Here is a 70892-nt window from a genome sequence, read left to right as displayed (position 1 = left end):
CATTCCCAGTCAGGGCACATGATGGGGTTGTGGGCTCCATACCCAGTAGGTGGTGTGCAGAAGGCAACGGATCAATGCTTCTCTCATCATTGATGTTTCTCTCTCTCCCTCTCCCTTCCTCTCTGAAATCAACTAAAAAGTACATTTTTTAAAATGTTGCCACAATACCTTTCCCCTTTGCTGGCTGACAGCTCCGACACAGTTAAGACACTACAGGCTTTCCCGGAATCCTAGGGTTCCCTGCACCCCAACCATTTCTGCGGCTCCTGCCCCTGTCACACCTTCCCCAGTGAGCCCAGCTGCTTCCTCCCTGCAAACCCAGCCCGGAGCCCCCCTGTGTCCCGTTCCCCCCCCCCTCCCCCAGCCCTGGCCGGCTCGGTGCACACCGCCTGCTCCTGGGCTGGCTGGGTGCACACCGCCTGCTCCTGGGCTGGCTGGGTGCACACCGCCTGCTCCTGGGCTGGCTGGGTGCACACCCCCTGCTCCAGGGCTGGCTGGGTGCACACCGCCTGCTCCTGGGCTGGCTGGGTGCACACCGCCTGCTCCTGGGCTGGCTGGGTGCACACCGCCTGCTCCTGGGCTGGCTGGGTGCACACCGCCCGCGGGAAGCAGAGGCCAGGACCCAGCGGCCCGCGGACGGGGCAGCGCGGGTACGGTCCAGGGAGGTGCCCGCGGCTCCCTGCAGCCTGGCGGCCGGAGCCCCGGCGCGGAGTTGCTATATAAGGAGCCGCGGGGAGCCCGCCCGGAGCCTCTGAGCCGGGACCCAGGCCGGCCGCGCTCCCTCCCGGGCGGGGCTCCGGCTCCGCTGGCGTCACTTCCCCGGAGCCGCATCCCGGCCGGGCCGCCCGGCTTCCAAAAAAGGAAATTTCCCCGAAACCGCCCGGCCTGACTCACCGCCCCCCGCGCCTGCGCTTCCCGCGGGGTCCGGGCCCAGGCCGCCTGGGGGGGCGGGGGGGGGTGTGAAAGGAGACTGTGCGGGAGCCGTAACTCCCGTTAGGGGGATTAGTTAATTAGTTCAGAAGGACTTCTAATCTGGGAGCTCCCGAGCCGAGCCAGCCTGGGGGAGGAATGTTGGGGGGAGGGAGAAGGTGGAGGGGAGGGGGAGGGAAATGGTGGGGGAGGGGGAGGGAGAAGGGGTAGGGGAGGGGAAGGGAGATGGTAGGGGGCGGGGAGGCCCCTCCAGAACTCTGCAGAGCCCGCGGGGCGCCAGGCTCTCCCGGCACTGGGCCAGGCGGAGAGGATGCGAAGGCTGGTCCTGCAGCACCAAAGGCTTTGGGGAGCCCTCCCGAGGCCCCGAATGGGGGGACACGGGCAGACCTGAAACCTGCCCCATTGCAGGAAGGGTCCCGGCGGGTGCTGCTGCCCCCCTCCCGCCTCTGGTTCAGATTAGGCGGGTGCATTCCAAACGTGACACTCTCTGGTGCTAATCTTAGCTTCCCTGCAACCCACATTCAGCCACTGGCTCAGAGGGAGGCGTGGGCCCTGGCTGGGGGGGGGAGGGGGAAGTGGGGGGTTGGTAAGGGGGTGGCCAACGGGGAGGGGGCGGGGCTGGCTTCAGCTGCAGGCTCACCAGCTGGGCAGCCCAGGCGGATCGGATCTCAGAAGGCGCTGGGGCTGGTAGGTGGCACCAATAGCTGAGTCCTCCGCTGAGTGGGTGCTGGCGGCATGTCCCTTTCCAGGCCCTCGAGAGGCCAAGTCCCAGAGCTCCACTTCACTGGCTTCCCGGGTCGTCATTCAGAAAACACGGAATTGTTCCCATGAGCTCGGTGTTCGTGACCCTTCCAGGTCGGGGTGCTCCTAGATGGTTACCGGTGTGCCCCACATCTCCCGGTGTGGGCTAGATTCAGGGTCATGTTCTGTCGTAAGCAGGGCACCGAGGACTGGCCTGGCAAGAGCTAAGGGTGTTAAGAATGAGATCTTCTAAAAGCCATTACCTGCCCTGGCTGGTTTGGCTCAGTGGATAGGGCATCAGCCTGCGGACTGAAGGATCCTGGGTTCAATTTCCATCAAGGACACATGCCCATGCTTCGGGCTCTATCCCTAGTGGTGTAGGAGGTAGCCAATCAATGATTCCCATCATTGATGTTTCTATTGCTCTCTCCCCCTTCCTTCTTCTCTGAAATCAATTATATATTTATATATATTTATATATATATAAAATAAAAGCCATTACCTCATGGCCAAAGACAGACTCTGGTTAAAATCATCCTGAACAGACTTCCCTGCTACAAGTCTCCTCCTCCATCTATCAAGTTAGGATCAAAATGAAGTGGTTCAGGAATTCCATCCCCAGATAGGTTTTCTCAGCACCGTTTCAAAAAATGTAAACAGAGTAGAGTGCCTTGGCCAGCCTGGCACTCTTCAGCTCTCCACAACTCCCCTCTCCTCCAGCCTGGGTGGCCCGGGGCCCCAAGCCAATGGCACTGCTGTGCCTTTCTCAGAGGAGAATCAGGAAAACGGGGATCCAGTTCCTCGAGGGACGCTCTCCTTCCCCTCACACGGGGCAGCTGCTACTGGTTTTTCTCCTACACAGAGCCTTAAGGTGGGCATGTCCGCCCTTCAGAGTTGCCCCCTCACGAGCCACGCCCGGCCCTGCCTGTGCGTGGCCCCCTGGGGGCACGGGGCTCCCTTCCTTCAGTGCCTGCACCTGCGGGCCTTTCTCCGGGGAGGGGCCCCGCCTGCTCACAGCCCAGGAACCAGCCACGGAAGGCGACCCTCCTCCTAAGCTGAGGAGTGCTGCTCCCACTCAGGGCGGCTGTCCTCTGAGATAAACAGCTCCTCTCTGAAGAAAACTCTGGGCCTTGGCCAGATAGCTCAGTGGGTTAGAGCGTCATCCTGATACACCAAGGTTGTGGGTTCCACCCCCAGGCAGGGCACATACAAGGGTCAACCAATGAATGCATAGATAAGTGGAACAACACATCAATGTCTGTCTGTCTGTCTCTCTCTCTCTCCCCTCCCCCCCTTCCTCTGTCTCTAAAATCAATTTGGGGCTGAAACCCACTTTGGCTCAGTGGATAGAGCATCGGCCTGCGGACTGAAGTGTCCCGGGTTCGATTCTGGTCAAGGGCATGTACCTTGGTTTCGGGCACATCCCCAGTGGAGGGTGTGCAGGTCGATGTTTCTCTCTCATCAGTGTTTTTGGCTCTCTGTCCTTCTCCCTTCCTCTCTGTGGAGAATCAATAAAATTTATTTTAAAAAGAATTTTTTGTTTAAAAATAAATAAAATCAATTTGGGGAAAAAGAAGAAAGAAAACTTAGGGTGGCATCCCCTCTCCTCTCTGTCACCTTTCTCTTTCAGGCCTCCTGTTTCTTGCTACAATAACCCTAATTTCTATAAAGGAGTTGGAACCACCTCATGTGAACAGTTGCAAACATCTGGCTCGATCTGGGGGCTCATGGTTTTGTCACACCCTGAAAAGAGCACAACCCCAAGGAGACTCCTTCAGAGGGGCCAAGGTCAATGCCGCACCTAGCTTCCTGCTGCACACGGCTCCAAACTCTCCGGCAGCCCTCAAGCTCATGAGGGCAAAGCGTGGAGCTTCCTCCCCTGCAACGTGTGTGTGTGTGTGTGTGTGTGTGTGTGTGTGTGTGTGTGAAAATATGCACGACATTTCAAGAAGTATGGCTTTTTAAATCTGAATGTCAGGGTACCACTCTTTATTTCAAACCTCCCACCCACACGGGACCCCTGTGCTCCCTCTAAACCCTTAGCAGGAGCACTTTCAGGGGTGACAGCCCTCACAGAGCAGCTCATTCTGCTTGTGGACAGTTTTGTTAGTGGGGGGGGGGGGGTGGGGGGGGTTTGTTTGTTTGGTTTGGGTGCCTAAAACCTCTGCCCACAGGTGCTACTTCTGTGCTCTGGAATGACAAAAATAAACCCCATCTATTTCCCCAGACACTGTCTTTCATCTTCCCCAAAGCACCCTTTCCGTGCCTCCCATCCTCCCACCAGTCACCAGGGCAGCCCGGGGCTTCCGGCACCCTCTCCCCCAGCAGCCCGTGTGGAGTCCCTCTTACTTCTGAGTGCCGCCGGCTCTCCCTGCCCCACCCTGTCCCGGCCCCCGCACCTACAGGAAGCCTGTCACTCACTTCTTTTGCTTCCCCCGCCGTCTCCGCAGTGTGGTGGACACGTTACGTAGCACAAGCTTCCTGTGGGAGCAGAACCTAGGGAGCCCGTGTCGCTGACTGTGGGGGTCCCGGCTCAGAGGGCGGCTCGGAGGGTCCTGGGTGTGCCCCCTGGGGAGGCTGCGGGGCAGAGCTGCCCTGAGCCAGCAGGGGGGGAAGGGTGTCCCTAGGATCTCCTCCCTAGGATGCTGCACCTAGCTCCCTGTGCTTCTGTGGGGGATGGTACATGGGGTTTCATTATCCTAAGCTCCAATCTGTGCATGTTCACCATGCCCTGTAATGGAAAGGGGGTTTTATTGATTGACTTTAATGCTTCCTCCTGTGAATGAAGCATGACCATCCTCTAGCCACACATCTGACGGCAGCCCTGCCAAGGCCTGACTGCTCCACGCTTAGCCTCCAGGGACTTCCAGGTCTTATTAAAAGTGGAGGCCCAGCTGAAACCGGTTTGGCTCAGTGGATAGAGCGTCAGCCTGCAGACTGAAGGGTCCCGGGTTCTATTCTGGTTAAGGGCATGTACCTTGGTTGCAGGCACATCTCCAGTGGGGGGTGTGCAAGAGGCAGCTGATCGGTGATTCTCTTTCATCAATGTTTCTAACTCTCTAACCCTCTCTCTTCCTCTCTGCAAAAAAATCAATAATATATATATATAAATAAAGTGGAGGCCCAGGCTTTCTTTGGGGGCCCCGTCTCTGCAGAGCATTTGCAGTGCCCTCTCCTCGGTGACTGAGGTCAGCAGCTGGCCAGGTCGTCCCACTGGTGCACTGTGCTGCCCTGGCCTCGGCAGGGCAGAGCTCAGCTCCTAGAAATAGTCAGTGAACCAGAGGCCCACACATCACCCCGTACTATGACGTGTAAGGCTCCCGTTCTCCTCCTTATCCTCACACCTCGCTGAGGGACAGCATGGGGAGCAGGGCCGGGTGTCCTCAGCTGTCAGGGCGTCGCCCACCTGCTGTGGCATTCCTGGGGCTTGTCACTGCCTGCCAGGCCTGGTCCGAGGGCAGATGGCCACACAAAAATAGCCGGAGCCCTTGCGGTGCCACTGCTCCAGCTGTTCTGCTGAGTGGACGCCAGGTGAGAAGCTGGAGAAGGCTTGGCCCCTCTCGGGGCCTTGGAGAGAGGCCAGCTGCTCAGTGCATCCCCCGGGGGGTGAGACCGGATAAAATGCTTCTTTCTGTTTGTTCCATCCGTTTCCGATCAATTCTGTTGCAGCTTAGAAGTTCTGTTGAACCGTGTCAGTACACATACAGCCCTGCTTCTTCAAGAAATTAGGGTCTAGCCAGAACCGGTTTGGCTCAGTGGATAGAGCTTCGGTCTGTAGACTGAAGGGTCCCGGGTTCGATTCCGGTCAAGGGCATGCACCTTGGTTGCAGGCACGTCCCCAGTGGGGGGTGTGCAGGAGGTAGCTGATCAATGTTTTTATCTCATAGATGTCTCTGACTCTCTATACTTCTCCCTTCCTCTCTGTGAAAAATCTATAAAATATTTTTTTTTTAAAGAAATTAGGGTCTAGCCCTAACTGGTTTGGCTCAGTGAATTGAGTGTCGGCCTGCAGACTGAAGGGTCCCGGGTTCGATTCCAGTCAGGGCATGTACCTTGGTTGTGGCCACATCCCCGGTGGGGGTGTGCAGGAGGCAGCTGATTGATGTTTCTAACTCTTTATCCTTCTCCCTTTCTCTCTGTAAAAATTCAATAAAATATTTTTAAAATATCTCATTTTTTAAATATTTTGTTGAACACTGATCTCATGTTACGTGTTCTGACCACATTACAATACAATTTTTTTAAAGGAGAAGGGGCCGAAACCGGTTTGGCTCAGTGGTAGAGCGTCGGTCTGTGGACTGAAAGGTCCCGGGTTCGATTCCGGTCAAGGGCATGTACGTTGGTTGCGGGCACATCCCCGGTGGACGGTGTGCAAGAGGCAGCTGGTCGATGTTTCTCTCTCATCGATGTTTCTGGCACTCTATCTCTCTCCCTTCCTCTCTGTAAAAAATTCAATAAAATATATTTTAAAAAATAATAATAAATAAAAATAAATAAATAAATAAATAAATAAATAAATAAATAGATAGATAAAAGGAGAAGGGGAGGCTAGAGTTGCATGTGTGGCTGGGACAGGTCTCCTGGCCTCTCAGACTCGGTTTCCTCCCCGGTAACGGTGAGTGCTGCCTGCGGGGCGGGGGGGGGGGGGGGGGGGGGGGGGGGGGGGGGGGGGATGGGGGGGGGGCGGGGGGGGGGGGAGGGAAGGGGGGATGGGAAGGGTGATCACTAAGTGAGATGCGGCTCCTGCCTGGAGCGCCGCGGACTCAGCGCCAGATGGCTTTGCTTCTGCCCGATTTAACGCATGAGCCATGGAGCTTCTATTTGGGAGCTGGTCACAAATATACCTCCGGAGGGACGGGCCAAAGCACCGGGGACGAGCCGCCAGGGCGGGTGGGAGAGATGTTTTCGGGATCACTGAGCCCGCTGAGGAGGGAGGGAGTGGCTGCCACAGAATTCCTGAGAACAGCTGAGACAGCTGGGAGGGTGGGCCGGCCGCCACGGGCGCAGCTCTCTAAATAGCTGCGGTTTTACTGGAGAGGGGAGCAGCGAGAACCCTGCATCACTTTGGTTTGGCAGTTTGCGATTTGCAGGCATCATTACGGACATTATCCCTGTTGCTTCCCTAGCAAACCCGCTAGGCAGAGAGAGTGCCCACCCACCCACTGCCTCTAGGCTTGTCAGAGGGAAGGCAGGGCTGGACGGGCTCTGGCCTTGCCGCCTGCCCCCACCGACCCCGCAATGGAACATGCAGGGCCAAGACTACAACTAGACACAAGACTAGTTCCTGCTCTAGCTGGTTTGGCTCAGTGGATAGAGCGTCGGCCTGAGGACTGAGGGGTCCCAGGTTCGATTCCAGCCAAGGGGACATGCCAGGTTGTGGGCTCCATCCCCAGTAGGAGGCTAGCGGGAGGCAGCTGATCAATGATTTTCTCTCATAATTGATGTTTCTATCTACGTCTCCCTCTCTGTTCCTCTCTAAAATCAATAAAAATATGTTGTTCCCATCCAGACCAACAGGGAATGGTGAAAGAATTGAGGCAAAGAGCTGGGTGATCATAATCAGTGGTGAACCATCCTAACTCTATTTTTAACCCACCGTCTGAATTTATACTTTGCTTGGAGAAAGCCCCGATGTAGGGAGGCAGTATGACCTTTCCCCTGTTTCCCACAACATTGGGGTGCTCCTTTCAGCGAGGGAAGTCCTTCTGCCCTGCAAACGCTCTGCCGTCCTGTTCGCTCGCAGTCCCTCGCCAGGTGCTGCTGCACAGCACGTACTGTGCTGAGCATTACAGACAATGCACAGGAAGTCTAGTCACAACCTTAGGGTTTGCAATCTGATCCAGGCACACCGAATGTGGCACCTGGGCAATCTGGGCACGGGCAGCACTCAGTGAGGGCATGATAGTGTGGTTGGTGCAGACCTGGGCCAGACGATAAGCTCAGTCTTGACACCTGTAGGGTGATGTCATGTCCAACTGGAGTCTGGGACCAGAACATTTCTCTATTACACACACACACACACACACACACACACACACACACACATGGGCGCAATTACCTTTTAAATCACATATTATAATCACTTAGATCAATTTCTATTTTGCTTAATGTGGGGGATTGGATGTTGTCTTTTGTTATTCTTCAGTCTTTCCAATTTTTGTGAAGCTTGGTTGTGACTCCCCTAGCCTTTTTTGAAAAATTAGGGTGAAAATGTCCCATCTTAACCATCTTTACGTGTTCAGTTCAGTAGCATTAGTATATTCACATGGTTTGCAACAGATCTCCAGAACCTTTTATCTTGCAAAACGTATTAGTTTCTAATGGAAAAATAATATAAGCCCTAACTGGTTTGGCTCAGTGGATAGAGGGTCAGTCTGCTGACTGAAAGGTCCCAGGTTCAATTCTGGTCTAGGACATGTACCTGGGTTGTGGGCACATTTCCAGTAGGAGGTGTGCAAGAGACAGCTGATCAGTGTTTCTAACTCTCTATCCCTCTCCATTCCTCTCTGGAAAAAAAAAAATCAATAAAATATATTTTAAAAATAAATAAAGACTATTTTATAAAATATAAACTGCTCAAGACTAGTCCTGACAGTTGCCCGGCTTCTGCTGTTTGTTTTTTTAATATATTTTATTGAGTTTTTGCAGAGAGGAAGAGAGAGGAATAGAAAGCTAGAAACATCGATGTGCCCACAACCAAGGTACATGCCCTTGACTGGAATCAAACCTGGGACCTTTCAGTCCGCAGGCCGACACTCTATCCACTGAGCCAAACCAGTTTATGCGTTCACCTGGTTTTAAAAATCCCACACTGATGCCTTAACTGGTTTGGCTCAGTGGATAGAGCGTTGGCCTATGGACTCAAGGGTCCCAAGTTCGATCCCGGTCAAGGGCATGTACCTTGGTTGCAGGCACATCCCAAGTAGGGGGTGTGCAGAGACAGCCGATTGATGTTTCTCTCTCATCAATGTTTCTAGCTCTCTATCCCTCTCCCTTCCTCTCTGTAAAAATCAATTATATATATATTAATCCCATGCTGAAGGGCCTACCCTGCCCTCCACCCTCAGTCTCCTTATGGGGCTATTCCAGACCCTGTTCTCTCTGGGAGGCCCCATGAGGGGCCTCTGCCCCGCCCCCCTCCCTGTCTCCCCTCTGGCCTGCCTCACAGGTCCTGGGCTGATTGCTGGGCTGTGGCCCCCAGGCCCACACACCCTGCCGTGTGTGCTTAAGATAAGGGGCTTGGGGTGGGGGGAAGGTGGCGGTGGACGGTCTCTGAGTGTGGCCATGGCTGCTGGGGAAGCTCTGGACCTCGCATCCACTCCATTCAAACCCTCATGTTGCAGAAGAGGAAACGGAGACTCAGAGGTCAGCTTGCTAAGGGTTCATCAGGGACTAGATCCCAGGGTCCTGTCACCTCATTCAGCACCTCCAGAACGTGCAGAAGGCCGTTGTGCTGTGCATGGCATCAAAGAAAATGGTCAGTGTTGGACTTGATCGCAGTGTTGGACTGGGAAAGTAAATGAAGGTTAGGTTGTGTTGAAAAAGGCCATTTGGCATGCTGCACATTTTTGCCTCATGGCCATACATATGGTAACAGTTCTGTTATGATCAGGTAATTGTCAAATCATATTTGTTATGAACTTGGTTTACTATACTCAGGTGTATGCATATGGCAAAGAGAAAATTCTGAAATGCCTTAAATTAAATTATAGCAAGCCTGGGAGTGGAAGGAAGAAAACAAGGGAAATGGGGGAGGAACAAGCTTTCTCCTGCCCTTAAGGTTCTTCTGGCTGATCTAATAACCAATAGACATGAGACAGATTAGCAAGAGCAAGCAGCCAAATTTAACTCATACCTACGAATGGGAATCCTATACACACGAGAGAGCTGGAGACCCCTCATGCAGGAGTGGTTCAGAGATAGAAAGGGGGATCGAGGTGTATAAGACATTCTGAGCAAGGGACAGGATAAGATGCCTTGGGCTTCAAGGGCCATTGCAGTGAGAGCACATGTTGAGAAGTGTGTGGCTTGCCCTGCCACATATAGTAGACTAGAGGCTCGTTGCAAGAAAATTCGTGCAGTAGGCCTTCATTCCCCTGGCTGCATGGGTTTTTCTCTGGCACCCAGGACCCAGGCAGGAGCCTTCAGTGTTCACTCCAACCAGAGCCTTCAGTATTCTCCACTCTACTCCTATAACTCCCTCTGCCCCATCCCCACCCCCACCTCTGTCCTTTCCCCGCATAGCAGGTGTCCTGCCTTTCCCAGCAGCTCCATGCCCATGTATGCAAATTAACCCGACATCTTTGTTAGGTTGATTTGCATACTCACTCCTGATTGGCTGGTGGGCATTGTGGGTGTACAGTCAATTTGAATATTTCTCTTTTATTAGTGTAGATGGGTAAAAAGGCATTCCTGCTGATAACTCTTCTCGTGAGCCAGGTTCCTGATTTACATCATTCTAGAAACTCAAGGGGGGAGCAGAGGTTCCTTTGTAGCCCACAGGGTCTCGGTTGTCCCAGCTTAAAATCTTCGTACCACTGAGGCACAGTTCGGGGCTGGCTCATTCTACAGGAGTTAATCAGTTAACAACTGAAGTACAAACCAACGAAAGACTGCTCCCGCTCTTTAGAGTCCGAATCGATTAGTAAAGTAACTTTTCCAGGTGGGTATTTTTGCGATGATCTAAAAGAGACAACAGCCAGGTGCCCCAAAACCCCTGGGGCCTCTTTTTGTTTGGCTCCTTCCAGCCCCTGCTGCAGGGGTGCTGGCCTGTCCCTGAACTGGGCCCCTTCCCCTCCCCCTCCCCGTTCCCTTCCCTCTTCCCCTCCCCTCCCACTCCCCCTCCCTTGTCTCCTTTGTCTGGAGCTAAAGCAAATGCCTTCAGAACAGCTTACATCTTTCTCTCTACTTGACTTGTAAAAACGCCTGCAAAACTCAGGGTGGTGGGGGGGGGGGGGGCAGAGCGAGGGGGGGGGGGGGGGGGGGTTGTCATCTTTCCTGCCTGGCCATGCTGCTGGTGGTTTAGATTCCGCGTCCCATGCGGGTCTTCTTTTTCATCCAGCAATGGTCTAATAAAGGCTTTCATTTAACGACTTTCGGCAGAGGAAGTTAATTTCTTTGTTTAACACATGGATGTCCACTCTTCTTTGTGCAGGTCATGTGTGTCTGCTCCTGCTTTCTTAGAAGCGGAGGAAATGGGACAGTCAGGGAGCGTTTCAGGTCAGCTGAGGTTTGCTTCAGTTAGCGCAGGTGCTGATTAGTCACAGGACGTGCGAGCTGCTAGGGAATGTGACGATCTTCGTCCTTCCTCACTGGCTAAGGAGGAAACTGATTTCATCGGAGCGATGGCAGGGCTCACAGTCTCAGTTAACTTTCCACGCATTTCCCCTGTGGACGCCACAGGCTGCAGGCCACCGCACTCCCCGTGGGCCTTCCCTGGCCCGGATGGGGGAGGGCAAGTCCATGACAACAGAAATGGTTTCTAATCCGAATCTCTGTGCGCTATTGTCCAGGGAGGGCAAATAAAACAGGGTTTTCTTTTTGTTCCCGGCCCAGGGGTGCCCATCACCACTGTCCAAATGAGCCCGAACACGGGCGTTCAGACGGGGGCGCTGAGCCCAGGGGCCTCGGTTTTGGCTTTCGGTTACTCACCTTCCCCAGGGCGGGCAGGCGGTGCAGCAGCTGTTTCCCAACCAACCAGCATGGTGCCTGGCACCCCGAGAATGGGGCTGCATTAGAGCCAAAGGCTGTGCCCACCTGCCCAGCAAACGTCATGGGGCACCTCGGAGCTCGGAAATGAGCAGGGCTTCCCACCTTCCTCCCTCGTCACGCTTGGACTCACAGTGGGTCCAACAGACGGAGCTCTGTGTCCGGAGGCTCCGGCCTTTGGAAGGGCTTCTCGCAAGTCCTTCTCCTCCCAGGAGCCACCTCTCAGCCCAGGCCCCGTGCGCTCACCTGTCCCTTCTCTGCCCATGAAGGGAGAGGCCATCACCACACCTCGGCAGCACCTTCTGACCCACAGAACCTGGGGCTGTCGCCAGGCTGTCTGCATCCTCCACTCACCGAGCTAAATCACTGACAATCCACTCCCACCACCACCATTTCATTCCGCAAGTTTTCAAACCTAGAGGGAAGCTGAAGGAATAACAATAACAAGAACACCTATGCCTTCCTCTGGACCAGTGGTTCTCAACCTTCCTGATGCCGCGACCTCTAACACATTTCCTCATGTTGTGGTGACCCCCGACCATAAAATTATTTCCTTCATAGCTGTAGTTTTGCTACTGTTATAAATCATAATGTAAATATCTGTGTTTTCCGGTGGTCTTAGGCGACCCTGCTAGCGGTTCTCAACCTGTGGGTCCAGGCATTAGAGAGGTTGAAAACCACTGATCGAGAGTCACCTACTATTGACATTTTGCCACTTTTGCTTCCTCTTGGGCATACAACACACACACACACATCCTTTTTTTATGAAGCATTTGAAAGCAAGCCGCACACTATGACACGTCGGTGTGGAACTCCTACATGACCACAATACCATCACACCTTAAAAAAAATCAATTGGATATCACTTAATTCCCCCAATTATCCTCAAAATGCCTGTTAGGGAATTTTTTTTAAACTGGGATCCAATCAGGGTTCATGCTTGTATCGGGTATTTTGTCTTGCTTAGATGTCTTTTTTTAAAAACCATGAGCTATCTTGGTGGTTTGTTTTGAACCCTGAGTTTTCCAGATCTTCCGTAATTCGGTTTACACAGAAGCCCCAAAGTAAGTGGCAGCGGGGACCATGGGGAAGGGCCCTGGGGACCCCTCCAATGGCCCAGCAGCCCCTCTGAGAGCAGAGAAGCCCTGAGGCCCCTCTGGTCCTGCCCCGCCCGCCCCTCCCTCCGAGGCTCTTCTGCAGACTTGGGGAAGGGAGGCTGTGAGTCTTTTTTTTTTTTTTTTTTTTAATATTTTATTGATATTTTACAGAGAGAAAGAGAGAAGGATAGAGAGATAGTTAGAAACATCGATGTGAGAGAAACATTGATCAGCTGCCTCTTGCACACCCCCTACTGGGGATGTGCCCGCAACCAATGTACATGCCCTTAACCAGAATCGAACCTGGGACCTTTCAGTCCGCAGGCCTACGCTCTACCCACTGAGCCAAACCGGTTTCGGCAAGGCTGTGCATCTTAAAAGTAAACGGGCAGTGACTCCTGCCCTTTTTTAAAAATGGGAGGAGCTAAAACCCCAGGACCTGTGGGCCTGGAGGGGGCATCGTCCGCAGAGCAGAGGGACCTTCTTGCCAGCCAGGTGCTTCTTGCCCTGGACTGGGAATGCCAAGGGCAGCCAGAGAGGGCGGTTTGGATCTGGAAGGCAGGGAAGTGGCGTGGGGGCCCCAGCCTGAACACACCCCTTTTCCTCTCCCTGAAAACCCATCCCATCTTCTGTGCACCAAAGGGTCTTGGGTTCAATTCCCAGTCAAGGCCAAGTACCTGGGTTTCTGTATGCTCCTGGCTCCAGTGGGGGAGTGTGTGGGAGGCAACCAGTTGTGTCTTGCACACATCATGTTTCTCTCTCTCTCTCTCTCTCTCTCTCTCTCTCTCTCTCTCTCTCTCTCTCCCCCCCCCCCTCTCTCTCTCTCCTTCCCTCCCTCCCCTCCCTTCCTCCCTTTCTCCCTCCCTTTGAAAAGCAATGGGGAAAATATTCTCAGAGGATTAACAACAACAACAAAACAAATGGACAGGTTTTATGGCGTGTACATGATACTTAAATAAAGGGAGAAGGACAGTTCAGAAATCAATTTCAGAGGTTGTGACAGCACTTAAAGAATGGGACAGACTCAGCGAGAAACTATGAGAGTATGAACAGAGTGCATAGTAAGGGCTAGATTGTTCTGTGAAGCTTCTGTTCCAGTCCAGTGTGTGTGCCCATGCGCTGAATCACAAGTATGTTTGTTACAAGTGAGTCACGTCCAAAAAAGCTCAAAAGTCACTGACTAAGGCCGGTTTCCTTGGAAGAGTGCTGTCTTCCACTTCAGTTCTTTCTTCTCTTTTCCCGACGCTCTTGCATCTATTTAGTCCTGTTCTCCACCTTCCAGCTCCAGCCCCATCGAGTTAAAGAGATTTTCTTCTCGTCCTCAGAACAAGCAGGGTCACCTGGCAGGAGTATCTGACCAAAGAGAAGGATCCTTTTCTCCATCAGTTCTCTGACATGGCACTGGGAAGGACAGTTCAGAACCAGGATGCTGTTGGGAGCCATTCAATAACCGTGTTACCTGCAATGCTGGCTCTCGGTTCTTGAGTTTGGCAAAGAAATAATTTAGAGCCGAGAGCTCTAGAGCAAAAGGAAGTTTTCGTAGCATGCAAAGTGAAAGTATACTCGAGGAGAAGATTTGAGTGGGCTGCTCAGATTGCTGCCCTGGCCTTTTATTTTTATTTTTTATTTTTTCAGTGGTCCTTAGACCATTGCCAGCCTATAGCCACACAGTGTTGTTGTTTTACATACATACATACATATATTTTTTTTCTTTTTTTTAAATTTCAGAGAGGAAAGGAGAGGGAGAGATCACCCCCTAACCACTTCCCTGCCAGCCTGATCAACACCTAACTGCTCCCCTGCTTGCCTGATTGTCCCCAACTGCCCTCCCCTGCCAGCCTGGTTGCCCCCAACTTCCCAGGCCCCCTAACTGCCCTCCCTTGCAGACCTGGTTGCCCCCAACTGCCTTCCTCTGCTGGCCTGGTTGCACCTAACTGCCCTTCCTTGCCGACTATCTTGTGGCTGCCATCTTTTACCACACAGAGGCGGCCATCTTGTGTGAGGGTCAATTTGCATATTACTTCTTTATTATATAGGAATTTAGGATAGGATTCCAACATCTGGCCTATGCCTGAATCTGGCTCTGCTGATTGTTTTACCACTTTTAAATGAGCTCAGTCCTTTCTTTGACTTTTTTGTATACTGGGCCATGCCTGGGTATGGTTCTACTGATTGCTTTATCTCTTTAGAATGGCTGGGGTTTTTCTTGACCTTTTGTATAATTTTTGTAGAGAAGCACAGTAGAGAGTTTAGGAAATAAGATTTCCCTTCCTATCTTGCCTCAGCTGCAGCTCTCTCTGCCCACTGAGAGGGCATGCCTCTTCTCTTGTCAGGACATTAGTGTAAGAGTTTATTAATCTAGTCAGTGATTGAACTGGGTTTGGGTTTTATTGTTGCTATAGTAACCCTCAGGGCGCCACAGCCTCAAATCCCTCCAGAAGGTTTTTTTTTTAAAGAGCTTTATTGAGATATTACTAACCTGACATACAATTCGCTCATTTAAAATGTTCAGTTCACAGCTTTTCAGTATATTCCCAGCGCTGGACATCCATTCTCACAATCTGTTTTAGGACGTTTTCATCACCTCAAGGAGGGACCCCACTCCTCTTAGCCGTCACCTCCTGCTCCTCATCTTCCCCAGACCCGACAACCTCTTCCCCACTCTCCGTCCTTCACATCAACGGCATCACGCACTCTGTGGTCTCTCCGTCCAGCTCCTTCCACTGAGCACACTGCGGGTGCTCCACACGGAAGGATGAATCCGCACTTCATTCCTTTCCACACGGAGCACTATTTCGTTGTGTGAATATGTGCCCGGGGGTCAGTGTTGCTCCTTCCTCAGCTTTCCCGTCCCTGCACGGCTGCGCCAAGGAGGGGTCTCTGTGCCTCTGCTGGTTACTTGGTGTCAGCCTTGTGGTGGGACAGGCCCCCTTCTCCCGGCCAGTCTCAGGGGCCTGGCCCTCTGGAGAGCGGCGGGCAGTTTCCCAGCCGGCCGGCCTAAGCTCTTCACCTCATGCAGGAGGATCTGGGAGGGGGTGGCACTGAGGGAGGCCCCAGAAAAGAGCTGTGGCTCCAGCTCCTCTGTCACCCTCACCACGGACGTCACTAACAGAACTCGCTGGCCTTTTAGCTACTGGGTTCTCACCTCCTCCCAAGGATGACTGTGACGCCGCCCGCTGTGCACCACGGGGTGGGCCAGGGGTGCGGGGGGGAGGGCGAGCTTGAGCTGAGGACTGCGGTGTCCACAGGTGTGTTCAGCGGACCCTCCCCGGTGTGGAATGGAGTTGTGGGGGAGGAGGGCGGGGAGACAAAGGGCGGCAAGCTAAACCTTGGGGCTGGAGGCCAGCTCCCCGACTGCCACTCCTGATGCAAACCCCCAGGAGTCAGAGCCTTGTACCCGAGCCTGGCTTTCCAGAGAGGAAGGCCCGTCTGTAAGGCAGGAGGGCCGAAGGCACTCTGTGATTTTGTAAGCTTGATCTCTAACTTCTGTAGACATCCCTGCACCCTGGCTCTGGTCCCAGCAATATTGGGGATAGGCCTCAGCCTCCTGACGGAAGCCTTTCACCCCTGCCTGCCAGCAAGGTGGCAGGGCCCGCTCCGGTCCTCTGTTTTGTCATCTGCAATGATACCTACTTTGGGGGCAGGGCGGTCACTGTGATGACCCCGAGTTCGGTACAAAAGAACGCAACAGCGAGCCTACGTCACGTCAGTTCCTCCCCGCCCGGTGTGGATGGCAGGCTGGGTGCCCACCCACAGGGGTCCACCAGGAACCAAGAGATCAGCCTCCCCCGCCGAACTGCTTCCGGTGCATCCATACCATGGATTCAAATGCCCGCCCCAGGACGAGCACTGAGAAGGTGGCTGCTTCACACACCACGAGGCTGCTCCCTAGTGGCTTGGCCCTTCAGGAACCGAGCGAGCTGAGCTGAGGCCCTCCGCTCCCCAGGCTCCCGCACCGGCAGACAGAGGAAGGGAGCACGTACTTGGAGTCAGTGATTACCGGTACACTGTGTGACGGCAACAGTCTAAATCAGAGTGCGGAGTACTCCGAGGACCCGGTGGCTGGCCTGACAGGGCAGCATGGGCGGAGCGCTGGCCTCACCTGCTTCCCTGCCAGCGCCCTGTGTGCAGAGACGGGCCCTGTGTGCAGAGACGGGCCCTGTGTGCAGAGATGGGCCCTGTGTGCAGAGATGAGCCCTGTGTGCAGAGATGGGCCCTGTGTGCAGAGATGGGCCCTGTGTGCAGAGATGAGCCCTGTGTGCAGAGATGGGCCCTGTGTGCAGAGATGGGCCCTGTGTGCAGAGATGGGCCCTGTGTGCAGAGATGAGCCCTGTGTGCAGACATGGGCCCTGTGTATAGAGATGGGCCCTGTGTGCAGAGATGGGCCCTGTGTGCAGAGATGGGCCCTGTGTGCAGAGATGGGCCCTGTGTGCAGAGATGAGCCCTGTGTGCAGACATGGGCCCTGTGTATAGAGATGGGCCCTGTGTGCAGAGATGGGCCCTGTGTGCAGAGATGGGCCCTGTGTGCAGAGATGGGCCCTGTGTGCAGAGATGAGCCCTGTGTGCAGAGATGAGCCCTGTGTGCAGAGATGGGCCCTGTGTATAGAGATGGGCCCTGTGTGCAGAGATGGGCCCTGTATATAGAGATGGGCCTGTGTGCAGAGATGGGCCCTGTGTGCAGAGATGGGCCCTGTGTGCAGAGATGGGCCCTGTGTATAGAGATGGGCCCTGTATATAGAGATGGGCCCTGTGTGCAGAGATACGCCCTGTGTATAGAGATGGGCCCTGTGTGCAGAGATGGGCCCTGTGTGCAGATGAGCCCTGTGTATAGAGATGGGCCCTGTGTGCAGAGATGGGCCCTGTGTGCAGAGATACGCCCTGTGTATAGAGATGCGGGCCTACACGAGGGCAGAAAAGCAGCATCAAGGGGGGAGCCGGCGGGAGACAGGGGCAGGCATCCAGAGGTTACAGGATTTATATGTAAAATTGGAAACGTTTGAAAAACTCCCAAAAGAAATTTTAAAAAAATGTTCTTCCCCTCTTTCCGACCATACACATACTCCTTAGGATTTCCCCAAAGTTTTTGAGCATCTAAATAGAAACTGGTGCCGAAACCGGTTTGGTTCAGTGGATAGAGCATCAGCCTGCTGTGGACTGAAAGGTCCCGGGTTCAATTCCGGTCAAGGGCATGTACCTTGATTGAGGGCACATCCCCCTTGGGGGTGTGCAAGAGGCAACTGATCCATGATTCTCTCTCATCGATGTTTCTAGCTCTCTATCTCTCTCTCTTCCTCTCTGTAAAAAATCAATAAAATATATTAAAAATAAAATAAACAGAAACTGCCGGTGGGAATGGCAGAACTCTCCCCCTGCGAGGGGAGCAGCCCGAGGCGCCCACGAGGCGGTCACAGGGGAAAACACGAGCGGAAGTCCCCGGTGGGGCCCATTCGGACGGCAGGTGCCACGGAGCCGGGCCCCTCAGGGAAATCCTTTCCTTTTACAGATGAGCAAACGCAAGCCTGGAGAATTCGAATGACTGAACACAGAGCTAACTGGAAACAGACCGGAATGGAAGTCCAAGTCACCCTGACTCACCAGCCCATGGGCATTCCTTTCTACCACATTGGACCTCCTGGAAGAGGGACGATTGGTCCCCCAGGACCAAATGCATGCCCAGAAGCAGCGATGGTTTGCACCTCAGACATTAAGGATGTGCTGAGCCCATAGGAGCGGTCCAGGTGTCTGGTGGTGGAGCACGGGGAGGGGGGGTAGGCAGGGCCCAGTGTGGGCAGGGCACCTTTGCCTGGCGCCCAGGAGGGCCAGGACCTGGTGCGACCTGGATATAAACCACTGAAAACAGAGATTTTGTGTACTTGCTGGAATGCCTGCCAGCAAACACCGGGAACTGCAAGGCTGGAGTTCAGAGAGGTCAGGGCTGCATGATGTTAAAAAAAAAAAAAGCTGAAGCTGGTTTGGCTCAGTGGTAGAGCGTCGGTCTGCGGACTGAAGGGTCCCAGGTTCGATTCCGGGCAAGGGCATGTACATTGGTTGCGGGCACATCCCCGGTGGAGGGTGTGCAGGAGGCAGCTGGCCGATGTTTCTCTCTCATCGTCTCATCGACGTTTCTGGCTTTCTATCTCTCTCCCTTCCTCTCTGTAAAAAATCAATAAAATATATTTTTTTAAAAACACACAACTACGGAGCTATGCTTTGCAGAGCAGAATGGTCCCCAAGTCCTCAGGGAATCCCCCCTCTTTTTGTGGCCCCCGGAGGAGAGACAAGAAAGACAAACTGACCCTAACCGGGTTGGCTCAGTGCATAGACTCAGGCCATACTATGCATAGAGCATCGGCCTGCAGACTCAAGGGCATGTACCTTGGTTCCGGGCACATCCCCAGTGGGAGGTGTGCAGGAGGCCAGGAGGCGGCTGATTGATGTTTCTCTGTTTCTCTCTCATATTTCTAACTCTCTCTCCCTCTCCCTCTCCCTTACTCTCAGTAAAAAAAAATCAATTTATATATATATATATAAGACAAGCTGTGCGGGATTAAGCTGTCCTGCGTCCTCACTCCTTCAGCGCTCACTTACCCAAACACCCAGCGCCCAGCGCGCACCTCCCGCGAACACGGGAAGCCGCCGGGCTGGGACCAGGCAGCCCGGAGCCCAGACCCCCGGGCTCCCCGCGGGCGGGCAGAGGGCTGGGAGCCGGCTGGCCCAGCGCGGGGTGTCCGTGCCCAGGGCCAGCAGCCGACCCCCGCGCCCCTCTGCAGACGGGCCGGAGGCGGCGGGGTGGGATGGAACCTGTGGCCCGGACACCGAGGCTCCGGGAGGCAAAACCCGGGACGTGAGCCGCGGGGATGTCCCCGGGGTCCGGGTTCCCGCGAGAAACTCCCCGTGGTGTCCCAGAGCCCTTCCCCCCGCCGGCGTGAGCCCGGGGCGCGGGGACGGAGTGCTCCCCAACACCCCCCCCCCCAAGGCCCGCGGCCCGCCACCCCCCCGCGGGGGGCCCGGGCAGAGCGCAGGCTCCGCGGCCCCTGACCACAGCCCGGGTCCCGGGCGCCAGGGCCTCCGGCTCCCGCGGGCGGCGGGAACCGAGGCAGCGGACCGGGGAGGAGGGGGCCGGGGCCGCCTCCCCTCTGCCCCCGCCGGGGTCCGCTCCCTCCGCCCGGCCTCCCCGCCGCGGTCCCTGGAGCGCGCCGGGCGGCCCGGGAGGCGGGCGGAGGGGCGGAGGGCGCGGGGAGGGCGCGGCCCGTGGCCATTGGCCCGGCGGCGGCGGGGGCGGGGGGGGGGGTTGGGGCGGAGGAGGGTCGAGGCCCCGGGCGCCACCGGCCGCAGTCGCGGAGCGAGCTCTGGAGGCAGCGCCCGCCATGAGGGAGATCGTGCACATCCAGGCGGGCCAGTGCGGCAACCAGATCGGCACCAAGGTGGGCGGCCGCCGGTCCGGGAGGGACCCCGGGCGGGCTGCTGGGCAGGGGCGCGGGGGGCCGGGCTGGAGGGGCTGCCGTGGGGGCGCCCAGCCCGGGCCTCCGCTCCCCATCCCCTGGGAGCGGCTGCGGGGCCGGGGCGCCTGGGATCCGGCCTCGCCCCGCCCGCCCCGGGCCACCGCGGGGCGCGGGGCTCCGCTCTGACCCGTGCCCCGCACCCCTGTCCGGCCGCAGTTCTGGGAAGTGATCAGCGATGAGCACGGCATCGACCCGGCGGGAGGCTACGTGGGGGACTCGGCGCTGCAACTGGAGAGAATCAACGTGTATTACAATGAGTCTTCCTGTGAGTGCCCGCTCTGGGCCCCCACCGCTGGGGCCCCGCCCTTCCCTCCCGGACCCCGGCCATACCCCAGCCCCCCCTCCCGGCCCACCGTCTCCCCTCGGACCCCGGTCCGCTCCCTCCGCGGCCACGCCCTTCCCCGCGGAGCCCGGCTGTGCCTTCCCGGGTCCGGGCCGTCCCCCGACCGACCGCGGCCGTCCCCTCTGGGCCCGACCCACTCTGCCTGGACCCCGGCCACCGCCTCTGGGACCCCGGCCTTCCCTTCTCTTCCACCCCGCCCGGCGTCCTGCTGGGCTCCCTCCCCGGAGGGCGGGAGGGGTTGGGGTTTGGGGTTCGCCTTCCCGGAGGGCGGAGGGGTTTGGGGCTCCCTCCCCGGAGGGCGGAGGGGTTTGGGGCTCCCTCCCCGGAGGGCGGGAGGGGGTTGGGGTTTGGGGCTCCCTCCCCGGAGGGCGGGAGGGGTTTGGGGCTCCCTCCCCGGAGGGCGGAGGGCATTGGGGCTCTCTCCCCGGAGGGCGGAGGGCATTGGGGCTCCCTCCCCGGAGGGCGGAGGGGTTTGGGGTTCGCCTCCCCGGAGGGCGGAGGGGTTTGGGGTTCGCCTTCCCGGAGGGCGGAGGGGTTTGGGGTTCGCCTCCCCGGAGGGCGGGAGGGGGTTGGGGTTTGGGGTTCGCCTCCCCAGAGGGCGGGAGGGGTTTAGGGCTCCCTCCCCGGAGGGCGGGAGGGGGTTGGGGTTTGGGGTTCGCCTCCCCGGAGGGCGGGAGGGGTTCGCGCCGGGACGCGCCGGGATGCGGCTCCGCCCTCGCCCGCCGGGCGGGAAGGAAGGGCTGGCCAGGGGTTTGAACAATTCCATTCCGCGGCCTGAGCTTTTGAACGGACTGCCCGCCAGCGTTGTGACATCAGCTTCGTGGGTCACATCCGGCTTTTCCTTTCTCTCCAGTTTAAGGGGTATCTCTCGGTGGAGATTCTTGGCTAAAAACTTGCAAAGGGCTCCCTTACCTGGCTTTCCGGGCCTTTGCAGACCCTCAAAAAGACGTGACACTCCCAGGCTGTGCTTTATCTCCGTTTGGAAGTAGCCCTGTCCTGGATGCCCACATGCATGTTCACGTTATTTCTGTAACAACTCTTCCAAACAACAAAAAACTAAGACATTGAAAGAATGCCCAGAAAGTGACAAATACTACCCTTCCATAAGACATACACATCCCCAGCGCTGATCACGTCCAGTGTCCGGATTCCTGTGCTGCTGCTCGTCCACGGAAGAGCTGAAAAGAGCAGGACGCACAGCTCACCCGGTTTTACTCATTAAGCAGCTGTGACAAAAGGTCTGGACAAGCAGGGCCTCGAGGATGAAATTTCTAGATAGCATTGCGGGAAATTCCAGTGCATATGGCACTTCCTGTTAACCCTTAGGGCCAGCTGGGCTGCGGCCTTCCTCAGTCTGTGTGAGCCAGCAGGCCAGGAGGCGAAGGCAGATCCTATTAACCCCATCCTCCCTGGGAACAATTTCTCGCCCAACTGGCACAAGGGTGTGCTTTCTAGTATATAGTCACAGATGAAAGAGTTTCTTGGAAAATGGCCGATGGAATGTCGCTTGGGTTCATACACGTGTGTGTGTCAGGGAGGTGCCAAAAAGCAGAAAGAATGTCACAGCAGCACTACAATTTAAAAAAAAAAAAAAAAAAAACATATATTTTTTTTACTGAGTTCAGAGAGGAAGGGAGAGGGAGAGGGATAGAAACATCAATGATGAGAATCATTGACCGGCTGCCTCCTGCATGCCCCACACTGGGGACCGAGCCTGGGCATGTGCCCTGACGGGGAATCTAACCGTGACCTCCTGGTTCATGGGCGGACGCTCAAACACGGAGCCACCCCAGCTGGCACAGCACACCTGGCCACCACAGACAAGGTTTATTTCCACGGAGCTAAAAACGTAATCTGCCCAACAGGAAAGAGGTGTTAGGGCGAACGGGAAAACCCAGGAGGCAGGAAGTCAGGAGACTGGATTTCCCACCCTGCTGCTTCCTGGAGCAGCCTCTGCCCACCCGGGCCTCTGCCACCCATGGCCTCTGCCACCCATGGCCTCTGCCCACCCGTGGCCTCTGCCCACCCAGGCCTCTGCCACCCGTGGCCTCTGCCACCCGGGCCTCTGCCACCCATGGCCTCTGCCCACCTGGGCCTCTGCCCACCCGGGCCTCTGCCCACCCGGGCCTCTGCCACCCATGGCCTCTGCCCACCCGGGCCTCTGCCACCCAGGCCTCTGCCACCCGTGGCCTCTGCCACCCGTGGCCTCTGCCACCCAGGCCTCTGCCCACCTGGGCCTCTGCCACCCAGGCCTCTGCCCACCCAGGCCTCTGCCCACCCAGGCCTCTGCCACCCGTGGCCTCTGCCACCCGTGGCCTCTCCCCACCTGGGCCTCTGCCCACCCGGGCTGGGGCTGGTTTCCTTGTCTGAACAGTTCGAGGTGGGATGGTGGCCTCCCCGTGCTAGGAGTCCGTGATTCTTATTTTTTAAAATTTCTTTATTGATTAAGATATCACATATTTGTCCTCAACCCCCATTCCAATCCCCCCCCCCTCCTCATGCATGCCCCCCCCCCCCCCTCATTGTCCTTGACCTCTGGTTAGGCTCATAGGTGTGCACATAAGTCCTTTGGTTGATCTCTCCCTTTATCCCCACCCTCCCTCTGAGGTCCAGCAGTCTGACCCGTGGCTCCTTATCTCTGGGTCTGTTCTTGTTCATCAGTCTAAGTTGTTCACCATTTCCCCCAGATGAGTGAGATCATGTCCTACTGGAAATATGAGAATCAAACACAAGACAAGCAATCATCGTTCTGCCGAAGGGCACATGCATCAGTCCGTAGTGAGCTGCTTTCTGGGCCCCCCGTTCTTTGGGAGCCCGTGATTCTGAGAAAGCCAGGCGCCCTCTGAACCCTGCTCCACCCGCCAGGCAGCTGAGCGGGGACTTGCTGTGGGGAAGCCCGTTCCGTCAGAAACCAGACTGACCTCCGGGCGGGCTCTGCTCTCTTCCAGCCCAGAAGTACGTGCCCAGGGCCGCCCTGGTGGACCTGGAGCCGGGCACCATGGACAGTGTGCGGTCCGGGCCGTTCGGGCAGCTCTTCCGGCCGGACAACTTCATCTTCGGTACGTCCCCGCCCTCCCGCGCTCTGCTTCTCTCCCAAACCCCAAATCTGACTTGTGTGCGAGATTAAAAGCATCACAGGGCACAGGAAATGCGCAGACCAAACTGATCCCAGGCACCTCTTGTCATTTTTGACTTTTTTTTTTTGTTTTTTTAAGGAAAGTCACCTTTGTATTTTTAAATGAAATGCTTATCCTGATAGTTCTTTATTTAAAAAAAAAAAATTAAACATTAACTTTCCCCCCTTCATAAGTTATTATAATATGGTAATAGTAACTTATTTTTGGTTCCTATATTGCTCATCTTTTAATGTCAATACATTTATGCCAATATTTCTTCTTTTTTTAAATATATTTTATTGATTTTTTGTAGAGAGGAAGGGAAAAAGACAAAGAGCCAGAAACATCGATGAGAGAGAAACATTGACCAGCTGCCTCCTGCACACCCTCGACCGGGGACGTGCCCGCAACCAATGTATATGCCCCTGACCGGAACCGAACCCGGGACCCCTCAGTCCACAGACCAACGCTCTACCACTGAGCCAAACGGGTTTCGGCTATTGCTCATCTTTTAACGTCAATACATTTATGCCAATATTTCTTACTCATTATCTATACACAGCTCTGCTTTCTTTCAAAAGACTGGGGCCATAGGAGTTTCGTTCTAGCAGAATGGGCAAATCCTCCCCTCCCTTCCTCCACCTAAAAACAAAACAAAACACACAACCATAGTGCCCGCTCTCTGTAAACTTCTAAAGAGAGTTATATAAAATTAAATAAATTGTGCCTAGCTGGTTTGGCTCAGTGGAGAGAGTGTCAGGCTGCAGACTTAAGAGTCCCGGGTTCGATTCCAATCAAGGGCACATGCCCTGGTTTCGGGCTCCATCCCCAGTAGGAGGGGTGCAGGGGGCAGCCAATCAATGATTCTCTCTCATCATTGATATTTCTATCTTTGTCTCCCTATAGGAGACTGAATATTGAATAAAAGTATGTTTTTAAAAATAATATATTAATTAAGTAAAATTAAAGTGGCACCGTTAGTGTTACCATCCCCCATCACCCTGTAGCCATAGGTTTCAGAGTCAAAGCCACAGGGAGATGAACCATCTCCCATTCCCAGACAATTCTGCGCTACAAGAGGACACAGAATCAGGAAGATTTTATTGGTATACGAATTAATGACCTTGTAGCAGAATCAGGCAGTGACTTGTTAAGAAGAGGACAAGTTCACAAAGACTTTCTGTGTCCTCTGGGTATCTATCATCCACTTCTCATCACATGACAACCTACACAACCGATGGGACAGGTGAAGCTTCTAATAATAACTTGTTCAAGAGTTTTCTTTCGCCTTTAATATTTCAAATAGATCGGGACTCTGGTGCCCCTTTTCTTATATTAGAAAGCCTAAATTGCCAATATCTTTATTGTTCACAAATGGGGACATTTGTATTCTTTACCTTTCCCTGAGCTGGAGGCCATCGTTGGCCCCAGGCACTCATGGACAGGACTCACACATAGAAACACGAAGGTTCACGTGTGACTCGGTGAACCCTGTTCCCAGGGAGGTTGGGGAGAAAATAGGAAAAGAGTGTTCTGTGTGGTTTAAATTTAAGATGTCTCATTTATGTATGTTCTAGTGGGCTTCGTGTAACATTGGTATGTTTTGTTTCTTAAAATGGGTGATTGGTAAGTAGGTAGTCTCCATTACATTGCTCTTCATGGCCTTTTACACGCCCTCAGTCTGTCATCAGAAACGTCATGGGTGAGGCTATGGCACCCGTGGGCGCCCTTTCTGGGCAGGGTCTCAGTGGACACCAGAGGCCATGCGCCCTCCCTGCCTTCCCCTCTCCCTCTCCCAGCCCCGCCGTCTGCTCAGGGTGAGGCCTCGCCCTCCACACCCCTCCGCACAGCCAGGGCATTGGAGGTCTCAGAGAGTCGAAACCGTGAACCAATTCTTACGTCATTGAATGATCACAAACGATGGAAGTCTCCATGCTAAACTAGATTCTCAGGGCAGCAAATGTAGCAACTGTGGAAGTTTTCTTTGATTTTATTTAATTGAACTGAATGTAAAGTGTAGGAAAGGTTTGATCTCATCCATCTAGGTGTCAATAAATGGGGTCAAAATGTTTAAGAACGAATTAAGACAGACCGATATTAACTATTATCTAAGTTACCTAATTCACTGTCCGTGTCCTCTTTGAAAAATGTTAGAAATGATGCTTGGCGTTTACACTGTCCCCGGGATTATTTCTTGCATCTTTGCTTCTTGCCAGAACATGCATACCTGTCTTTGACTCGGAATATTTAAAATTTTTAACACATGGTACTGATGTGAAATATCGTTACTCAGTAATTTAAAAAAAAAATTGATGTTTTTTTTTATTAAGAATTTTGAATGGTTTAAGTCAGTATGCTTACTTTGTTAAAACTGCACATCTGTTTGGTGGAAGGGAGGGGCGTCCAGAATGTAGGAACAGACTGTATTGTTTGGCTGGGAGTTGTTTCCAGATATTAAGAGAGGCAGAATTGTCTCTGAGTGGGAGATGGTTTATCCCCCTCTGGCTTTCTAGCTCATTGTCTCCGAGGTGGCAAATTACAGCAAGCAGGCGTCAGTCCATTTTCAAATATAGTTTGAAATGTTTTCTTTCTAAAAAATAGACTTGAAGTGTGTATAATCCTAAAAGTGAAAATGATCTGCATTTGAGTTTTAAACATGAAAATACTTTTTAAAAAAAAAACAAACCTTTTCCCCAATGAATTGCTGGCTGCATAGCCATCATGCCTGTTAGATAGCAGGAGACAGCCTTGTGGGAGAAAATGAAACGCCGGAGAGAAAAACTTTCCTTTAAGCCTCTTTCTGCACTGGCACTATTTTCTCCAAATGTTAGTGCTGGGAGAGAGAGGGTCAGAGAGCACACACAGCTCCCAGGGTGAGCTCTGGGGCACACCCGAGGGCGGACTCCCACACGACCCCACTGCCAAGCTTCGAGATTGCAGCCTTGCGAGCCGCTGATTAATGTCCCAACACCGCATTACAGAAGACGTTCAACTCATGACCCCCAAATATTTAACTGGGAACGTCCGTTGCTATGAGACCGGGGCAAAATATTTTCAGAAGTCACCAGCTTCCTCCCTTTGACACGAGCAGAGAAAACCTTGTCATGTTATAAACACCGAGGGAGCCAAGTGCGTGGTGTGAGCTGAAGGCAGAGACAGGGTCCAGTCCAGAACCTCCATGCTGACCCCTCACTGTGGCTGCATGTCTGCCTACAGCCGCCTGCTGCTTTCCATTTCCTAGTTTCTCCTCCAGTTTAAGGAAATAATTCCTGTCTCTTTGTAACAATTACACTCGGTCCTTCCTTTTACAGGTGTGAGCCCCAGGCGCAAGGCTGGCCCTGAGCAGAAGGCTGCCCCGAGCTCGGTCTTCCCAGCGCCTCTGCTGTGGTCCTGCCGGGCTGCCGGCTGCTGGGCTGGGTGGGGAGGGGGTGGACAGGAGTCAGTAGGGGCATGGGAAGGACAATGATCATTTTTGATCCTAGGAAGAGTAGGCTGCCAAGTTTCACTGTGCGACCCAACTGGGCGGGAAGAAAGAGAAGTGAGAGAACAGTCACCTCCTGACCAAGGTGATGACCACCTGAGGGGCTGAGGGGTCAGTGCCCGCAGGGTCTGAGGCAGGCACGGAGGGAATGTTTCTATAGGTGATCATTAGACAGTTTCTGCAATTTACTTTGAGCCACAGGTCCTGTCATGCCAATAGCCTGGGTGCCTTTGACCAGCCAAATGGGGCAAAGAAGACAGGAGTGAGGCGGGCCTCGCTGGTGAGGTGGGGCCGGGACAGACGGGACAGCCGTGGTTTCAGACGGGCGGTCCGCCCTCCTGAAACCTCACTATTTAATTGTAAACACGTTTAATGTTTTCATTACAAAGTTAAACTGTTTCCACATGGGTTTTTTGTGGGTTTTTTTCCTCCTTTAAATATATTTTTATTGACTTCAGAGAGGAAGGGAGAGGGAGAAAGAGGCAGAAACATCAACGATGGGAGAGAATCATTGATCAGTCGATGATCCTCTCTGCACGCCCCACAGTGAGGATCGAGCCTGCAACTAGAGCATATATGGCCTGACCGGGAATCGAACTGTGACCTCCAGGTTCATAGGTCAACACTCAGCCACTGAGCCATGTCGGCCGGTCGCCACGTGTATTTTTTCAAACAGTAAGCAAGTACATAGTGTAAACACAGAAACCCCCATCCTTCCACTGATGGCCCCTGAGATTTTCGTCCCTGAGGACAACGGAATGCTGTAGACAGTGGAGGAGTGTCCTGCCTGACCTTTTCCACGTACACGTGTACCCACAACCTCGCGCGCGCGCACGCACATGCATACACACACACACACACAGTTGGTTTTATTTTTGGAAAATGGGGTCATACTACACATACTATTTTGTAGCTTTTTAGAAGAAGTTCCCTAACATCTCCCATGACGGTCACTGCCGATCCGTCGTTAGGTAATTCCCCACTTATTGGTGACACTTTAGAATTTTCCTTAAAGTCGGGTTTCCATACTTTTCTTTTGATGAACATAAGATACACGTATGCTTAACTAAATTTTTATAATCAATATATAATGTTGAAACTGAACTGCCTATAATCCCTTCCTTTAGAAACCATCATTTATTAGCTCAGTGTGTGTTTCTCCAATTTCTTTCCAAAATGCAATTTTAAATGTTTCAATAGAGCTAAGAACATTCCTTTTTGCTAGGTAGCCAGGTGAAAGACGTGCGTGGTCCGGGGGAGGCAACAGGAACCACAGGGTGTACGGTGAGAGCTGGTCCCTCTCCTGCCCGCGCTGGTGCCCCTGGGGCCCCCCCCCCCCAGAGCAGCCACACTCCGACGCATGTGTGTCCTCTCAGTGCACATCCAGCAGGAACATGTCTGTTACATACAGAAGTTGATCGTCAACTATTCACCATGTAGGACTCTGGGTTTTTCCCCACTGAGAATATATTTAAGGAAGTTTTCCCATCTCAGTCCCAGGCTGATGGCTGATAGTCTTTGCATAGGTGCTAGCCTCTTTTAAAAGACACTCCGGTTGCTTCCCTTTTTCTTTCCTATTGCAAACTGCTCTTCAGGATATGGTATCTCTGGGGCATTTTGCGCACGCGGGTCTATCTATCTGGGGAAATTGGTAGACGTAGAATTGCTGAGTCCAAGGGGGCTGATGTGACAGGTATGGCTCCATTGTTCTCCAAAGAGTCTCGTTTTCCTAGGCCTCCAACAGCTGCCCCGTATGAAGGGGTATTTCCCAAACCCTCGCCCACCGGCGTTGCCGAATTTCTCCCCTCTGTCCGTTCCACAGGGGAGAAACCAAATCTTGGTGTTTTAATTTGCATTTCCCTTATGGAGAATATGTCAAATGCTTGTCATCTCCATTTCCTTCTCTGTGAGCTGTCTGTTTACATCCTTTGCCCATTTCTGTAAAGGCGGTTGTTTTCCTTGCTGATTTGTGAGGCTTTGCATATGCAAGGAGGGTATCCCTTTGTTTGTGATACAAGTCACTAATAGTCCGTTTTAAAATTGCTGAAGAGTCACAGGATTAGGCTTGTTTTCTCTTGTTTTAGACTTCCGGGGACGCCACAGAGCTTAGCACTGATAAATGCTATGGAAGCTATACAGGCACTGAAGATGACTCATTCGCCTCGATGAAGGCCTTGAGATCAGAATCCCGGGGTGCTGGTCGGCAGACCTCAGTGTGAGGGGCCCCCTTCCACCAAAGTGCATGAGAGCCTCTCAGCTGATGCAGCACCAGGCTGGTCTCAAGGGGGAGCCTTGGTGGGGTCACTGCTGCCTGCCTCAGTTTCCCCTGTAGTGTGGAGCATCGGGCATGGAGCTGCCCACACAGAGCAGAGAAACTGGTCTTCAGGCTGTGGTTGTGAATTCTTGCCTCCAGCTGGGTGTAGGCAAAATTCAAGTTAACTTCTGGAGAGTAAGTGGATATTACCTGGTCGAAACATATGTCCATCTTAAAAATTGATGAGGGTGCCCAGCCAGCATGGCTCAGTGGTTGAGTGTCGATCTGTGAACCAGGAGGTCACTGTTCAATTCCCGGTGCCGGGTTGTGGGCTCAGTCCCCGGTGTGCAGGAAGCAGCCAATCCATGATTCTCTCTCATCATAGATGTTTCTGTCTCTCTCTCTCTCACCCTTCATCTCTGAAGTCAATAAAAATATATTTCTAAAAAATTGATGAGTATTTAACTTGCCTAAAGAGGTACTAATACGTGTACTCACCAGCAGTATTGGTGGTGCCATTTTATTGATTTTTTACAGAGAGGAAGGGAGTTAGAGAGAAACATTGACCAGCTGCCTCCTGCACACCCCCCACCGGGGATGTGCCCGCAACCAATGTACATGCCCCTGACCGGAATCGAACCTGGGTCCTTTCAGTTCGCAGACTGACGTTCTACCACTGAGCCAAACCGGTTTCTGCAATATATATATATATATGTGTGTGTGTGTGTGTGTGTGTATGTGTATGTGTGTGTATATATATATATATATATATATATATATATATATATATATATTTTTTTTTTTTTTAGAATGAGTGATTTTTTATTTGCATGGGATTACATCCATGTGTTTCCAAAGTTCCATTTCCCTTAGTCCAGTCTTGGAAAAAGTGTAGCTGGGGTTTCAGGAAAGCTACAAGTAAAGCCAATGTCCAGAGTTTCATTTCCACGTTTGAGACAGGTCCAGCACAGTGTCAGGCTAGTTACAGCCCATCAGTCCTTTGTGTTTGGGCTCCACATGGCCGTGGGCCAGGAGGCGGAATGCAGGGAAACAGGAGCAAAGGAGCCCCACAAGCCAGGAGTCAAACACAACCCACCAAGAGTAACAAAAGCGTAAGAGTGGGGAGGGTGGGTGGGAAGAGATCAACCAATGAACTTGTATGCATATATGTATTTGTGAACACGGACAATGGAGTGATGAGAGCCAGGGAACAGGGGACGGAAGCCCGGGAGCTGGCTAGAAGAGGTTTATGGCATAAAAAGGAGGATCTATGTAACACTAAATAATGAAGATTTTTTTAAAAGAACATAAGAGCTCACTAGTTGGAATGATTAGAGAAGGTGCATGCGGTCAGTCACACCTGGGAACAGAGGTCATTGGCCTGAATGGACATGGCCACTGCTAATGCTTAGAAATTTAGGATAGTTGGTTTCAGCGATATTGATACATTTTAAATGGTGATGGAAAAGATGTATTACCGATTAGATAATATGATAATATGTTGTTATCTAACCGGTAATACATCTTTTCCATCACCATTTAAAATGTGTCAATATCAATGAGTGGGTCCTATGGTCTTGCCCTATTTATTTATTATATTTCTTTTTATCCTCACCCAAGGAAATGCTTATCAATTTGAGAGAGAAACAATGATGTGAGAGAGAAACATCCATCAGTTGCCTCCCTTATGTGCCCCCAAATGGGGATCAAACCCACAACCTAGGTATGTGCCCTGACTGGGAATTGAACCTGCAACCTTTCAGTATACAGGAGGATGAGCCAACCAACTGAGCCACACCAGTCCGGGCTGTCTCGCCCTGTCTAAATGGTATGCTACTCTTGCTTATTCCAGGACAAACTGGTGCCGGAAACAACTGGGCGAAGGGGCATTACACGGAAGGAGCGGAGCTGGTGGACTCGGTGCTCGACGTGGTGAGGAAGGAGTGCGAGCACTGTGACTGCCTGCAGGGCTTCCAGCTGACCCACTCCCTGGGCGGGGGCACGGGGTCCGGCATGGGCACGCTGCTCATCAGCAAGATCCGGGAGGAGTACCCGGACCGCATCATGAACACCTTCAGCGTGATGCCCTCGCCCAAGGTGTCGGACACGGTGGTGGAGCCCTACAACGCCACGCTGTCCGTGCACCAGCTGGTGGAGAACACGGACGAGACCTACTGCATCGACAACGAGGCCCTGTACGACATCTGCTTCCGCACCCTCAAGCTGACCACCCCCACCTACGGCGACCTCAACCACCTGGTGTCGGCCACCATGAGCGGGGTCACCACCTCGCTGCGCTTCCCGGGCCAGCTCAACGCCGACCTGCGCAAGCTGGCGGTGAACATGGTGCCCTTCCCGCGCCTGCACTTCTTCATGCCCGGCTTCGCCCCGCTGACGGCCAGGGGCAGCCAGCAGTACCGGGCCCTGACGGTGCCCGAACTGACTCAGCAGATGTTCGATGCCAAGAACATGATGGCGGCCTGTGACCCCAGACACGGCCGCTACCTGACCGTGGCCACCGTCTTCCGGGGCCCCATGTCCATGAAGGAGGTGGACGAGCAGATGCTGGCCATCCAGAACAAGAACAGCAGCTACTTCGTGGAGTGGATCCCCAACAACGTCAAGGTGGCCGTGTGCGACATACCACCGCGGGGCCTCAAGATGGCCTCCACCTTCATCGGCAACAGCACGGCCATCCAGGAGCTGTTCAAGCGCATCTCCGAGCAGTTTTCCGCCATGTTCCGCCGCAAGGCCTTCCTGCACTGGTTCACGGGCGAGGGCATGGATGAGATGGAGTTCACCGAGGCCGAGAGCAACATGAACGACCTGGTGTCCGAGTACCAGCAGTACCAGGAAGCCACGGCCAACGACGGTGAGGAAGCGTTTGAAGACGACGAAGAGGAGATCAACGAGTAGAGACGGGTCCCTGTCTCAGTTCAGACTTCCTTGCTTTAACTCGGATGTGCCTTAACTCCATTGGCTGTTCAGTGGTGCACTGGTCTAGATATATATGGGTGCAGGCCCTTCCCAAAGGCAATGAAATCGTCCTCTCGGTCATCCGGAACAAAGGAAGTTCATTAAAATGGCAGAGAAGTGGCAGTCCTCCCCCAATCAGATCAGACGAGGAACATTTCCTACTGGAGGACTTTAAAAGAACACACGTGGGCCATCAGTAAAGGGCTAAGCGAATAAACCTCACCTTCTATTAAGCGTTCAACCATGTCTGAGGATCAGCAGGGAAGTTAGAAACAGTATTTTTTTAATCCTTTGTGAAACGAAGCTGTGCCGTGTTGCCTTATTTTGAATATGCAATATTGAACCTTTGAAACAGTTTATTCGTAATAAAACACTAAAACTGTTCCTTCGTCTCTCCCAGCCTTTGCTTATGTGATAGATTTGTCACCATGCAACCTTAGGAGGGTTGCTCAGATCTCTAGTCCACCCTGGGTGACCTGTCCCTGCAGCTCACGGGAAGGAACGAGGCTTTTCTTGAATTGCAGGCTTTGCCGGCGGGAGCCAGAATGAGCCCCGTGTGCAACAGCCTTTAGACCTCGCACAGAACTTCCCGCCTCCCTGGGCCAGGGGATCCCAGCCTTCCCTGACAACTCCGCTGAGGTTTGCCAGAGCAGCCACCGGTTACCTTCAGGCTCCCAGCTAGCTCTTGGTGGGTGAGGGGCACCGGGTAGATGGGCTCTCGGAGCAGGACCCCGGGCCAGCAGCCTGGCCCAGCACAGGGGGGAAGGCTGTGTAACAAACGATCACTTTCTGGTTCCTGTAAACTAGCCACTTCTGAAACGGGTCTTGTCAAGTCAAATTCCGCAGGACAGGACCAGTCTAGTTTTACCAGTAATTGGCCAGCACTGCCAACATTAGCAGTGAACGAGTGATTTTGCTTTAGCCAAAAGAACGTGGTGGTATGTCACTTCCAGGTGGAAGCAAATGTTAGTGCTTGGCCCTCTGCTCCGACTCCCAAGTGGGGGACCCCAATTCCTCCTGTGAAGGTCACCCAGCGTCTCCATCGGTGACTGTGGAGCGGCCTCCTGGCCTTTGTTGGACAAGGAAGAGAAGTGAGTCTTTGCCATTCGGAGCCACTGAGTTCGGGGGCGGCCTCAGTGTGACCTGGTGCTGTGAGGCCATGGCTCACACCCACCAACTGCATTTATTTGTGTTAAGCCCTAGCCTTTCTTTAAAGGTCTTTGTTGTTAATCCTCACCCAAAGATTTATTGCCATTGATTTTTTTAGAGAGAGACAGAGAGGAAAAACATCAATGTGACAGAGATACATTGATTGGTTGCCTCCTGCCTGCAACCCAGGTACATGCCCTTGACCGGAATTGAAGCCGGGATCCTTCAGACCATGGGCCAACACTATCCATTGAGCCAAACCGGTCAGGGCAACCCTAGCCTTTTTTTAAAAAAGCATTTATTTTTATTTTTAGAGAGGGATAGAAACACTGATGAGATATATCTTGCATGACCCCCACTGGGGATCCAGCTCAAAACCCAGGTATATGCCCTGACCCAAATCAAAATCAGTGACCTCTTGGTTCATGGGTCAATGCTAGACCACTGAGCAACACCGGCAGGCAGACTGACGGGTAGACAGCAGGACTTGAACTGAGTTAAGAACAGGTCTTTTTTGGAGAAGTCTGAACTATTTTGTGAGACTACAGTAAAAACATACCTTATTATTCCCATCTAACCTGGAAATGTGCTAAGGTTTGATTTCCTCCGAGCACCTGCTGTGGGCAGGCCCCGATGGCCGAATCTTATAGCCTTAACACATTCTCACTCAGCTGCTTCCCAAGCATCGCCTGGGAAAGAAGGCCGTCAATGTGACTCTCAGTCACTGCCGGAGCCACCTCCCATCCCATCAGCCCAGTGCTGCTCCAGATGCCACTGATTCTGTCTCAAGCCTGAGAAGTCACTATTCCCTCAACATACTTAACTGCATCACGGATACACAAGGCAAGTGGAACACTAAAGGAAGCTGCTAAAAATATGCATACATAAATGCAAAAATGTATAAGACTTCCAAATCCAATAGTGGCTTTGTAAGGTTTAATCCATCTACGTCTGCAGCACTGCAAACCTCCACTTTTCTGGACCCACACACACCCTCTAATGGTAAGTCATGGGAGACCCAGGGCACAGGGCCTCTCCAGCTTAATGTCACTGTCCTTCTCTGAAGCCCAGGTGATGGCTTGGCACAGCCTGCCACATCTGCTATGAGACACTGACTCCAGTCCCAGTGTGATCAACACGTGGCCGTGACTGGTCTACAATAGTAAGGGTGTAAATCAGATCCTCGCCGACTGAGCTAGTGTCCGAGTTCATCATTCCAGGACACACAAACCTAGAAGCTCCTCATCCTCGTGTGGGAGCAGATGAGAACCAGAGACTAAAAAAAAGTATCCCAAGCCCAAACAGTGGCCCTGTGTGTGGTCAGGAGAAAAAAGTAAAATGTTTACACTTTATTTCTGATGTAAAGAAGCCGTATTTACATAATACATTCATATTTTTTTACTATGTTACAGCTCTCTGTAGAAAATCATTCCAGTAAAACAGCAACATGTGGTCTGGATCCGATCTTCAAAGTATTAGTCAAATTTAAATATTCGTATCAGGAATTCAATTTAATTTCACAGCCTCTGAAGGGAAATGGGAATGAAGGGTGGGGCGATGGAAAGTGAAAATACAGGCCTCCCCCACGCTGGCAAGCTTTCAGATTCTCTCCCTGACGTGTTCTGCTGGCTTCACTAATGGTGGAGCGGGGCCAGTGCCGGGCACCGAGCTCCACTCTCCAGCCGCTGTCCAAGAGCCCAAGGCCTGGGGAAATCACCCCGCACCCCTCGGGGACTGCTGAAGCTGAGGATTAAGTACTCCTCTCCCCACCACTTTGACTGGTCAGCAGCTGGTTAAGATCAACTTAGCAGTGTTCTCATTCTTCTGAGAAAGCCAGAGTTGAAATAACGTGCAAATTGAACCCACAACACAAGCTAAAACGGCCTCCCTCCTCGGATCTGATTGGCGATTTTCTCCTCTGGGGACACTTCCTTTTCCTTCTCCTTCTCCCGGTCTTTGTTCCAGTCCTTCAGGCCCTCTGGAAGTGAAGTGTCCTCATCCAAGCTGCCAGTGCCTTCCACAAATTCTTCATAGGTAGATTTTTCCGCAAATGGTCTGGGGCCCAAAAGTTCAACCATATCACTTTTATCTAATACTTCTTTTTCTAATAATAGAAGAGCAACCTGAAATATGAACAATATAGTTACTCAACAGTTATAGATAATCTCACCCCAAAAAGGGTTTAAGAACCACTGAAAAAGATATATATAAGGTCACATAATTTTGAAGTAAGGTGTGTAAAATACTATAAAAACAAATGTCTAGCAGTAAGGGCCTGGCTAAATACATTTGGTATATCCACACAATGAAAACTGAGTAGTTTACAATATTTGCTTTTTAAAAGAGGGAAAATACATCTTTCATTGATGAATCATCTTCTATTTTTATTTTTTAACTAGAGGCTGGTGCACAGAATTCGTGTGGGGGGAGAGGGGACGTCGATCTGGGACTTCTCAAGATATGTCCCTCTCACAATCCAGGACTGCTGGTTCCCAACCACTCCCCTACCAGCCTGATCACCTAACTGCTCTCCTGCAGGCCCAACTGCCCCTAACTGCCCTCCCCTACTGGCCTGGTAATCCCTAACTGCCCTCCCTTGCCAGCCTGGTCGCCCCCAACTGCCCTCCCCTGATGGCCTGCTCACTAGCAACTACCCTCCCCAGCAGGCCTGGTCACATCATATATTTTTGTCTACATCTTTAAGAGATAAAATCTCTTTAAAAAACAACCAGAATACTAAATGGTTTAATTTGTTAATATATTGTTTGTGTATAGAAGATTTGAAGAAATAAAAGCTTTAGGATTTCTTCTTAGATCATCTTTAGTTTTCAAATTTACCTATTTATAGTTATGAGAAACCACTTAAGTTGTGATATTTTACTTAACCTAATATGTAAAAACACTGTCATTTCAACATGTAATCATTTTAAGAACTGATATATTGTACATTCTTTTGTTCAAAGTCTTCAAAACCAGCGTGGATTTTATGCTCACAGTCCATCTCACCCCAGATCAGTCACACTGACGGTACAGGCTTGGTTAGGTGTTAACGGCAAGGGCTCTGCAGACTGGACATCTGGGTCCGAATCCTGGTCCTGCCATTTACCAGCTACCTCCCTGATGATCTTAAGCAAAGTTAAGCAACAATGTTTCTTTTGTTTCTTTATGTATTAGTGTCTTCATTTGTAAAATGGGGATAATAATATAGTTACTTCATGAGGTTACAGGAGGTTTTAGACAGGTTAGGCAGTACCTGGTATATATATGATACTAAACTAAGTGAATGCTAGCTGATGATCTTTATTCTCCTAAATCTTGGCTCTTAGATGGGTAAACTGAGGCCCAGTATTTGAAGGCATTTGCTGTATTAGCAAAGGCTCCAGCCACTTCCCCTTTTGGCTCCTGGCTGGCTCCACATTAGTCTTAATGGACTTAATTTTCTGATGGACCAGGCAGAATTTCAGAGCTCTATGGTGTTTCAAGATCTGAAGATCACTTTTCCCTTCACAAACAGTTACTTCTTTGTTACCACTGTCAGTACACAAACTGCACATGTGGAAGGGTAAATAACTGAGTATAATTCTCTGGGCCCATTTGAGCATCTATGGTGGGCGTGTGGAATCCCTGAGCTGGTCATCTCATTTCGGTGAGCACTTCTGCTCTCTATTGTCTTTTACAGCTCAGTTTTTTCTTTAACAATAGGCTGTAGGGGAATAACCAATAAATCCTTTATCTGATCTGGACCTCCTATCCATATATCACTTGCAAATGCCTACTGCTCAATTCCTCTTGGAAGTCAAGGCTGAATCTTTCCCCCGTTCCCACCCAGGCTGCATTTGCCAGTAGGAGGAGCCCTGGAGTCATTCCAAGGGCTTCCCTCCCATCCATTCTCCCTCCACTTAATAAATCTTAATAACTTTAATCAGCAACTTTTGGTGTTTTAGATGTCACCACCAGCACCATCTCAGGAATGTTACACATGCCTACAACAGCTCTGAGCTGGTCTCTGTTCTAGTCTCTTCCATCCCACTGCTGCCACACTCTCCTTTTAAGTGATGAACTTGAATCATTTCTACTTAAGATTCTTTAAGGACTCCCTCCCATAAAACAAGGTGGTTAGATTAGACCATTTTGAAAGTCACTTTTATGCCTAAATTTGTTTCTAAATTTTCAACCTGGCTTTTGAGGACCTGGGTACTGTAGTCTCCCTTCCCCCCATTATCTGCTCAGCAAGCCTCCGTGCTGAGCTCCTTTCCCATTGGCCGGAATCTGACTATCCAATTTTGTTTATCAATGTATTCACACCACCTCAGAAGCAAAAGACACACAGAAACATCAGAATAAAAGAAGAAACCCAAGAGTTAGCCAGATAATGAGAAATGCTGACTTCTATAAACCCATCAAGAGTCAATATCACTTTGAACGTTTCCTGCAAAACCGTGTTTAGAATTATTTGTACAACTGGCACCTACTTTCTCCACATCGGCTTTCTTTTCTGTGAGAAGAGTTACTGTTCTTTTATAAGCCTCGTTAATAAGTATTCGTACTTCGTCATCTATCAGTCTTGCTGTGGCTTCACTATAAGGTTTCTCTAATACCATGTCACCCTGACGTGGAAGGTCAAAGGAGATTTGTCCAACCTTTTCATTCATGCCAAACTGAACAATCTGAAAAAGAAAACATGATTAGCGATAGACATCCATTTTTGCTGACAGGCTAACATATTTTCACAAAATGCCCGTAAGTCTTTAGATTAACTCCACACATTTCATTGTGATCTACTCTTTAACCTGGCAAAATCTACATGGAGCCTGAAGTGGGCTGAAAGTTCTGTGTGCAGTGGCAGCAAGTGCTTTAAATTCCTCAGTAAGAAGACCAGACCAGAAGCCCATAAACAACAACCTACAAGAAAATCAGGTGAGAAACAGGAGGGGACAAATCCCAAAGCTGTAAGACCTGCATGATCCTCTCTGAAGGAGGGGAAGTAGAAAAGAAGCTTCTGACAGACCTGAGAGGATAAGAACCCCAAACCCTCCAGGTTCTTCCTGCAGAGCGTCATGTCAACCTGAGAACATCTGACCCATAAAGGGCACTGCATTTCCCGGCCCCTGAGCCGCAGGGCAGGAGACTGTGTGAAGTGGTGGGTCCAGTCTGGGCCATAAGAGCTCCAAAGCTAACAAGCAGCAGCCCCACGTTAAGCAGCAGCTTCGGGATGATTAACAAGACAAGTAACAACAAGTATTGGAGAGGCTGTGGAGAAAACCTCATTCACTTCTGCTGGGAATGTAAACGTACAGCCGTATGGAAAATAGCACAGAAGTCCCACAAAAATTAAGAATAGAATTACCATAAGACCCAGCAACCCCTCTTCTGGACATCTACCCGAAAAATTTAAAGCATTTATTCACAAAGATATATGCAGCATTACTCACAGTGGCCAAGATAGGGAGACAAAGTGTCCTTTGATAGAGGACTGGTAAAGAAGATGTGGTACATGTATGCAATGGAAGACTACTCAGCCATAAGAAAAGATGAAATACTGCCATTTGTGACAACATGGATGGACCTTGAGAATATTATGCTAACCAAAATAAATCAGAAAAAGCTATGAACCATATGATTTCACTCATGTGTGTGATATAAAACTGAAAATCATAGACACAGACAATAATTTGGTGGTTAAGGGGGAGTCATACAGGGTAAAGGGGGCTAAATATATGATAACGGAAAATGACTGGTCTTTCAGTGGTAGGCACACAATGCAATATACAAATAATGTACCATAGAAATGTACACGTGAAACTCCTATGATCCTAGCAACCAAAGTCACCCCAATAGATTTAAATTTAGAGAAGAAAAAAGCAGCAGCTTCTGGAAGTAAAATCCAAACTGACTAGAAAAGGGAAGACCCAGATAAAAGCAAGGAGCAGGAACTGAGCCAGAAGGACTCCGAAAGTAGTAGGCCATGTTTTTTAGTACATGTGCTGCCGAAGCAAGCACAGTAGGCCATGTTTTTTGAAGCTTCATGAACACATCAGAAAAGGGAATTCTAAAGCTATCAAAATAGAAAAGCTAGCTGTCCTAATCTTCCTTCCTAAGAGGCCAGGAAAACAAATTTAATGTAAAAATGAACAATAGAAAAATCCCTTATGAAGTTATTCTGAGAAGAAAAGAAGAGCAGCAGAATAATGTCTCCACATAGATAAGAAAAGCAAGATGTAAAGACGTCCATAAAACAGATGAAAGCTATAGTCTAGACTCCAGAAAAGGCTAAAAGAAATCAGAAAAATGATAGAAAATGTATAACAGCATAAATCAAGATCAGAAAAGCTCAGATGGGGTTCAAGGAAAAAAATATAAAAGACAAATTATATTTAAAATAAAGATTGAGCCAGAAACAACATGAGCAAACAAATACAACAAATAATGTCCTAAGAAATAGAAAGTAAAGACAATAGGGTGAAAAAATTATATGCATTATTAAAAGGATTTGAGAAAGTGACAGATCCAGAAGAGCTGACATATGAGAAACAGGAGTGCCCCAAAAAAGTCATTTCTTTTCATAAGTTCTGACCAATTTACAATGGATTTCTTTTAAGAAATAATCTTGGCTTATGAAGCCTAAACCAGTCAAACTCAGTGTTACCGTTTCAGAGCCATTCATGACTAACTCTCATGCAAACGTGAGATGAGGAAGCAGCACTCCATTTCATACTTACTTGGGCATATGCACTCTGAGTCACTTTTTTCAGGTCATCTTGAGCACCAGTTGTAATTCTTCCAAAGAAGATTTCTTCCGACACCCGGCCACCCAGAGTCATGCACATCCTGTCCAAGAGCTGCTCTTTGGTGTACAGGTACTGCTCTCTGGGTAAATACTGAGCGTAACCCAGGCCTTTGCCCCTTGGGATGATGGACACCTGACAAATACAAAACATAACACTGCTGGGGATTCCACCACCAAATGTAGAATTGTTCACAGCATTTACAGATAAATTCACTTATGAAAAATAAAAGCATAGCAGTTGGGCAATCCATCAGCTTTGGCTAAATGAGATGGAGCAGGAGTGACTATGTAGAAGTATTTGCTCTTAGGATAACTTCACCTTTGGAGTCCTAGAAATTATGTTTGTAAACTCAATTGAAATGATTCAGTCTTGAAAAAAGGCTGCTGGCATGTGGTCAGTCCTCCTGAGAGCCTGAATTCAGTGAAGGCTCCACTCACCCTGACTGAGCGATGGCCACGCTCTTTGTACAGGAGGCACGTATGGCTGACCAAGGCACTCAGCAGCTTTCATTTCATTTTCTAGTCCTCTTTTTGCAATTGAGTGAATTCCTTTAATTTTCAAAAGTCCCACTTTATGAAGGGATGATTTACATGTAAAAAATGCACCCATTTAAAGTGTACAGTTCAATGAGTATGTTTTTTCCCAATTTTGGAAGTGCTTTTACTTATTTTTCTTTTTAAAATATTTTTATTGATTTCAGAGAGGAAGGGAGAATGAGATAGAAATATCATTGATGAGAATCATTAATTGGCTGGCTCCTGCATGCCTTACACTGGGGATTGAGCCCAAAATCTGGGCATGTACCCTTGACCAGAATTGAACCTGGGACCCTTCAATTCCGAAGGCCGATACTCTATCCACTGAGCCAAACCAGCTAGGGCAACTGTTTTTGTTTTTTTAATATACTTTATTGATTTTTTACAGAGAAGAGGAGAGAGGGATAGAGAGCCAGAAATGTCAATGAGAGAAAAACATCGACCAGCTGCCTCTTGCACACCTCCTACTGGGGATGTGTCCGCAACCAATGTACATGCCCCTGACTGGAATCAAACCTGGGACCTTTCAGTCTGCAGACCAACGCTCTACCACTGAGCCAAACCGGTTTCGGCTAGGGCAACTTTTACTTACTTTAAACAACTCTTCAGTTTTTGAAAAATGTGGGTGGCTCTTTCTAATTACACCTGAATACTGACATATAAAACATGAATTGTAAGGCTTGGAGAGAACACATCAAAAATGATGGAGGTGCTTATTTAGAGGTCTGAGTTAATAGCACATAGTTGTGCAAACACTTGCTCTTGAGTCAATTTCTAAGATCAATGAGTCTTGACAAACTTAACCTACCACAATGAAGATACAAAATACTCTTCATTCTCCCAAAGTTCCCTTGTGCCCCTCTGTATTCAACCCTTTCCCCACTCCCAGGTAACTGCACATATGCTTTCAGTCCCTATGGATTAGTTACAATTTCTAGAATTGCGTATCTGGCAGCATACAGTATGCGCTTCACTGTGTCTGGTTTCTGCTTCTGAGATTCATCCCCACAGTTGTGTGTAGTTTCATTTTTACTGCTGTGTAGCACTACATTGTCTAATCATACCAAATATACATTTCATTCTTGAACATCAGGGTTGTTTCCATTTTATTGCTATTATAAATAAAGCGGTGTAAGTCTTTGGTGGACATTGTTTTAATTTCTCTTGGGTAAATATATCTTTGATCATATGGAAGCATTTATAAGAAACTGCCACACTGCTCCCCAAAATGACAGTACCATTTCACATTTCCATCAGCAGCATGTGAGAGTTCTTGTTGCTCTACCTTCTTGCCAATCCTTTAGGACGGGCTTTAAAATTTTAACCATTTGGTATTTCCTGGAGGTTTCATTTGCACTTCCCTGATGACTAAGGATATCGAGTACCTTAAGGTGCTAATGTCTATTCATATACTACCTTTTGTGAAGTATATGCTCAAATCTTTTGCACAATTTATTAGGTTGCTTGTTTTATTACTGAGTTGGTATTTTTTTAATCCTCACCTAAGGATATGTTTATTAATGTTAGAAAGGAAGAGAAAAAGAGACAGAAAAAGAAACATTGGTAAGGTGCTTCCTGCATATGCCCCTACAGGAAATCAAACCTACAACATAGTTCTGTGCCCTGACTGGGAATCAAATTCACAACCTTTTGGTGTATAGAACAATGTTCCAACCAACTGAGCCAGCCAGCCAAGGCATTATTATTGAGTTTTAAGAGGTTTGTTGTTGTTTTTTTAATATATTCTAGATACAATTCCTTTTTCGTGTGTGTGTACTACCAAGTATTTTCAGAGAGTGTAGCTTGCCTTTGATTTTTTTAATGGTATCTTTCAAAGACCAAGGTCTTAAGTTTGATGAGATTCCATTTATCAACTGTTTCTGTGGTTCATGATTTTGTGTCCAATGAAATTTCTGACTACCCAAAGTTACAAAGATTTTTTTCCTAACTTTTTTTCCTAGAAGTTTTATAGTTTTAGTTTTATTATCTATTTCAAATTATTTTCTTACATGTGATGTAAGGGTCATTTACTTTCTTTCATAAACACTGAGCTGCCAGAATCATTTGTTGGCAAGACAATCCTTCCCACCTTCAATAAACTAGGTATCTGTTGAAAGTCAATGAACCTATTATGTAGGATGGTCTATTTCTGGACTCTATTCCATCTCACTGATCTATGTGCTAAATTTTCTCATCAATACTAGTCTTCATTGCTGTAGCTGTATACAAAGTCTAAAATCAGTGATTGTAATCCCTTCAATTTAATTGTTCTATTTTAGCTTATACCTGCAATTCCATATAAATTCCTACCCTGTATTTTGATAAATTTATCCCTTATTTCATAAAATGAATTTTTTAAATTTCACCTTTCAATTATTCATTGCTAATATACAGAAATACATTTGAACTTTGTATATGGAACTTAAATTCTGCAGCCATGATAACTCCACTTATGAGTTCTGGCAACTTCTTTTGGATTGTTTAGGATGTTTTGTGTACACTTTTAATGTTGTCTTCTCTGTGGTCGTCTTGTTTCAGGGACCCTCTCCCACTCAATTTCCAGCTGTCCCAACACAGGAAGTCAGCTGCGCTGCTTCCTGGCATCCATGCTGCACCAGTTTGGGGAATACACTCGGGTGAAAAAGCAGAAAACGTAACAGTGCTACTTGGTGCACCATGGCTTTGGTCTCTGCTTGCTTCCCCAGGCTCTCTGGGAACCCCTCTGCAAGCACAGTGTAGTGGTCAGCCAGGGCATTCTTACTTGGTTTGAGTCTCACCCTCTCTCTAGTGTTCCTGCTTCCAGGATTTCCCTGTTAAATTCAAATTTTCTTCAAATCCTGAGCTTTCTCCTCAGGCACCTCAACATGGTAAAGCCAGCATTTTCCAACACTGGTTGTGGAAAACCCTCGGGCAAGAAAGCCACAAGCACCCAATTCTAAGCCATTGTAGCTGCTACTCTTTGAGAGTAAACTCTCCCAGTGTTAGTCTGCTTTTGGAAACTTTTCAGTCCCTTTAATAGTAGTTTTCTTTCCAAAACTTTCTCTCACCGGTGGGAGAGTTTGTGTAACCACTTTCTTCCTCTGCTATTTACTATAATAGATGCTTTTGCTAAATTTCTTTAAATTTAAACATCTTCATCTATTTGCCCTTTGAGGGAATGCAATTTTCTCCTGCTGTTCAAACAACTTCTTTACCTTTAGAAGTGGGTCTGCATGTTCCAGATACCAGCCGGCAACCGCGTGGCCTGCCTCGTGGTACGCCACCGTTTTCTTCTCCTCGGGCTGCAGAACCTGGGTTTTTTTCTCTAAGCCTGACAAAAGCAAAAACCCAAAACCACTTTTATGTTAGTGACACTGATGTAAAAAGAGTTATTCAATATTTCACAGTGCCTTATCTAAAAGGTGATTTAGAGATTAAGATGCTTTAACAACCCAAAATTTATCAATCAAGGTCAGAATAAAAATAAAGGATCAACTTTAAAATATACCCAGCTACAGGGAAAATGCAGTCACTACCCATACCCCTAGGCCCACTTTTCCCCTAACTTTCCTACTCTTTTGAGCCACATATATTGTTTAGGGACTTAATAAAATTCAGCACTTAAGTCAACTTAAATAAAACATACAACCCATAGAAAACAAAGCCCAGAAAGAACTCACTGCTAGTTTAGGTATTCAGGCAAAGTGCCTGCTCTGTTCCTGACGGAAGGAAGATGACAGATCAGGACATACTGACTCAGAGAGTTAGTTAGGCTGTAGCACCCAACACACTCAGCAAATAGCCCAATGGGTTCCGAGAGCCAGACGAAGCAGCAGCAGGGTACACCAGAGAATGACCCCAGGAGACCTGAGCTGGGCCTATGTGCCCACTACAGAGCTGAAGGGCCCCTAACCTCTGCACAACACTTCTTTGGCCTGGATAAAAGTGGATGCTGAACCTCGTTTGCACTTCTGTACTGTAGAAACTCACTACACAGTTTGTACTAATACAGATCATCACACCAAGACAGAAGTAGTTTTGTTGTGTTCAATAACTAGAATTTCTCAACTGATAACACATTGAGTCTAGAATTCCATTGGACACCCTGCAACTGAGACTCAGCACATCTCATCTTCTGCCAAACCAGCTGCCTCAGAGCCCCCGGCAGCCTGTCAGGCTGTTCCTTTCTTCTGCCTCTGTCCTTTGGGACTACCCATGCTAAAGCTGCCATCTCACATCAATGACTCCACCGTTCTGTCCCCAGATGCTTCCCTATTCTTCAGAGTCAGATTCACTCTCCTAGACTACTATTGATTGATTATCATATTACTCAGTGGCTCAGGAAAAAAACCAACTGGCTATAGGATATTTAAAAAGTCCTTGAGGTTAACATTCAAGTCTTCCTAAAATCTAGACTTAAATAACGTTCTTCAACCTTGCCTTACTTTAAACAGGAACTGAGTCTGATCAGTTTACTTTCCCAAAACAACAACCAGATTGGTGTAATTCAAGGGAAGACACCTCATTCACTGCTAGCTACCCATGTGAGTGAGGCTGCCATCACCATCTCAGACTCACCCAACACCTACACCACCCATCTCCTTGCAGACCGCAGAGGGAAGAGGTTTGCAACACCAGAGGAACACAGCAGGTGCATGGTGAGCCCCACAGCTAGGGAAATATACCTTTCTTCGCTTCTACATCTTGCCAAAAAAATTCCTGGCCTCAAATTCATCTTATCAGCCTTATGACTTAAGTTACATTCAGTTGCCTTACCACCAATCACTCTTTCGATTGCTTGTTCAAAGTGTTTCTGGTTTATGGACTCTGAAAGGTGTCTCGCAGCAATCAAAGCAGCTTCATTACAGACATTAGCTACATCAGCTCCTACAAAATGAATATACAGAATAGCTTACTCACCAAATGTGTCTACTCAAACTGATTAGTCACATTACAGACAACCAAATTCATAGTCAATTTCTCAACCAGCAGATTGGATAAGGGTTTTATGTAAATATAAGTCAGTTTCATTGATGATAACCCTAAGGTATTCTAGCATTCAGTAACAACCTGATAATCCTGGCCCAATGAACTAAGGTAGAAGTATTAGTAGTAGTTATATGGTTCATATAAACAAAGATAGCCCTCGCTGGTTTGGCTCAGTGAATAGAGCATCGGCCTGCAGACTGAGGGGTCCCAGGTTTGATTCCAGCTAAGGGCACATGTCTGGGTTGCAGGCTCAATCCCGAGTGGAAGGCGTGCAGGAGGCAGCCGATCAATGCACTTGATCTTAGCCAAAAGGCCGAGAAGCGATTGCAGCCGATCAATGATTCTCTCTCATCATTGATGTTTCTGACTCTCTAACCCTTTCCTTTCCTCTCTGAAATCAATATATATAAATATATAAATAAATAAATAAATAAATAAAAGCTAGTATTTAAAAATGCTCATTAGATAAGAGATCAACCGAAGGACTTTTATACATGCTTATAAGTACAACCAATGGACACAAAACTCTGGGGAGGGAGGGGATGTGTGGGAGGGAAGGAGGGAGGCAAAAAAAAAAAAAAAAAATCAATAAAATATTAAAAAAAAATGCTCATTAATTAACAGTCCTATTTCTGTTGGGAAAATTACTTATGTGGATATTACACAGTATGCTGACATAAAATAAAAAACAAAAGCATTAAAATAACCTAGTGCATTCAAACAATGAAAGTTAAAATTGTGAAATATGCCAAATGCTTTCTAAGGCTCTTTGAATTAACTTTTCAGACAAAGTATATGATAATACAAATAAACTATAACATAATATATATGCCCAGCAAACAAATATTAAAATGCTATAAACAGCAAAGTCCAAAAACAAAAAGCAAATAAAAAGTTAGGACCCTGAGACATCTGAGAAATCTATCTTCCTCTAACAATGAACTTGTTATAATCTCCTCATACTTTTCAAATGCTCCTATTTATTCGAGTTTGGAAGAGGGAGGTAGGAAATCTATCTTGCATAAATGTTTTAAAAACATTTTGCATTTAAGAATTCTTGGAAAAAGCACATTAAAAGATGTTCAACATCATCTTTACTACACATTACACAAATACACATCAAATCCTTGAGATACCACTTCACACCCACTACGATGGTTGTAGTAAAAAAGACAATGACAAGTGTTGGTGAGGATGTGAAGAAACTGGAACCCTCATACTCTGCAGATGGGAATGTAAAATGGTGCGGCTGCTGTGGAAAACAACTTGGCAGTTTCTCAAAAAGTGATTCAGCAATTCTACTCCTACATATATAATCAAGAGAAATGAAAACATATGTCCATATAAAAATATGTACATAGATTTTAATAATAGCATGATTCACAATAGCCAAGATAAAAAATTTTAAAAACCCACAAATGTCCATCAACTAATAAATGGATAAATAATATGTGGTAGCCCTGGCTGGTTTGGCTTAGTGGACAGAGCGTCAGCCTATGGACTGAAGGGTCTCAGATTCAATTCCAATAAAGGGCACATGCCTGGGTTGTGGGCTCAATCCCCAGTGGGGGGTGTACAGAAGGCAGTCAATCAATGATTCGCTCTCATCATTGATGTTTCTCTCTCTCTCTCCCTCTCTTTTCCTCTCTGAAATCAATAAAAATATATTTTAATAAGTGGTATATCCATATAATAAAATGTTATTCAGCCATAAAAAAAAAAACCATGAAATTCTGACACGTACTATAACATGTATAAAGTCTGAAAACATTATGCTGCATGAAAGAAGACAGATACAAAAGACCATCCTATATAATAAAAATTGTATCAATTTGTTGAGACTGGTTTGGCTCAGTGGATAGAGCGTCGATCTGCGGACTCAAGGGTCCCAGGTTCGATTCCGGTCAAGGGCATGTACATTGGTTGCGGGCACATCCCCAGTAGGGAGTGTGTAGGAGGCAGCTGGTCAATGTTTCTCTCTCATCGATGTTTCTAGCTCTCTATCCTTCTCTTTCTCTCTGTAAAAAATAAAATATATATATTTTAAATTATATCAATTTGCTAATACGCAAATTGTTCTCTCAACTGGGAGTTCGACCAGGGAGCAGGGCTGGCCAGACAACTGTCTGTGGCCTCCATGGCCTCTCCCCCTGCATTGCAGCCAATCGGGGGCAGGCAGCTGGACCCCACCTGCATGAATTCGGCACCAGACCTCTAGTCCCATCTAATAAAAGGGTAATATGAAAATCAACTGGACGGCAGGACCACCAGTTGCTATGATGTGCACTGACCACCAAGGGGCAAATGCTCAATGCAGGAGCTGCCCCCGGTGGTCATTGCGCTCCCACAGGGGGAGCACCGCTCAGCCACAGGCCAGGCTGATGGCTGGCAAGCACAATGGCCTGCCTCCATGGCAGCACTAAGGATGTCCGACTGATGGCTTCCAAACTGCAAAAGGGCACAGGGACCCCTCCTCCCCCAAGTGCACGAATATCATTCACCAATCCTCTAGTGTTATATAATTCTCTATATATATGAGAGTAGAGGATAGAAAAAACTATACATACAAAAAATAAATTAGGGGTTGCCTACGGCTAGGAGTGGAAGGAATGGCTGCTTATGGATTCTTTTGGGGTGATGAACATATTTTTAAGTTATAGTGATTGGCTTCAAAACTATAGTGAATATACTAAAAAACACTGAATTGTATCTTTTAACAGAGGTGAATTTGATGGTATCTTAATTTTATTTCAATATTGAGTTGTTTTTTAAAAAAAAAACACAAATAATTTCTGTAACATTAATGGATAAAATGATATGCTGTCAAGGAATTTGTGACAAGTTACCCAGAGACAGAGGAAGAGGGTGAAGGTATAGACAAAGTTAGATATGAATTAAGAATTGTTCCCAAAGTTAGGTGATGGGTGCAGAGGGGTTCATTACACTATTTTCTCAACTTGTGTGTTTGAAATTTCCCAAATAAAAAGTAAAAATATACACCTAGGAAGCCCCGACATGTGAAGTAACAAAGTAAACTGGTGCTTGGCAGCTGTCATTGATTTAAAAAGGACTTATAAACAGGAAGTGTTTATTTTCCACTCACCTGAAAACCCTGGGGTTAAGGATGCAAGTTTTCTTGCCAGGTGATCCCTTTCCAAGGAACTGTCCAGTTTTAGGGGTCTGAGGTGAACTTTGAAAATAGAGGCTCTTCCTTTTATGTCCGGTGGTCCTGGAGAAATTATTTTTAGGGGGGGGGGGATCAGTGAAACTGTGACATCCTCACAAAAACTGGACTAACCCAACGAAAACCATCTTACCAATAAAGATTTGCCTGTCAAAGCGCCCTGGCCTCATCAGTGCGGGATCTAGGATATCTGGTCGATTGGTGCCTGCCAAAATGACTACATTTGTTGTTGTGTTAAAACCTGAAAAGATAACAAAGATGCAATTATTAAATGACATGAGGCAGAAAGTAACAATGTGCCTGTGAAGAATGTACAAGCACTACAGACATATGACACTTAATATTTTTTCCCAATTTATTATCCAATGAATTTTAAGTCACAAACATAAATGACCTTTCTTACTATTCATCTTGTCCTTAATAACACTAGTAAGACTCAAAACATTAAGAAGCAAATTTCTCAAGACAAATGATCAAAGATTTTAATTTATTTAACTAAAAATTCAGATTATATTGTTAATTTTTAAAGTTTTATAATCAATAAGATTAAAACTTGCAAATGATGTGTCTAAACTCCCTGGGCCATGGGACAGCCACTGCATAATTGAAAACACCTCCAACAACTTCTCCAGGCTAATCTTGCTCAGTTTTACTGGCCATTTCTCAAATGTCAAGGCCATAGCTGCAGGACCTTGGCACCTCAAGAGTTCAGAAGCTAATTTCCCCCAAAGAAGGCTCTCTGATTGAAATATGTAGTGCTGCTCGTGGGCTGACCACCCTCTGACTCTGGATACAATGCCCACTCAGTAATGCAAACTGGCTCAATACTCGACACTGCCTCCTCTTTCTAAGCACTCAAGAGCATCCACATACCTTATGGCATAAAGAAACTGGCACATCCTAAGAATTGGCTTTCCCAAATAAATTTTAAAAAGCTGACTACCATGGAAAGATTGCTGCTTTCTAAGTAAAAGTATTCAAAATTTGCCAAATTCACATGGTTACAAATGGGTTTTTCTGATGCTTCAAAATCATAGTTTTGAGAATGAGACTATAAGTCTTTTGTAAATCATTTCACCAATTTTTCTCTTATTCAGCCCCAGATACAAATACCAGCCTTTAAAAAGGCTATTTCTTAAGGACAATGCTTTTTATCTTTTGGTACTAAATATGAGCACAAGGATTTTCCTTTGAGATACCCTATCTAATAAAAAGGGAATATGCTAATTGATCATCAAGCCCTCACAAAGATGGCAGTGCCCACAGACAATATGCTAATTGACCATCACACCCTCAGATGGCAGTGTTCAGTCCCCTCAGCCCTGCCAGGGCAGCAGGCACATGGCATGGCCGGGCACGCCCCCAGGGGGGTCTGGCCGCTCTGCATGCCTACCTCCAGAGTCCCCCAGTCCCCTCAGTCCTCCAGCTACCCAGGGCCAACTCAAGGCGCAGGCAAGCCTTGTATGTCGGCTGCCCAGACACCCAGGGCTGGCCCAAGGCTCAGGTAACCAGGGCCAGCCGAGGCTCGCACTGCCAGGAGTGGCAGCAGCAGAGGTGTGATGGGGGTGTCACCTTCCCCTGATCACCAGGTCACCTCCAACCTGAGGGCTCCCAGACTGTGAGAGGGGGCAGACCGGGCTGGGGGATCCCCCTCCAGTGCACCAGGCCTCCAGTAATATATAAAAAAGCGTAGTTTAAAATCCAAAAGACTTGAAAATTCACCATCCATTTCCACAAGCAACTGATTAAGTGTATTCTCCTGTTCACTCTGCCCGCCAAAGTTGCCTCTTCCTCTCTTCCTTCCCACGGCATCTATTTCATCAATGAAGAGAATACAAGGGGCATTCTTCCGAGCAAGGGCAAATAAGTCTCGAACCTGAGTAAAAATATAAATAATAGTCAGTTGACAAATGAATACTATTTATCCTCCAAATAAAAAATAAACATCAACTTTCCTGTCCCACAGGAAGAAAATTCTTTTGTGTGTGCTCTACTATACAGTACATATTTTAAAAGTTACAAGCAGCAAAGAAGTGGCAAGTAACTTGGTGAGTAACTGATTTAACATGAGCAAATGTCTATAATCTCAAATTTGACCTTTTTATCACATCTTATTAACTAAAAATGGATATTAATTTGAAATAGATCATAAATCTAAATTAAACCACTGAAACTACAAAATCTTTAGAAGAAAACATAGGGAAAATATTTACAACCTTGATTTGGCAATAGATTCTTAGTTGACACTAAAAGCACAAACAACAAAAGAAAAAAAAGCATAGATATATTGGACTTCATCAAAATTTAAAACTTTGGTGCTTTACTCTCAAAAATGTGAAAAGACAACACACAGAAAAAAAGAAAATATTTGGTTTAATGGATAGAGGATTGGCCTGAGGACTGAAGAGTCCCGGGATTGATTCCAGGTAAGGGTATATGCCTGGGTTATGGGCTCGATTCCCAATGTAGGGTGTGCAGGAGGCAGCCGATAATGATTCTCTCATCATTGATGTTTCTCTCTCTCTCTCTCCCTCTCACTTCTACTCTGAAATCAATAAAAACAATATATTTAAAAGAAAATATTTGCAAATCATATATCTGACTAGGCAGTTAGTATCCATAATATATAAAGAACTCTTACAACTCAACAAAAAGAGAACCCGATGAACAGACTGCAATCGTGGTCAGAGTGAGGGAAAGTGGGGTGAAGTCACAGGCCTTGCTGAGGCTTTTTCCTGGAAGAGTGTGCAAAGCAGTGACTGCAGAGGAGTCACTCCACAGGACCCCAGGCACAGGGCCATCTTTACCAAATCCCCATTTCAGGGGAATAAAGGAGGAGAAGGAAGAGGAGGAAGTTGCACCATCAGAATAAAACAAGACTTACCCTAGCTGGACCCACACCAACAAACATCTCTAAAAACTCGGATCCACTAACAGTGATGAAAGGGACGTTGGCTTCTCCGGCCGTGGCCTTGGCCAGCAGTGTTTTCCCGGTGCCTGGAGGGCCAGTGAGAATGGCGCCCTTCAGATATAAAAAGAGAAAGTTTATTTAACTAGAATTTCAGAAAAGTAAATTGCACATCTATAGGTAATTCCTAGGTACAAATTATATAAAATTTTAGTGATATGCACTAAATATTTCTTAAACACTTGAAGGTAGAATATTAGTAAGAAGAGGAAGAAAAGGATTATTAGACTATATTACTTTTGAAAATTCGATCAGAATGTGAAACCTTAGATACTTCCCTTATTTTATAAGATGTTTACTGTTACTTTTTAGACCTTTCTAACAGTACATAAAGGATGACTTAAGCTAGGAAACTACTAATAAACTAACAGGGAGAGAGAAACCAACTAAGGTTTACTTAAATAATTTAAGGAGACACAAACATTACACTCCCAATTTATATTCTACTTATTTTATTCCCTTCAAAATTTCACAAATGAAATAAAAATTTACTGACCAATGGTGAACTAAAAAAATATATATACATATATTTAATTAAAAACTATAATTACTTAAATTGTGAAGATAACTAAATACGATGTATACTGGTAATTAAGTAAGCTAATAGCAAATTATAAAAATGAGTTTTTATCCATATAGGTAGGATACAAAATCAAGGAAGCAATGATTCCCTTTTCAAAGGTTTCCTTTAAAGTAAATGTTATTAATGGATTTTTAAAAGAACTAGTTAAAATTTTCTGATTCAGCCGAAACTGGTTTGGCTCAGTGGTAGAGCATCGGTCTGCAGACTGAAAGGTCCCAGGTTCGATTCCAGTCAAGGGCATGTACCTGAGTTGCGGGCACATCCCCAGTAAGGGGTGTGCAAGAGGCAGCTGGTCGATGTTTCTCTCTCATCGACGTTTCTAGCTCTCTATCTCTCTCCCTTCTTCTCTGTAAAAAACCAATAAAATATATTTTTTTTTAAAATTTTCCGATTCATTTACTTAATGACTGAGGCTGGCCCTGGGAGTATAACGATTAGCAAGGCCAGCTGACCACCAGCTGTGGTCACAAGGATGTCTGCTAAGAAGAAGGAAGGCAAGAATTAGTGCTGTCTGGCTCTTGTCCACTGAGTCCTGTGCCATGGATCTCAGAGCCAAGCCCAGGAGGGGGTCTATTCAGACCTGCTGAAGGAGGGGCAACTGGGTGACAGCAGGGAGGAATATGCTCAGGGCACTGCAGCTGCTAAGAAAGGGGTATCTAAAGCAGGCTGGAGGGAGAAGGACGGCAACTCAAGGAAAGCTTCCAAGAGCCGAAAATACAAATCTTTTGGAATATATACATAGTACATGCAAGAACACACATTCCCACACACTAAGCAACCCCAAAAAGACCCTTGAGTAAGCAGAGACTAATAAGTTAAGAGAAAAGAAAAAACAGCTTCTTTATAATGAGTAATCAAACTTCATAAAATTATAACTTCAGAGATCAAGAAATAATTCAAGAGATTTTGGGGTTAATGAGTTGGAAATAACCTCTGGAAGTTTACTTTACCTTTGGAATTTTTGCTCCTAGGTCTTGATACTGCTTTGGGTTTTTCAAGAAATTCACAAATTCCATTATCTCTAGCTTGGCCTCCTCGCAGCCAGCCACATCTTTGAACTTCACATCTATCTCATCCTTTAAGACCTTGGCAGTGGTTTCTCCAACACTGAAGAGTCCACCCATACCACGGCCTGTCCGACCAATACCAGCAGGCCCCCTTCGTATGGTATACAGTAAGAAAGCGATGATGAGCACCGTGGGCAACATGCTCAGGAGGAAGGAACTAAAAAGGGAATCATACACAAGAGCAACATACCTTTAAGACTGCTAATCACTGGCTTTTTTAATGTTTTGCAAGATATACTTTCGTTGTTGTTGTTAATCCTCATCTAAGGTTATCTTTTTCCATTGATTTTTAGAGAGTAAAGGGAGAGGGAGAGAGAAACATTGATGGGAGAGACACAATGAATGATTGCCTTCACTCCCTCAGGTGCCCTGACTGGGGCCAAAATCAAACCTGCAAGCTAGGTACATGTCCTTGACCAAGAATCGAACCCATGACCTTTCAGTGTGTGGGCCAGTGCTATAACCACTGAGTCACATTGTTCAGGGCAGCATTTACATATTTAAATTTATACCATTTTATTATGAATTTTTTTCTTTCTCCTACTTATTATAGTTCTTATACTGATTTCTTTTCAAAATCGTGCATATACTTAATGATTGTAAAAGGGACATTATAAAATATAATAATATCCCATCCTTGAAGGAATGGCATCAAAACTGCTAATATTTATCTCTGGGTATTGAGGTTATAAATGCTTATTTTCTTTGTACTTTCTTAGTTTTCAACAGAGAACATATACTGCCTGCTTAACAGACTTCCTGTTGAACTCTCAGATATGGGTATAAGATTTTTAGTCCCACTACTTATACAGTAGCAATTGTTACTGTGCTTGCTTGTGCAGTATCGGTGATGATGTGCACTGCACAGCCACTCTGCCCGGATTGTGCGGTTTGAGACAGATTCACAGCTGGTTAGCTCTCCAAACCTAAGGGGGAATGTGCTCAGAAATGACTTAAAGCATGGGGATGCCTTTTGTCTATTTGTCTCAGGTCAAAAACCAGTATGTACTTTTAATTTTTCATCCTTTACAATATGGTAAACGCTCCTACAGCAGGCAACAAGAACCATGAAAAATTTACATTTGGTTTATTTCTGGAGGACACAACAACACTGACAATAAAAATGTAAAGAATGGTGCAATAATACTTTTGTAATGTTTCAGCACCAGCCTATAAAGTTAAATAATTATACTACAGCCTCAAGGGCTGAGAGATATATCACCTGTGAGACCACTTCAATAGCTATCTAAGTCTAAATACTGCAGGTAGGTTGTAGGTTTACATAAACCAGGATTCAAGAAGGTCCCTAATGAGCAACCTAACAGCTCAATCAACTCTCCATTTCTCTGCTTTCATATACACAAAAAAATGAACATTTATTTCTATTTTCACTTTCAAATTTCTAACTCTAGAGCAAGGTATACCTTCAGTATTTAATGCAAATGGAGTGATCTACCTGGCTGTACCCTGATGACCCCTCAAAGGCAATATAATTCCTAAATAAACTTAAAGACAAGTGACTTCTGAAATCACTTCTTGAAAGACTCAGACTTCTAAGTGGCTTTGTTAAAGACAAGTAACCCCGAAGAGAAGCAGCAACTTTGACTCTTGGAAAATTCTGGAATATAAATGTGAATGTAGTTAAAAGGTAGGAATGCCACTCTTTAACACATCATAGCTCTTTAAGCTAAGATCCTACTAAAAGTGCAATGGGTATGAATACCCCAAACCACTGCTTAATCATTATAAATGTGTAGAAAAATCTATCAGTTACTAGCAAAAACTAGTAAATTACCAATGGGTTTTTAAAAAATCTGGCCAAACTGAAAAAGGCTTATTTGACAATCTAATGTGTAACCGGCATGTACTTAATAGATAGAACACAAAGTGAATCATGAGCATGGTGAACAGTCTTCAACATGTTTAAGTATTTTCACTGCTTCTTACCCATCGCTTTCAGCAATATAGACAACAGGTACCCGATGCTCCCCTTCTATGCCCAATTCCTGCTGTAAAGTTTCCAGATTCCGTTCAAAGGTGTCCACACTGCCAATATTAAACCAGACGTATTGCTATAAAAACAGAAAAACAAAATATCCTAAGAATGAAGGGGGAACAAGAGTTTAATTCATTAAAGGGTTCAGCTTTTAAAGAATATTTTAAGGGATACTACAAGTTTACGAATTAAAAAACCCAACAATAATAAAAGACAGGTTTTAACAACACAGTTATTAAGTTTCACTCCGTGAGAACACCTAGCAATCCTTGGCAAATAAGCATTTCTTAAGCAATATTCCACACTAGTTTTAAAAGTATAAGCTCAAAAGAATAAAAAATCTATTTGAAAACAATGCTTTTTTATCTTTTCAGAAATAAATATACTTATTTTACCTCTTCTCCACTTCCCAGTTATTTCTCAGCTACCTATTCCCAAACTACTACTAAAAGCTAATGTGACACAGTAATAACAACCAAAGTAAAACCTTAACTGCAATATGAAGGAGAAAGTAATTCAAAATAAAGTGGTATAACTTTCACACGTCAATGCTTGTGCCTGCCAATACTGTGACCCTTCCCCTCTGGGGAGAACGCTGCCCACTGAGAGCCCCACTCCAGCCGAGGGATTAATGCTCCAGCGAAGTGAGGAGCCCTACTGGTAACCAGGCCTAAGGTAGACATTTATCTATGTATAATTTTTGCTCCATAAACAATGATTTAAAAAACATCCTTATATAGACATCTTCAGATTCCCGTCAAGGGCATGTACCTTGGTTGCGGGCATATCCCCAGTAGGGAGTGTGCAGGAGACAGCTGATTGATATTTCTCTCTTATCAATGTTTCTAACTCTCTCTCCTTCTCCATTCCTCTCTATAAAAAAATCAATAAAATATATTTAAAAAAATAAAGTCTTGGAATACTACTAAAAACTGGGATTTCTCTCACTGTTTCCTAAATGCATGGCCAAAATGATTACTAAAACCAAAACAATCCTCAGATCACAATTATGTAGGCAACACGCACATTCTCACCTATGGTAGTGAAGGTTATAACTGCTGCACTGCCCAGTGCTGGCATGTCCAGTGTATGTGAGGGAATGTTTGCTTTTCAGCTTTAAATCTGAGGAGTTAATTTACAGCTAATGCACATCAATTAATAAAATCATTTACCCCATCAACAGGAGTTTTCCCTGGTGTAAAAGTCACTCGAACAAAACGCTTGTTGACGACTTCCAGTCTGTCTACCTGGAATTTTAAAGTTAAATATTCAAACATAAGTGTACAGAAAAGACCTGAGGTATTCTTTTAAGCTCATTTAAAATGCATATAATATTTCAGGCATACAAAGAATGATGATAAATAATTTAAGGATAACCCATTTCTCCCTTCTGGCTTGAAAAATAAAATACCACACACTGCTGACGCCACCAGTCTCGCCCTCTCCTGCAGAGGTGGCCACTCTGCATTACGTGCGGACCATCCCAAAGCACTGTACCATGCACAAGTGTCACCCTACACATACACTCAACAACAAAAACAGTGTCATTTGATATGTATTCTTCCACAGCATTGTCTTTCTTCCTTTTGTTCTGTCTGTGAGGTTTATCCACACTGACATGTCAGTCTGTGGAGTATTCCACTCCATTGAGCACACCTCAAATTATTTATCCATCCTTGTCATAACAGACATTGCAGCCATTTGAAAATGTTCGTTATCACAAACAATGCTGTCATGAACATTCCTGTAAAACCTTCCCACTCCCTTTCTCTCTGTAAAAAATCAATAAAATATGTTTAATTTTTAAAAGGGGATTTTATAGCAAATTTGGGGGTTGCTGGGTCAAAACAAACAGGTTTTTTGGTTGCAGTACTTTTCAGCATTAAAAAAATCCAATATGAAAATAGTACCTCTTCAATGGACAGGCTTTGCTAACTCGTTGACGGTCACTTTATTGACCTAACCCACTGGTTTTACCTTTTTAACCATAGTAGCCTCCAATCTCATAAAATACTTACTACTCCTTTGGAAAGATAGTTGTTGACAAAGTCCTTCCATGTGATTTCTCTTCCAGAGCTCTTGAACAAGAAGTAAAACATGACTCCACCCCAAAACAGAGTAGTCCAGAGAAAGTACATCCTGAATTCCTTGTCATCCCATGGAAAGTCACCCTGGGCAAAAAAAGAGACTGTTACTGTGAAGAATGAAATGTCCCAATACGTTCTATGTTATGTTAGACACAAACATACATCTCCCAATGCCATTAATGCCTCCTAACTTTCCTGGGGCCAACCCAGGTCCTCAAAATTAACAAACAGCTGAGAATCTAACCTTCTGAAACCTGGTCCACCAATGAGAATCCTCTTTCTTGCCACCTCGTTTTCCACCGCCACCAACTCCTCCTCCAGAAGGTCGTGGGGAAGCAGCTGGCTTTGATTCTGTTCATAAACAAAGCGCATATACAGCAGCGTAGCAGGTTTTTATATCTCAACATGTTTCCGTTAATAGTTAATAAAGTATATATTATAAAACACATTATGGCAACTGACCAGTAACTAAAGTACTATGAGGAAGGATGAGACTAATACAAAGAGTAAACATTCAAGGAGACTTGTCAGTGCTTTATGTAATTATCTCATGAAATCTGCAAAATAACCCAATAACCTGGTAATTACACCCATTTTCCAGATGAAGAAATTGTAGCTTAAAACGTGAATTGTCTGTTATAGTGTTAAGTGATAGTAAGTGACAGAGAGGGGTGAATGCAGGAAAGTGAATTCCTGAGTTCTCACTGGAAGGTAAAAAGGACTCTGCTTTCCCACTCCCATGAAGTGGACAGTTAACAGGTTTTTCTGTAGGAAAGACAAGATTCTGAAAACTGGCTTTAAAAACAAAATAAAATATTAAAAACCCTACCCACATAAAATTAGTTTGCAAGAATCTGAAATTAGTCACTGTTATGGGTTGAATTGTGTCCCTCCTCCCCTAATTCATATGTTGGAGTCCTAACCCCCGTGGTCATATTTGGAGATAAGATCTTTACAGAAATAATCAAGTTAAAATGAGGTCCTGTGGGTGGATCCTAATCCAATATAATTGGTGTTTCATAATGCAGACTGGTGCAGCCACTATGCTAAGTAATATGGAGTGATCCCACTTCTAGGAATGTATCCTAAGAATCCCAAAACACCAATCAGAAAGCATATATGCACCCCCATATTCACAGCGGCATTATTTATAATAACTAAGACCTGGAAAAAGCCCAAGTGCCCATCAGTAGATGAGTGAATAAAAAAGCTGTGGTACATTTATACCATGGAATACTATACAGCAGTACAAAAGAAGGATCTCTTACCCTGTGAGACAGCATGGAGGGACCTGGAGAGCATTATGCTAACAAAATAAGCCAGTCAGAGAGAGACAAGTATCACATGATCTCACTTATATTTGGAATGTAATGAACAAAATAAGCTGATTAACAAAATAGATCCAGAGACACAGAAGCATGGAACAAACTGAAAAATCTCAGAGGGAGTGAGGGGAGATTAACCAAAGAAATTATACGTATATAAGCACAGTGAAGGTCTGGAGAGGGCGTGGGAGTGGGGTGGAGGAGGTTAATGGGGTGAAAAGGGGGACATCTGTAACACTTTCAACAATAAAGACAAATTTTTTAAAAGGGTGGGGAGGGAATTTGGACACAGACATGAATAAAGAAAGTCCATGAAGACACAGAAAAGACAGCCATCTGAATCCCTGAAGACACTGAAGAACAACTTGAAAAAATGGACTATACCACCATGTGTGTCAAATAAACTGCTTGTATTAGGTTTCTAAGATTTTTCTCAGTGACTTAAATTATGTGTCAAATATATTCGTTAAATATGACTGATATTGATCAGTCATTATCTCTAAGGTGACCTTAAATTAATTCAACTTGAAAAATGACAAGAAAATGTAACGAGAAAATTAAAGATAAAATAAGACACCAAGTGTAATACCGTATGTACTTGTAACCTACTAGTTTCAGAATTGCCTTAAAATAACACTCTTGTTCAGTGAAAACTATCACCAACATCATGTGTTAGAGGAAAATGGTAAGTTCAAACAAATCTTTTTAAAAGGTACCTTTTTTTTCTCCCGTAACTTCTTTAGGTTCACTAGCTTTTTTCCCATTTTTTCCATTTTTTCCATTAGGAAAGTATTTTTCAAATCCTGAAATAAAAAATACATATCCTCAAACTAAAAGTCATCAGGTTTGGTGTATGTGTGTTCATTTTTAAAGCAACTGATCCATCATTAACAAGCGTAAGCTAAAAGTGTAACATTTCTTATATAGGAGAAAATCAGTCAAATACAGTTCACAACCCAGGGGTGTAAAAGGAAGAAGTCTCATTGACATGTCAATTTCATCGTCTTCACATGTGAAGATGACACATTTTCATTTGCAATCAGACTGGAGGAGGCAGGGTGAGTTACAGCGGGAGACAACCTGAAACACCACCTGTACCCACCCCATGTAATAAACACCTACTGGGCACGCTCTTTAACAGGGAAGAACATTATGGTCACATGGGAAGTGTTTACCTTTCGGAGGACGAGAACAGAATCTTCGATAAGCAGCAATTACATCTGTCAAAAGTGAGTTTCTGCTTGTCGTTGCTTGAGTTGTAGCATAGCGATAAAGCTGCAACATGACATACGAAAGCATCAATTATAGTAAAGAATTTTTTTAAAGGGCTTCATTTCCTACTATCATAAAGTGGATGAAATGTTTCTCCCTTCAACAGGTGGTCACAGACCAGCAGAGACAGACCCTTCCTAGGGAACCTGCTACTCTATCCAGCAATAGACGTAAGTCACGATCCGGAACACAAGAATACTTCAAAATCACACAGAAGTTAGACCTGTAGCCCAACTACAACTCTGCCAACACATTCTTTTGGATATTGTTTACTTAATTTGCAGCATTCAAAAGACAAACTTGGAAAATCTGCTGCTTCATGAATAATCTGCAGGGTCTATAATACTGAAAGATTTATCTGAAATTACAGAATAATGCTGCTCGTAAACAATTTACCTAAGTTCAAAGATAAAGTTATGGTCCAACATCACTGATAATACTTATACTACTAATAGTTTTTTGTTTTGTTTTGTTTTTAAAATATGTTTTTATTGATTTTTTACAGAGAGGAAGGGAGAGAGATAGAGAGCTAGAAACGCCGATGAGAAAGAAACATCAACCAGCTGCCTCTTGCACACCCTCTACCGGGGATGTGCCCGCAACCAATGTACATGCCCTTGACCGGAATTGTACCTGGGACCCTTCAGTCCACAGACCAAGGCTCTACCACTGAGCCAAACCAGCTTCGGCACTACTAATAGTTGATAAAGATATTTAATATACTGTCCTATTTAATATATTTAATATATTGTTAAATATTACAGATACATCTGTTTTAAATAACATTTGTTGCTAAAAAGTTGTGTATAAATATAATCAAGGTAAATAAAAGTATAACATAAAACAACTGAAGAAGCTTCCCATTACATTTTTAGTACAGTTAAAAGCAATCAAAGGCAAGGCACATTGAGGGGATATATCCAAATCTGGGAGTGAAAAAACTCAAGTAATATTATCCTTCTGCAAAGTAAAAATTTACCACCATTTTTTTTTTGGAGGACAAACTTTTAAATACAAATGAGAATGTTTAAAATGAAGTGCATCTATATTAGCATTCATCATTGTTAGCCTCCTTTATGGTCTGATGAGAAAAGTAAAGCATCACAAAACCACTTCACATTCACTAGAGTAGCAATAACCAAAAAGACTGACAATAACAGTGCTGGTGAGGATGTGGAGAAAAGTGGAATCCTCATACGCTGCTGGTGGGAATGGGAAGTAGTGCAGCCACCTGGAAAGTTTGGAATTCTCAAACTGTTAAATGTCTCTCTGGCCAGGTGGCTCAGCGTCCCATTCACCAAAAGGTTATGAGCTTGATTCCTCGTCAGGGCACAGACCTAGGTTTCAGGTTCGATGTTTCTCTCTCACATAGATATTTCTTTCTCTCTCCCTCTCACTCTCTCTCTCTCTTTAAAATCAATGGAACTATATCCTCAGGTGAAGATTAAAAAAAAAAAAGTGGTACATTCATACAATGGAATATCATTCAGCCATAAAAAGAAATGAAGTACTAATAAATGCTACCACATAGATAAGCCTTGAAAGCATAATGCTTAAGTTCAAGAAATCAGACACAAAAAGCCACACATTATGATTCCATTTATATGGCACGTCCAGAATAGGTAAATCCATAGAGAATGTAAATTAGTAGCTGCCTTGGGCTAGAGGAACGACTGGGGAGAAATAGGGAGTGATGGTTATAAATATGTCAAAAATCACACTTTAAGATAATAAAGTTTATGGTATGAGAAAAAATGTCAATTAAAAAAAACAAAAAATGAGCTTATTTAACTTCAAATTAATACACAATTACACAGCAAAACAGGACAGAAACACTGATACTGTTCTTGATTGACAGCTATGCTGGTCTGACGTCTATCACTGTCAGCACAGAGGACTTCCTTATATGTCAACATGGATGACGCACAAGGACAATAGTGTTCCTCCAAAGAAAGGCCTTTTAGGTAAGGTTCCTGACATAAAAACTGCAAATAAATGGCAGATCCTACCTGCTCCTTATATCTAACTCCAATAATCTTTAGAGGCAAAAAGAAAGGAATTACAGCAAAACAAAACAGGGAAATGAATGCAAGGCAAGAAACTGAAAAGGGCAGTATGGAGTAGAAAGAAATGAAGATAATTCAAGACTGGTGAGGGACGTTCAAAGAGTAAAAACCATGAATACAGGTGTGGATGAAAAAGAAAAGCAGTAATAAATCTAAAGGAAAGTAACCTTATGGAGTAATCTGATCATTAAATTCCGAACTGGGCAGGTCATGGTGGGCAGCCACACCCCAGGCATTTAACTTCAAGTAAAAGTTTTATCTTTCCTTTAAGCAAGCCCTGTCCATTGCTTCTGTGCATCTAACACACTTTTGAAATGCTTCTTTTTCAGACCCCTCAGAAGCATAACCACCCTCAAGAGAACTCATAATCTTAGCCATCCTGTTATCCAATCCCCACCTTGCCTTCTCCCACCTTCATGTAATCTAGCTTGTGTTCCCTCCTTAATTTTAAATGTATAAAAGAAACTGTAAGTTGCCATTCTCCTGAGCATTTGAGATTTTGTTTCTGTCATCAGTTTGGTTCAAATAAACTCATAAAAATTCTCTAAGGTTTAGATGTTTCTCACCTCCACACAGGTACTACCAATAGCCCCTTGTAAGTGCAGAGGCTAACTCCAGGGCCTTAACCCACCAGCTCTTTTGCCTCTCTGTGGACCTCTAGTAAAACCAGAACAACGCTGGGTTCTGAGGAACTGACAGACAGCAAGAACCTGTGTCGCTGAAATAGCAGACCTCCACTACTTACTAAATCACCTTTACTGGGCCAGGACCAGTGGGCTAAGGAAACTGAGACAGACAACTTGAACAAAGTGGCCATGCAATTTACAACCAGACACAGAAAGGTCTCCTCCCTGGAGATAACATCTAAGCCTCAGTTGTATTTCAAATCCAGAAAAGCAGCAAAACCAGGACCAGCTGAACTGACCCCTGGCCCCAGCACTGACCAATGAGTAGAGACCACACCCTGAAAGAATACACTTGGAAAACTGAATATTCTGCTGAAGCCCCCCTGAGATGAGACCGGCCCTAAAATTCCCACTGACAAGAGAGAGAAGCCTCAAGAAAAAGGACAGAGAGAGAAAACCCTCAAGAAACCGGTTTGGCTCAGTGGATGGAGCCTCAGCCTGCGGACTAGAGGGTGCCAGGTTCGATTCAAGGTTAAAGGGCACATACCTTGGTTGTGGGCACATCCCCAGTGCGGGATGTGCAGGAGGCAGCTGATCGATGTTTCTCTCTCGTCGATGTTTCTAGCTCTCGATCCCTCTCCCTTCCTCTCTGTAAAATAATCAATAAAAAAATACGTTTTTAAAAGAAAAAGGGCCCAGCCTGTGCTCTCCCTTGGGGAGCCCGCCCCTTCCCTCTCAGAAGAGGCATGCGTCTCCTAAACTCTGAGAGCTCCAGGCAGGAGACCTGTAACCAGGGGAGCGATGGCGCAGCAGTTCATTCTAGACTCACCCCCGAACCTGGTCCCAAGGCCCCCTTTTCTCTGGCTTCCTTGTGGGCTAAAGCCCCTGCCTAGGCTCTCCTGTTGCTTCTAACTATACTAAGCCCTTCCTTGTTTTCGGATGCCCGGCTTTAATGCACGGACCTTCAAAGTCACCTGGACTCGTGCTGTGAAATTCTCCCTACACAAGTCAAGAGCCCAGGCGCCAGGGCCCGACCTGGACAGACCTGTTCAGGGCCAGGGCCAGGGCCCCCGCCCGCCCCGCACCAAGATGGCTGCCAGTTTGTCTACTAGCATCTGCTGGTTATCACCAAGAGAGACCACCTTCTGCTGAGGACAGGCAGGCCCGTGTCCCCCGAAGAGGGGCATTATCTTAGAACCACAGTTCAAATGTATTGACGTGTACGATGTGCCAGACACAGAACGCCAGCAATGGCCCCACTCAACAGATGGGAAAGTGGAGGCTCGTAACTCCAACACCTGTGCTTTTCTCACATCCTGCTCGGGTGCAGACACAACACATGCGCCCCATTTTTCCAATGCCATCCAAGGTGAAAACGAAGGCAACCGACGCCGAAGAAGTGACAGATATAAGTTCCTCTTAACCTTGTTAGATCTCGGTTGCCACGTTCACCCTCGCATGAAGTCACAGGGCCCTCGAAGACGATCTTTTGAAGTCCCCGGATAACAAAGATCTGACTCCATCGGAGATACATTATTTCCAAAAATCCAACACGACGCCCAGACAGGCACCGGCGTGCTCACGAGAACCACGGGACACCCGGCCCGGAGCGCGGGGCGCCCAGGTCTCTCAGGGCGGCGCACGCGGCCTCCTTCCCCGAGGAACTCGCCCCGGGCGCCCGGCGGTCCACGAGTGCGCCCCGGGGCCGGTGACCTTGACGCCCGGCTCTCCGGACCCGGAAGCGGGCCCGGCTCGGGGCGGAGGGCACAGAGCGCCCGGGACTCACCGTCCGGAGGTAGGCCTGTTTGTTGGGGCCCACGCCGCCGCCGGTAACGAGCAGCGGGGGCAGGCCGCGGGGCCAGCAGCCGCCCCGGCCCCACAGCAGCAGGCAGCGGTGCGCCATGGCTGCCGGCGCACCCCGCACGGGCCGGGGGCGCTGCGCAGGCGCGGCTCAGCGGCCGCGGACGGGCAGCGGCCGGTGGCTCCGGCCGGCGGGGGACCGTTCGGAAGTGAGAAAGCACAACGTAGTGGGCCCGCCGCTCTCGGGCAAGCCCACGCTCCCCGACGCGCGCTTTTCCCGACCCCGGCGCGCTGACGTCAGCCGTAAGGCGGGGCTTCCGCCCCGGCCGCTCAGACCGCTCCGCAACGTCACTCAAAGAAGAGCGTGGAGGGCGCGGAGGGCGGTGGGCGGAGCCGAAGAGAGAAAGGAGAAAGGGGAGTGGAGGGCGGGGCTGGAGGCGGGGCCTAATGGGAGGGGCCTGGGAGGTGGTGGGCGGAACCGAAGCGGGCGTGGGAGGGCGGGCCTTAGAGGGAGGGACCAGCAGAAGCTGTAGATCGAGTAGAGAAGGCTGCTAGGACCTCAGGGCTGCTAGGGCAGTTTCTTGGGAGCCACATGCGGCTCTTTGGCCCCTTGAGTGTGGCTCTTCCACAAAATACCACGTGCAGGTGCGCACGTACAGTGCGACTGAAACTTCGTGGCCCGTGGGCAGAAGTCAGTTTTCGGCCTGGGCGACTCTATTTTGAAGTAGTGGCGTCAGAACACTCAAGGGGCCAAAGAGCCGCATGTGGCTCGTGAGCTGCTGTGCTAGGGGGCAAAGCCACCTTAAACATCTCACTGGTCAAATGTTTGAGCACCTACTCAGTGATGGGCATCATTCTAGGCTCTAGAGGCGCCAAAACACATACCTTAACTCCTAGGAGAGCAATGCACAGAAGCACAAATCTAATTGCAATAATAAAAGTGTTGGGCCCAGCCGGTGTTGCTCAATGGTTGAGACTCGACCTATGAACCAGGAGTCCTGGTTGGATTCCCAGATTGCGGGGTCGATCCCCAGTATTGTGAGGGAGGCAACCGATCAATGATTCTTATAAATGATGTTTCTATCTCTCTCCCTCTCTCCCTCTCTGAAATCAATGTTTAAAAATGTGTTTTTTAAAGTGTTGGGACTCTGACATCTAGCTTGGGCCCATCAGGAACCATTTAAAAGATAAATGATTTTTAGAGAATAGGATGAGTTCTCCAGGCAGTGGAGACCTCTCAATTTTGTACCAGAATGGCCACTTTGTATATATATCCTGGTGGGGGAGGAGTACAGCAGGGGCACAAGTGAGAACATACCAGACAATTGTTTACTACTGCCACCATCCTATATAATAAAAGCCTAAAATGCAAATCAACTGAATGGCAGAACGACCAGTCACTATGATGTGCACTGACCACCAGGGGCAGACACTCAATGCAGGAGCAGCCTAGAGGCCTCAGGCTGGCCAAGGTAGGTGCGAGTGGGCCCCTCCTGCCCTCCCGATCGCCCCGTCAGTTGCCTTGCAGAGGGAGGTGACAGGTGGTAGGGGTGGGGGGCAGGACCAGTGAGCAAGTGGTGCCAGGCCTGCCAAGGTGGGTGCCAGCAGGGGGTTCCCCTCCCCAATCGCCCCGCGGGTTGCCCCACAGGGCCAGATCAGCCCTGATCACTGGCCAGGCCTAGGGACCTACCCATACATGAATTTCGTGCACTGGGCCTCTAGTCTCCATATAATGAGAGGGGCAATTGGCCCCCTTCGTTGTTTGCCATTCCTCCCAGGCACTGTGGCGGTTACTATGTTTGTGCACCCAATCTGCTAGTTTGGATTTTTGTGAGGCAGTCAGTGTCCTGATCTCTGATAGTATCTCAGCCAGTACTATCTGCAGCAACATAGATGTACCTAGAGGGTATTGGGCTGAGCGAATTAAATCAGACAGTGTAAGATAAACACCATATGCTTTCACCTAGATGTGGAATCTAAGAAAACAAAATAAACAAGCAAGCAGACCAGAGACAGTCTCATAGGTAGCACATTTTGACAGTTGACAGATGATGGGTGGAAGGAGGGGGCGTGTGGGGTTGGGTGTGCATGAAAAAGCAATGCATTAAGCAATATAAGTTGGTAGTTACAAAACAGTGCTGGGGGATATAAATTACAATATAGGGAATATAGTTAATAACATGGTAATAACTATGTATGTATCAGATGGGTACTAGATTTATTGGGGTATTACTTTGCTAGTTATATAAATGTCTAACCACTGGGTGGTACGCTTGAAATTAGTATATTATTGTACATCAACTGTAATTGAAAAATAATTTTTTTTGTTAGTCCTCACCTGAGGATATTTTCCCACTGATTTTTAGAGAGAGTGGAAGGGAGAGGGAGAGACCAAGAGAAACATCGATGTGAGAGAGACGTATCAATTGGTTTCCTCCTGCATGCACCATGACCAGGGCCGAGGAACCTGCAACCAAGGTACATGCCCTTGACCGGAATCGAACCCAGGACCCTTCAGCCCTTAGGTCAATGCTCTCTCCACTAAGCCAAACCGGATAGAGTAAAAAAATATATATATATTTTAAAGGAATAAAGTACTGATACATCGACATCAACAAATTTTGAAAACATGTTAAATGAAAGAAGACAGTCACAAAGGACCACATATTGTATGAATCCATTTATATGGAATGCCCAAAATTGGTAGACATAAAGCTGATTAGTGATTGCCTAGAGCTGAAGTTATGGCTGATAGACTATACAAGAAGCTAATAAAAGTCGTTACAGAAGGTAGGGTGGCATGGGTCAACTGAGACTTCCCAGAATGTGTTTTCACATTGTTGACCTTTTTTGAATCATGTGACCATATTACCTATTCGAATAAAACATAGAATTTAAGAATATTAAAGGAGACTATTTTAGTGCTGAAATTATACATTTAAAAAATAATCTTATGCTTATTTCTATTTTCCAAATATACAATAGTAAATACACATTAGTTTTATAATCAAGAAAAAATAAAACGTTTAGCCCTAGCTGGTTTGGCTCAGTGGATGGAGTGTTGGCCTGCTGCAGACTGAAGAGTCCCAGGTTCGATTCCGGTCAAGAGCATTGGTTGTGGGCACATCCCCGTTAGGAGGTGTGCAGGAGGCAGCTGATCGATGTTTCTCTCTTACCGATGTTTCTAGCTTTCTATCCCTCTCCCTTCCTCTCTGTAAAAAAAAAAAAAAAAAAAAAAAAAAAAAAAAAAAAAAAAAAATCAATAAATTATATTTAAATAAGAAAGTAGTTATTTTAAAAATAAATGAATAAATAAAACATTTAATATACAAACTCTGGGATCATTTTTTCCCATCAATGGAGCAGTGTATAAAGTTGCAAGAAAGAAAGTCTCTCACTTACTCTTGCCTAAAGTTATCTCTAAGTAGCTGTTTTTTTCTTTATCTGTTCATATGTATGTATGTATGCAAGTATGTTAAATGTATTTTTACAGGAATAAAATTTTACTTTATGCACCTCGATTTTTCAATTAACATCTATTTTGGTATGTTAATAACATATAGTCCCACCCCATTCTTTAATCAGCTCCACTCTATTCTTTGGTATAGCAATTCCAAACCAAGGTGGTTCAGACTGCTTTCAATCTACTTCTATTTCAGACACTACAATTAAATTCTTGTAGATGCATGTATACACATGTGCGGTAGCCATTCAGAGGATGACTTCCTAGCAGAGAGATTACTTAGTAAATAATATTTTTAAAATAACAATTTGCAAGTGTTATGTGGTTTGGACCTTGAGACAGCACATGCAGAACTGTGCTTGATGTTTTCCCACTAGGTGGCAGGAGAGATCTATAAATTTCTAAGACAACCAAGTATTGTGCATTTCAAACCTTAAAATATTTTGTTTGTTTTTTTTAAATGATGTTGGTAGTGTTCCCGGTTCATCTGTGATAACCTGATGCCCTGTTTTCTATAAGGTGAGGCTGACATGGTACTTTCCAGGTGGTCAGGGCTTGTGATGCTGTTCCAGTAATGTACCTCAGGTAACAGAATATGAAAAATCAGTCTGTTCAGCTGGTGTGGCTCACTGGTTGAGCATCAACCTATGAGCCAGGAGGTCATGATTTAATTCCAGGTCAGGGCATATGCCCAGGTTGCCGGTTCCATCCCCAGTAGAGGGTGCGCAGGAGGCAGCCTACAATCTGTTTCTACCTCTTGTTCCCTATTCCTTCCTCTCTCTCTAAAAATCAATAAAACCATACTTTTAAAAAAAAAAATCACAATGTCTTATTAATACCATCTAGATGATAATGAATAAAGAATGCATTATGAGCCCTAACCGGTTTGGCTCAGTGGATAGAGCGTCAGCCTGTGGACTGAAGGGTCCCAGGTTTGATTCTGGTCAAGGGCATGTACCTTGGTTGCGGGCACATCCCCAGTAAGTGGTGTGCAGGAGCCAGCTGGTTGATGTTTCTCATTGATGTTTCTAACTTTCTATCCCTCTCCCTTCCTCTCTGTAAAAAAATCAATAAAATATATTTTAAAAAAATAAAAGTTGCATTATGATATCAATACCAAGGTGCATCAATGCAAGTTTTAGGAATGACAATAGCAGAACATTTAGAATATTCCTAATTACTACTATACTTGATAGTGATCAAATATTTTTTAAGTTGTTAACCATAGAGTATACATAAACCATAAAGTTTTGAGATTTTCCCTAATTATATCTTCTTATTTACCGCAAGACCCCTTAGTCATGAGCCATTTTTTGAAGACTTTACTGTAATACCAGAAGGCAGCAGGGGAAAGAAGATTTGCAAGCTGGGAAGGAAACGGTGTCTTAAGTTTCCGATGAAAAACTACATATGTTATAATGGAGGAAATTAAAGTGCTCAGAAGCAGAAATCAGGTACAAAATTGAAAACATGTATTGGAGAGACTTACTTCAGAAACTGTGTTTGGAAGAGGAATTAATTACATAGACTTTATACCATAGAAAGCAAAAGACCACAGAGATATACTCTGTTTTAATAATGGGCTAGTACATCCTGCTATTTTGAGGCTCAGGATAATTCTGAATTTAGTTAGAGAACATGTCCTTAGATTCAAATAATCTATGCGTAGGAGCTCAGAAAATCTAGATGCTAGCGGCACAGGCTCAGAATTGCTGACTTCCCACCATCTCATTCTGCCAGCGTGGCAGGGTAAAGAACCTGTCAATTGAGTCTTTACCATCACTATTTGGGAATCAGTTAAACATCAGAGCTCAGTTTTTGTTATTGTCCTGGGATATTTAAGCCATGTTCATGGCAAACGGGAAAGAAACAGATCCAAAAGTTCTTCAAAACTTCTTACCTGCTGGAAGATTGACTTTCTCCCTAAATTAAAAATCCATTCTGATACAGCAATTTTCAAACTATTTATTTTTAGCAGCAGACCCTTATAAAAATGAAAATTTGACACAGAATCTCAATACGCAGAAACTAAATAGATAAGAAATAAAGTAGGACTAGTTGAAAAGCCTCTTAATGTACCCCAGAGATGACCTCCAAAAGCAATAGGGCTCCCTAGAACCATCGTCAACTATTGTAGATGGCTCTGTCTGCGGTTACACCAGATGGAACCCCACCCAGCCGCTCCCAGGCTCATGACTCCCTAGGAGTCAGGATTGACTCACTGAACAAGCAATTATCAAGTGCTTCTGTTTGCCAGGCGCTGGGATAGATCCTGGGTACACACAGCGATGAGGAAGGCTAAATTCCCATGCTTAAAGAATTTACATAATCTAGAGCAGAACTGCTTTCCAAACTTTAAGGAACTTTAACTGGTGGGTGGCTCGTTAAAAATGCCTATTTCTGAGATATAGGCATTTTATCCCAGAGATGTCAATTACAAAGGAAAGAGGTGGAGCTTAGGAATCTGCCTCTTTAATGAGTATTAATCTAGTGGGAGAGACAGAAACACAAACAAGTACAGTCATTATAAAAAAATGTGCTGAGAGTAATGATGGAGGTATGTGGGAGCAATTACGGGAGGAGGAGAAGGAGTGAGGAGCACCCAAGGGGGTGAGCAAACAAAGTTCTGGAAGTAGTTCCACACAGAAGAGGCGGATAGGACAAGCAGGAATTGTCTGGGCGTGTCGCGGCACCATTCTGAGGGGCCAGATAGGAGCACGTTAAAGTAACCCAGAAGGGAAGTGAACGGAGTCAGAGGTCAGTGGGGATGGTAGCAATGTTGCTAACAATGATAAGGGCTGACACTTATTGTTACTGCCCACAAGTCACTGTACTAAGGACCTCACGTATGTTCTCATTTCATTCT

The 70892-nt window shown here is 47.0% G+C and overlaps 2 protein-coding genes across 7 annotated transcripts; one reads left to right on the top strand and one right to left on the bottom strand.

Annotated features, from left to right (window-relative positions):
• Positions 1-19753: 19753 nt before the first annotated feature.
• TUBB6 (tubulin beta 6 class V) lies at positions 19754-32532 on the top strand. 2 transcript variants are annotated; one of them, XM_036417439.2, is made up of 4 exons: positions 19754-19900; positions 20135-20243; positions 23270-23380; positions 31025-32532. In XM_036417439.2, the coding sequence occupies exons 1-4, from the start codon at positions 19844-19846 to the stop codon at positions 32086-32088; spliced, it is 1341 nt and encodes a 446-aa protein (XP_036273332.1). In that variant the 5' UTR covers positions 19754-19843; the 3' UTR covers positions 32089-32532. The 2 variants fall into 2 exon arrangements, with proteins under 2 accessions (XP_036273332.1, XP_045430101.1); XM_045574145.1 differs by lacking the exons at positions 19754-19900; positions 23270-23380 and having other exon boundaries at positions 20138-20243.
• A 2085-nt stretch (positions 32533-34617) lies between these two features.
• Positions 34618-64867, bottom strand: AFG3L2 (AFG3 like matrix AAA peptidase subunit 2). Of its 5 annotated transcripts, none has more exons than XM_036417433.2 (17): positions 64550-64866; positions 59975-60074; positions 59516-59602; positions 57719-57828; positions 57406-57558; positions 56560-56634; positions 55339-55463; positions 53275-53548; positions 51658-51795; positions 50496-50649; positions 48907-49014; positions 48693-48818; positions 45377-45487; positions 43816-43931; positions 40017-40217; positions 37770-37964; positions 34618-35420 (listed from the first exon to the last, which is right to left on the bottom strand). In XM_036417433.2, exons 1-17 carry the CDS (start codon positions 64664-64666, stop codon positions 35172-35174), a joined length of 2439 nt encoding a protein of 812 aa, XP_036273326.1. In that variant the 5' UTR covers positions 64667-64866; the 3' UTR covers positions 34618-35171. The 5 variants fall into 5 exon arrangements, with proteins under 5 accessions (XP_036273326.1, XP_036273327.1, XP_036273330.1 ...); XM_036417434.2 differs by having other exon boundaries at positions 57719-57825; XM_036417437.2 differs by lacking the exon at positions 45377-45487 and having other exon boundaries at positions 64550-64867.
• Positions 64868-70892: the final 6025 nt, after the last annotated feature.

Source organism: Pipistrellus kuhlii, unplaced genomic scaffold (genome assembly GCF_014108245.1).
Source record: "Pipistrellus kuhlii isolate mPipKuh1 unplaced genomic scaffold, mPipKuh1.p scaffold_m20_p_6, whole genome shotgun sequence".
In the NCBI taxonomy this organism is placed as follows: Eukaryota; Metazoa; Chordata; class Mammalia; order Chiroptera; family Vespertilionidae; genus Pipistrellus; species Pipistrellus kuhlii.
The sequence above is the reverse complement of the archived record's forward strand: the minus strand, read 5'-3'. Positions and strand labels throughout refer to the sequence as shown.

What these genes read in the sequence shown, in the direction of transcription:
- TUBB6 (XM_036417439.2), top strand. Translation starts at nt 19,844, where the DNA reads ATGAGGGAGATCGTGCACATCCAGGCGGGCCAGTGCGGCAACCAGATC. An exon ending in GCAACCAGATCGGCACCAAG is followed by an intron (nt 19,901 to 20,134) that starts GTGGGCGGCCGC and finishes GTCCGGCCGCAG; the next exon opens with TTCTGGGAAGTGATCAGCGA. An exon ending in GCCGGACAACTTCATCTTCG is followed by an intron (nt 23,381 to 31,024) that starts GTACGTCCCCGC and finishes TGCTTATTCCAG; the next exon opens with GACAAACTGGTGCCGGAAAC.
- AFG3L2 (XM_036417433.2), bottom strand. Translation starts at nt 64,666, where the DNA reads ATGGCGCACCGCTGCCTGCTGCTGTGGGGCCGGGGCGGCTGCTGGCCC. An exon ending in AGTTACGGGAGAAAAAAAAG is followed by an intron (nt 57,829 to 59,515) that starts GTACCTTTTAAA and finishes TTTGTTTATGAA; the next exon opens with CAGAATCAAAGCCAGCTGCT. An exon ending in ATGCAGACCCACTTCTAAAG is followed by an intron (nt 40,218 to 43,815) that starts GTAAAGAAGTTG and finishes TGTATTTGTCAG; the next exon opens with GTGTCCATCATCCCAAGGGG.